General features: G+C 34.7%; 1 protein-coding gene across 1 annotated transcript; it reads left to right on the plus strand.

The window, feature by feature from the left end:
- Positions 1-21,827: 21,827 nt before the first annotated feature.
- Positions 21,828-53,605, plus strand: LOC129223316 (venom acid phosphatase Acph-1-like). Its single transcript, XM_054857883.1, has 6 exons — positions 21,828-21,854; positions 24,963-25,049; positions 30,919-30,979; positions 43,373-43,458; positions 47,088-47,387; positions 53,561-53,605. The coding sequence occupies exons 1-6, from the start codon at positions 21,828-21,830 to the stop codon at positions 53,603-53,605; spliced, it is 606 nt and encodes a 201-aa protein (XP_054713858.1).
- Positions 53,606-72,089: the final 18,484 nt, after the last annotated feature.

Raw genomic sequence — 72,089 nt, forward strand, 5'->3', positions numbered from 1 at the left:
AATTGAAGCTGCTTTTAACCGATGTACAAAGGAAAAAAAAAGCGGATAATACTGATTTATCAAGAACCGACAGCCTTTTAGAGGTACAGTCATAGAAAAAAAAAACGAAACACTTTTAATTATTCGGCCATTTTTCATGCTAGAAAGGAAAGAAAGATGTCATCCAACTTAGTTTAAAGTCTTCTTTAAAACTACGTAGGTAAAATTTTGATAAGGGACCATATACAAAGCAAAATGAGCACCAACTCTTGATTTTCAAATAGGAACCCCTAATTTTTGCTACATAATTATGTTTAGACCGCAAAATACAGCCAGGATACGAAATTTCACTGCATTCCGTGCAGTAGAACAGGAGTTATTAACGAAAAACGTTTTAGGGACCATCACCACATTGAAAACGCTTCTTTCAAGGTCACGGTTTATCAAGTAACGGAAGGTGAACAATGAAAAGATCGAGATTATCCAGCTTAACTCATGCTTTTTTGAAGTTCTCTTTTCTTCCGTAATCCGATTTTTTTTAGCCGATTATGTTGCGGCAAAAAGCGATTTACGGTCGTTTTTTTTTTTTTTTTGAAAAAAAAAAAAAGTAAAAATATTTACTGATTTTTGTCTATCTGCATTAACCTAAGAAAAACGGATGAGGTTTGGCTGGTCCATCGTATAGATCGTTCTTTAGTAAACCGAATAATGACAAATTAAAAGTAATGGAACTTTTTGACTTTTTCTAACATAAACCTATTGGATTGCTCATATAATCATTCAAGCCTCATAGAAATGTAAATATTCAAACTTATACCTAGAAACATGATGTGAATATGTTTGATAAATGTTGCACCTATGTTACAGGTTTATTTTGGAATGAATAAAAAGTCTTTGATTGTAAAATGGAATTGCGCGTTTTTAATTTCGCAGAACATCGGCAGAAGTTTGAGCCATCGCACACAAAAATATAAAAAATATACCGCACAACGTGGGAAGACGCAGCATTAAATAGATTGGAGACTCGAGCGAAGCAAGGTCCATTTATTCCGTGAAAACTTGCTCTAAATACATAAAATGAACGAAGTATCAATCTAAAAAATAAAGCAGAAACAGGAGAATATAAATACCCGTTAATGAGCAAACCCTTTATACTCGAACTTTATTTGGGAAAAATTTGGTTATTTGAATTAACCCAGTGGACAAACACAGTAATTGTTCTAGAGGCTTTTTTGTAATCAAAAAAAGAGAATTTGTTTCAAATCCTATGCGAAGGATCATAATGCGTGGTATTATTAAAAAGACATAACACAATCGGCGGTTTTAGTTAAACATGTAACATCTCTTAAAACCAATTTAGGAAAGTAATTTCCCAATGCTGTTTCTAGCAACGAGATTCGAGATGGTTCAACCCGTAATTTAAAAAAAAAAGTCATTTTAATTTTAACCAAGGTGAACGGAAATCTGACTTCTTGTCATTTCTCCGATTTTGTAACATTACAAACAAAACTTAGCTTTATTTGATATTGTTTCGCGCACTATATACTTGCACACTAGCATTGTCTACAGCATCAGGCTGGCGCACCTATAGCAATACTATGGGCAGCATACCCGACAGGTGGGTTGAACTATCCAGAAGCTACGATTTCGTCCTCGCTGCATATTTCGCAGACTGGAATCAGAACTAAGCGTGTGGGATGCGGAAGTCATCTTATTGAAGCTGAGAGTGCGAATAAACTGGTAGGCAAAGTAAATTTATCTGCTGTATGTTTACGGCATCTCACTGGTGAGATAAATTTTCTTCATCCACCAGTTTTTAGGCACTCTCGGCTTCAATGACATGACACCTGCTACATTGTTCGGTTAAATCTAGTTCAGGGCTGTTGTGTTCAGTATTAGGACTCACAGCAGCCATGGAATGGGAAAACCAATTCGCAGTGAAGACGCGGGCCGCATTCAGCCCGCGACGTTGGTCCATGTGGTAGGCTGTGTGTTCAAAGAATAAGAACAGGAAGTAGAATTAGGTCCAGTGTCACAAAGTTGGAGCCGAATATTCAGATATTGGATTCTGAAAAAAGATACATTTAATAAAATAGGCACCCATTAGTTGATAACAATATTTTTTTTCACTTTCTTTCTTTGACGATATTTTTCCATGTTGTTCAAAAGAGAAGAAAATATTATGAAATTTTATTATTGTCTTGTGAGAATTATTTTAATGTGAAATGCACGCCAATGACCGAGAAAGTAAATAGAAAAATAGTATTTAAATTATAATTAAGAATAGACAAAAACTCAACTTAATCTAACACGCAAATTAATGTTTTGTTAAATCTTTGACGAAGTCAAAAAAAAAAAAAAAAAAAGTTCACAATTAGCCACAACCACTACTTTTGTGCTGAATACAGCTCAAAGCACGCGGCCCACTAATGCGATTGAGATTTCCTCTCCTAGATCCTAACACATTGAAAATTATTCAAACTCTATACAAAAAAAAATAATTCCTAAAAACCAGTAAACTTATCTAAGAGCAATTATTACTTTTTGACCCATTTGGATACTGTTAAAGGAGAAACTTCACACTGTCGGCTATTTTTCGAGTACTTTTTCCCGAATTAGACAAGGCAATAATTTTTCCTTTTAGCAAATTATCACCGGGAAGAGTCACTAATTCTACACTCTATTGCAACATGACTGGCAAGACACTGGGGTTTTGTTGTATGTTTCTGTGAAAAAGTTGTGCATGTTAATTTTTTTGAGCAATCACGATTGCTTATTGCTTTCATTTGAATGTTTTAATGTGATATCATTTTATTTTCCCACCAGCACCCTCCGCAGCACCATCGTCGGCCGGCCGCCTCACGATGCTGCTCCTCTGGCGAAAACCGTCTCCAGGTCGCGTCAATATCCTACACACACACATACACGCACTCCTACACACACACATACACGCACTCCTACACACACATACACGCACTCCTACACACACATACACGCACTCCTACACACACACATACACACACTCATGCCTGCACAGACAACAAACACTCATGCCTACATACACACACACACGAACGCCTACACACACGCGCGTACTCACACATACGAACGCCTACACGCACACGCGCGTACACACACACACGAACGCCTACACGCACGCACATGCATACATACACACACGCATGCGCTTACACAAACACACACACACACGAAAGCCTACAATTACGCGCGTACACACACATACGAACGCCTACACGCACACGCGTGTACACACACATACACGAACATATACACGCACCCGCGCGTACACACACATACACGAACGCCTACACGCACACGCGCGTACACACACAGCACTGCATACACAACACGCACACACGCGCATACATACACATACACGGCTCGTGATTGCGAAAAACATTATTTGAATTCAAGATGCCAAAAATTCAAATAATATATATATATATATATATATATATATATATATATATATATATATATATATATATATATATATATATATATATATATATATATATATATATATATATATATATATATATATATATTATTTGAGTTATTGTTTTACAAAAGGCAATGGCTAAACGCAGAAAAAAAATAAATAAAAATAATAATAAAAAAAAAAAAAAACAGAAGTATTTAAAGTATAGCTTTTGATTTAAAAAGTTCTATAAAATATTCTTTTATTAGACAATGAAGTAGTGTTTCGCATTATTTACACATTGACGTCTGAACGATATCTACAAAAAACTGACGGTTGTAATATTGCGTTGTTCTTCTGCAGAGACAGCGAATAAATTTATGCATTTAAAAAATTCATAGGCGTAACTCTAATGTAGAAAAACCACGTTATAATTGGTTTGCTTAGTTTGTTGAACATTTTTTTTCTTTTTTTACGAAGAAACCAACTTTCATGATTTCTGTTTTAAAAAAGTATACGGTCCCCTAAAGTAGGAAAAAAGGAATTTTTAAGCATAGCGCAAAAACTACTGAATATTTTGAGCTCAAATTTTGGATTCCCTCATAAAAGCTCTTCTAGATTGTTTTTCTGTTAAAATTTAATATGGTTTCAGATCATATTTTTTTCAAAAAATATTAAAATAATTCATAAAAAAACTAAAATTACATTTTGGGCGTTATAAATGATGTTTTTATTATTGGGTCGATTCATATTTTGATATAAAAAAACAATCTTTGCCGTGCCCAATCTAGTTTTTGTGTTATGAGCAAAAATATTAAATTACGTTTTAACATTACGAGAGGAATTTTTCAAAACTCGATTCTGAAGTAACGGCTGGATCGAATTAAACAAAACTTTGTATACAAAGTTAAAAAAAGATGCTGATTACAAATATGTGATAAAAAAAAGGGGGTTCTTATTGAAAAATTTGAAGTTGATGCTCGTTTTAATATGAAGACGACCCCTTAACAACAATTTTTTACCATAATTATGTAGAACTTTTTATTCCTGAAACAATGACACCTTACACGTGTCTCTAGTATCAATAGTCTTTGAATACGATCGAGTGTTTCGTTTTTTTTTTTCTATGACTGTACGTATTTGAAGATGACATAGAAAAAAGGCATTTAGAGGAAAGTGGAACAGATATTGTTCATGATATTTCTTCCATTGCTACGGACATAAATAAGAAAGAATTATTTTGGGATTGATACGATAAATCTATATATATATATATATATATATATATATATATATATATATATATATATATATATATATATATATATATATATATATATATATATATATATATATATATATATATATATATATATATATATATATATATGATATCGATTTATCGTTTTCTGAATTACCTGCAATTAAAATAACATCAATTTGTAAAAATCAGAAAAATAAAGTATTACTAGTCTTTTTCTTTCTCTGTACACACATATATACATTCTTACTACATCCTTAAAGTTTTAGAAGATCTAATCTGCATACTGGACACACGTTTTACGTACGAGAAAACGCATAAAATGAGCTACAAAAAAAGTTATTTTCTGGAAAACAAGAAGAGATCCCATGCTGCTTTCTCTTTCATGATGTTTTACACATAGCCAGGTACCATAATATATAAAAGGTTTTTTTTCTTAGTGATGCTGTTTTGAGTTAATTGTGATCAAAAAAGCACAATTTTTGATAATTTGAAAAATATCAGGGCATTTTTCTCCTAAAAAAAATTAAACCTCAAACAAATTTTGTGTCATTTACTCTCTTCATAGTATAAATTTTCAGTATATGTTACATTTTTTTCGGGGAGTGGCTTTTTGGGGGAAATAACGCAGGTTCAACTTGCGCGAAAACGGATAAAATCCATACTTTGCGACCCCTTATCTGAAGAAAGCAAGAACCCCCAACCAAAATAACTATGAAGTCGTCATTACTAGATACAGTACAACCAATAAATATAAACATAACCGTGGGGTGGTGTTTCTGTAAAGAGCTAAAGCGCACTGAATTGCGACTTTTAGAATTTTTCTAAAAAGCGCTGCAAAACGTCAAACTTTGGGAATTTTTAACGAGCGAAAAAAATTTTTTGGAAAGGTAAAAATTTCAGAATGTTTACTTCTTATGGCCTACTTTGAGATATAAAAAAATTAGGAAAATCAAAAATGGTCACTGACAAAATTTCCGTTTTTTGTCTGAATTTCAAATTAATGGCTCTTAAAGGCCCAGCAATTTTTTTAAATTGAAGTCCCAAAAACGGAACATTACATAATCTCCCATGTTGTTGGATGGCAAGGTATGCAGGGACTCTCTTCCGATAATTTTGAAGGAATCGGAGCCTTGAAAACAAAATTTGAGGTGCTCTGTAATAATTTTGGAGGAAAGGGGAGGCTTCGACAGCGTAGCATTTAGAAGAATTTCTTATTTTCTGAGAACTAGAAAAAGGCGAATAGATGAAACAGGAGGGCGGAGAAACAGAACGTTGAAAATGTGTTAAAATGAAGTGTTCGTTATATATTATATTGTTCAGATAAGTTTTTGTAATAGTCTTTGATAGAAACTATAAAATATTAGTATAATAATATTGTTGGAGTTTTTTTATGCAATAGCAGATGAAAAGTAACAATTTTGTCATGAAAATGTATCTGTAAGTGACGAAAAAACCGTAATTTAGAAAGCAAAAAAACAAGAATAATTGTAACTTCGTAAAGTATAATCTGAGGGGTCAGATAACTTAAAATGAGATAAGTTTTTGGAAAGTTGAAATTATTTGAACAAGTATAAACAATCTTAGCAATCTTTTTTAGTTATGTCTGGAGCACCCATGCTATTCATATTTAAATGCCAAACTGACTCATCACTCCGAGCTTGCTAGACACTTAATCTTTTGTTCCAGAATTATAAAGAAATTAGCCCCAAAATAAAGAATAGGATGTTTTTTCTAATTTGTGTGGTCTTAAAAATGTATTCTAGATGATCTTTGTTAATGCTAGGGTTGAAAAGTGGCCTGGTAGCGTTTTCCTCGGCATTTTTCGAAATTGAAACTTGAAAAATTTTATATTTTTTCTCTAATTACGTTAAGGAGGTTGGTATTTTAGGATTCTTCCTGCAAATTTTTCAAAATTGTTGTTCTGAAAACGCAGTTTTAGACATTATTCGGAGCTGTTAATTAGAGGAGAAATCCGGGGCCCCCCTCCCAGAAATTTGTCGAAAATGAACAATCTAAGAAACGCAGCTGTGTGCCATCTTTGATATCGTTATGAAGACTGGAAAATTTTCCAAATTGGAGCTCCAAAAACAATTTTATTTGACTTTTAATGATGTTAGGGGTGAGTTTTCGAGTGCTTTACCCCAGTAATTATTTGAAAGGTAAGACCTTGAACGAAATTTAAGATTATTTTAAATTATATTGGCGGAGGTGGAGGGGGGGGGGAGGCTGAAGCTCATTAATAAAATTTTCGAAGTTAGTTGTCAAAACGCAGTTTTAGATGATAGTTGGCTATGTTACTGGGAGGAGAGGTTCGGGATCCGTCTTCAGCAATTTTCCGATAATGAAATTCCAGAAACGCAATTTTAGATGACTAGTTGACCCACGCGAAGCATTCGAGTTCAGAGGAAGAATTTTCTGATTTCAATGCAACCTCGAGATGCTATAGACCAAAGCAATGCGTAGTAAAGCAGCAAAATAAATTGAAATTTATCCTTCTGCAAAGTCAAACTTCGATTTACCCTCTTAAAATCAATGTTTTGTTTCCTGATTTTAACAACAACAGATATACAGCTTAGAATTTTGCATATTAGTGGAAACTTGGATTAAAATTCTGCTGAAAAACAAAAACCCATTAAAACGATATTTTTCGGCCCAGATTTGAACTCCCACCCTTTCCCTCATTAGCACGCTGCTTTATCCAACCAAGCCAATGTGTCTTCGCTTTCAGCTGCTATTCATTTCCAAAATTATTTGAGTGTTTTGATTTTTCCATAATGAAATTTTCAATTTCTAGCCTTATATTTTTATTTGTTTGAAATACAAGTGTTTGCGGCCCCCGTCAAAAAAAAAAAAAAAAAACTTTTAACATTTTGAGTTTTTTGGTAGTTTAGACTTATCTTAGTTTTTACACTTTCTTTTGTTTTGGATGTCATGTCTCCAGAACATCGGTATAAAATTTGCGTTTGATTTCGCCTTTTGCGTTTAAACACTTAGAACTAGCACACTAGTAGTGGTGTGACTAGTCATGACATTTTTTAATCTCGCCTTACTCTATTTCAACTTTTTCTCTAATTAAAATGTATTTTGGTGGCACATATATTTTTCTCTACTTAATCACTATTTTCATGATGATATTTTTACAAAAAAAAAAAAAAAAAAAAAAAAGAAAAGAAAAAGAAAAAAAGAAATTTAAAAATGCCGGCAGCCCCTATGAAGTTATGTTTATTTACGTATTCATTTTTTACTTGACTGACGCTTGTCATAGATTTGTACTAAACACTGAATACTTTCTTTTCGTTAAAAAATGTTCGGTTTTACCCAAAAAAAAGTTTGGTTATGCTACGCTTCTGACTGTGACTGGTACTGATTTTCGCAGACCGCGGAGTAGAATCCACTTTTCCCCGCATTTCAGCAATCATGAGTGTTTAAACAGTGAAAAAAAGGTGAAGGTGAATTCAAGTGCACTGACCACTCCGTCTGCTCACTGCTTTTGTTGCTCATTGGGTAGAAATTCCCAAAAAAGGCAGATCACATTTTTGAAATCAGGTTTGAGGTAAACAATGCACGGCAAAAAGCAGCAGCGCAAGAATTTTCCGGGGGGAGCTAAGCCGGTCTGAAATATTCCAGGGGGAGCTCAAGCTCCCTCAGCTCCCCCGGTTCCGACGCCTATGCAAGTTATTCACTTACACACATACTTTACACACATTTGCAAATATTGTGTACAATTGGTTTCAATTAAAGACCATCATGTGCAATATAAAGACTTTCTATGGTTTAAGAATAATTTTCAGAAAAAATTTCAAGCAATTACAATCGGCACTGGATCACGTTACTGGTCATCTTCCAACCACAAAACGAATCCCCCCACCCTTTTTAGAGCAATTTAGGATTGCTTATTGCTTTAATTCCATCCAGTGCTTATATTAACGTTTATCTCAAAGCTATTGACTTCGTTATTGGTAGGAGCGAATCACGTGAGTCTTTGGGTCGTAACCAATCAAATTCGGAATTTATATTATCGTCTGCCTTTCTCGTATTTATAATTAGCGCTTGTTTTTACTGGTTTTTTTCCTGTCATTTATTTATTCATTTTGTTAATTAATATTAATATTAATGTTGTTTCTTTTGGTTTTACGGCGCAAGAGGCTATAAAATTTTTATTTTAAGTCAACAGCTGCTTCATATTAATATTATGTATTATTATTATTACTATTGTTACTATTATCACTATTACTATTTTTAATGCTGCAATTATTGTTGTTATTAGTGTTATTATTATTGTTATTTTTGTATTATGTTTACTATTACTGTTGTTGTTGTTCCTATTACAATTATTAATTTTTTATTACTATAATATTACTATTTATTATTATTATTATTGCTATTATTTATTTCTTTTCTTTTTCTTTGGAAAACAATGAAACGTTTCGCATGATTTTGATTCATTTTGTTTATTTATTTTTCTGGCAATTGATTGAATATTATAGTAATATTAACTAAGTAAATTATGCAGTACAATAACTATAGTAAAAATAACTAAATGAAAAAAAGCTCAAAAATTACAATTGAACTGCAAACAGTAACTGCAGTGGCAGATAAAGGGCAGTAACTGCAAATTTTTCATTTTTCATTTTTTGGCATTTTTGTCATCTATTGTACGTTTGTTTTATTGTACAAGCAATCTTATTTGGTTTTCGCTGAAACAAAAGCTCGAAAAAAATGTCTAATTCCAACATTTCTCTATTGTTAGTATTAAATCCAAAACGCTTTTCTTCAAATATCTCGAAAACTCATTTCTGCAGATACTGCCGTTTACCTGCCCACGGCAGGATTAAAAAAAATGGCACAGAAAGATAGCTTCAATTAAATGTCTTGAGATTTTTTGAAACATTTTAACGAAACGCCATAAACAATCTCGCAAGTCGTAATAAAAGAAAATTGATTTCTATTAGCACCCGTTCCAAAATAACGAAATTTACGAAATATCTCCGTTTTAGAGTATAGATTACATGTAGTCTTCAAAATAAATCACTTTCTGGTGTTCAGGCATTTCGATACACCATCGCACAATCACGTCCACCAACTTTTGTCACGCAATTTGCCCATCAACGGGAAAAAAAACGTACGCCACTTGGATTTAGTACTTAAACCCCTGGTGGTGAACATTCTTCAAGACTCGGAGAGCATATTAAGTATGTTAAGGATGACTTTCTTCCAAAGCTCAAAACAGGTCATTGACTTTGTTACTATAGAGATTACAAGCTTCCGTACTGTTAATAATACTGTAACAATTTTTTTTTTTTTTATTTAACCCAGATTTAGATTTCTTTCAAAACTGAAATATTAATTACTGCTCTACCTTTACGAAAAGGTAATTTGCGTAACCACACCTGAGCATTATACTGGGAGTATCCTCGGTTACTGTGAGTTGAAACCAGGATTGGGTGGAATTAGAAAATGGAACAAAAGAGTTATATTTCTCCACGAAGAAGGTTGAAAAGTTGGTCGCAAAGTCATGAAAAATGTACGAAATATGAACCACAGCTTCCGTTGTTGGCGGGTATACATTTGTATTAAAAATATAATTTTTTGTTTGATGGAACTAGCAGGTTCGACATGTGCTTAAAACTATTGTGGAACGTGTGATGTGACATTGAAGAAAGCTGCGAAAAAGTGATCCTATTTAAAAATGTAAACTTATCTAAACATTTTTCAAAAACTGTTTTCATTGAAATCGGACTCGTTTTTGGAATAAATAAGAACATGAGAAGCATCGAATATGGCTTCGTTTTGTTTTTGGTCTTTGGAATGTGTTTTGGCGAACTGAGGCTACTGCAAATTGTAAGTATGTCATGTATAATAAGGAAATTTCACGAAAAGAAAAAAGGATAAATGTTTAAAATGATCTTGAAAATCTTACTGTGTTGACCCTACAATGCATCGAGTAGCTATCTGGCAACTCTTTTCTTATTCTGTATTTAAAATAACCTCTCCATAATATTAAGTTAACTGTACTTTAAGAATAAGCTTTCGTCAAATAGTTCAATGCCAATAGTAAATGGTTGCTTGATAGTTGACACCGTCAACTTTCCTGAAACTTTTAGGATACGTAAGAAGTACTGGTGATAAGAAAAAGTGAAGTTTCTTTTCTCTCAAATCTAACTTGTTTGCCCTTAGTAGAGGTCAAAGCTTAAGGTTGTGAATATATGGTGTTGAATATGCAATCGTGTTGCTTCAAAGGCTATGAATGACCCAAAATTTTAAGTATGGATACTAATGCATATCAGGTAACATACAAGCATTATTATTTTTATCGATCACTCAAGGTTTTGAGGGCAAAGGTCAATTGAAAATGTCATTTCCGTTTTTTTCTCTTTTCTTTTTTTTTTGGCTTTTCTCTGTCCGAATACTTGCTAAAGCCATGAATTAATCTCGGAAATAACACTAGGATTACCTCTAACCCATAGTAAAGTATTCAGAAAAATGTAAGATAGCATAGGTTATTCTCGGATTTAATAGTTAAACGGTCTAAAAATTGAGAATTTTCAAGAAAATTTCAAGTTTCCAAATCAATAACTCTGTTAGCAACGAATCAATAATTTTGAGGTAAAGCTTTAGTTATAGTCTATGTGCTATATAGCTTTAGATCCAGGTTAAAAATCCATGGCATCAAATCAACTTTTTGAATTAAACGGTCTCAAAGTTGATAATATTTTTTTAAAAACGGTTAAGAAAGGGCAAATACTCTCTAAGCCATGAATCAGTAATTTTGGACAACAGCTGAAATTATGCTCCATATTACATAGATTTAGATTCAGGTCAGAAATCCATGGGAATTCACCTTCTGGCTTAATTAAACAGTCACAAAGTTGATAATTTTGAAATAAAGGGTCAAGTTTCAAGAACAATTACTCTATAAGCCATGAGTCAAAAATTTTGAAACACAGCAGCGATTATACTCAAAGTAATATAGCTTTAGATCCAGCGTACATATTCATTGGACTTGTAAAAAATTTTCGATATTGGCTTTTAAATCCCTTGCATTAGGGTGCGTCTTATTTTTGAAGATGTTATTTTTTCATGAGGCACCCTCTCATTTTGTTCCTTTAGATGGAAAAAAATGACATATCTTAAAAATAAAAATTGAATAAAATTTAGAGGTTGCTATCATTGATGCAAAATTTGAATTTTTTTTTTTTTTTTGCATCGATTATTATAATATTTACTAGTCGATCCGTGCGGAACTCCGCACTGTGCTTCGAATCGTTTCATAAGGTATTTCGCTCTTTAAGAATTTCAAAGGATGAACATTATGAAGAAGAACCGAAAAAAAAGTAAGCGCAGAAGACAAGGCATGTAATTTAAAGACATCAGTAACAAAACCTCGTTAAATACAACGTTGTGATAATTTGATCATCGCTCACCTTTTGGTCGTACATATTTTCAATTCAAACATAAATATCATTAAAAGTGTGGCTGAGTAGTGACTCGTGAAAAAGCAATAATTGTGCATGCAAAACAACAGGTTGTGGCAAACAGAGTCCTGCCCATGTGAGCATCTGACGGGAAAAAAAGAAATATTAAAGAGATATTTATTGGCACAGATTCGAATTGGCGCCATTCTGAGTAACAGCCCGACACCCCAACAAATCTAGCAATTGCGCCTTCCTTTTCGAAAGCTATTCATTGAAGGAATGCGTAGTAAGAAACAGCAAAAAAGGTTTTTGCCAATAATAATAATAATAATAATAATAATAAGATCATGCTTCTATGTTTTGTCATTAACCAGAATGATACGATTTAAAATTATTCGCAAAGCATGGAATTTGATTAAAGAATGACGAAGATCTCACGTAGCGATTGAAACGAACATTCTGGAGAAGTAATAAATTAGATTGAAAATAAGTGTTTTTATCTTTGAATATTGAACTATTTCACATAGAAGGTTGCTTTAACAGTTACGGCTTAAATGCCCGCACATGTTTCTCTTTTAATCGAACACTTAAAATTCAAAACCAAAACCAGTTGAACTGAGTCCGTTTTTTAAGTGTAATTTTTCGAACGTAGACAAAATGTTTTTTTTTTTCAGCAGAAAGCAGAGGAGTAGAAAATGATTTCTTGCTAATGAAGTTGATAATAATTTTAATGCTTTCTATCGTATTCAAGCGAATAAAAAATTAAAGGTTTACTGGGTGAAACTCGTAGTTTTAATTTGGCGTAGTATTTTTTCATTTGTACAAAAGGTCGAACACTGCTATCAGAAACATCTACATTTCAGCATACAATGAAAATGTTTTTCTGCACAAAAAGGATTTCCTTTTGGTAAATCTAATACTTTTTTATGCTTACATTATGCTGAGTGGTCTGGATGTAGTCAAAGCTTAAAAAAAGGAATAACACTCTTCGATTAACAGTCAACTTATCCGAATGATAACTGTAGCCTGCATAAAGGACTCGAATCACCAAGTAGCAATCCCACTGCATTTATTTTATTACGTTTGTATGTTATGAGTACATGTAATGCGTAATACTAATATAAATTTGATATTCTTTCGGACAACTCAAACTTGCCCGAAGTTCGAATAGTTTATAACCGAACGCTCTACCGAAAAAAACTTATCAATTTAACCGAACAACTACGTCCAGTGCTTTTAAGCTTTATTAAAATATGTACACACACACACAGGTTATTTTTTTTAAATATTTTTTTTTACTGAAAGTGACGTAAAAAATGGAAAACTGCATTAGAACTTTGCTTTTAAAAAATGCATAAGAACTACAGGCAGCATCAAGGTTTTGAAACAGCAAGGGGCGTTTTCGAAAACTTGATTTTTAGACCGTAAGTCTATTTTTCTTCATTAGCCAGCCTGATAAGTTTTAAAATGAGAAGGGAATAATATATAACATGAGATATTGAAGAAACATTTTTTTATTCTTGAAAATTTTTACAATTTGTTACCGCAGACTGCTTGAACCGTTATAACTTAGATGGCAGCACGTGTTCATCATTTAACAGAACGGTTAAAATACAAAATAAATTGAACTATGCTCTTTTTTAAGCGTAGCTTTTCGAATGTAGTAAAAATGTGATAAGCTATTTGTTTTTTTGCAAAAAGAAGAAAAAATATATATTTTACCCTTCAAATTGAGGTAGTAATTTTTTTATTTGTACAAAGAGTCAAAAACTCATTAAAAGAATATATATTTCAATTTACGATTTATTATTTCTTTTCTGAACAAAAAACAATTCTATTTTAGTCTCAAATCTTAAACCTGTTACTTATATTTTCGCTTACATTATGCTTTAATTTTCTTACCAGAGCCAAAGCTTAAAAAGGAAAAAAAAATTCGTACAATTCCGAAGTAATTTAGCACAACGTTACTTCAAGTTTTCATATCAGCAAGGAGCATTTTCTTCTCATTTATTTTATTCCTTCATAGTCGTTATTCACTTAATTAAGTGTTCATATAATGCGCGGTATTTCTCTTTATTTTTTGTTGCAGATTGTCCGGACGTGGGCCCGAACACGGATTCTCCTGGTTACGAAGAGAACGCTCTGCCGATCAAGCTATTCAGCTCTGTCGGTCACAGCGCAAATTAAAGTTATAAGTTTAACCGAAAACCTTATTCTGGTTCTTTAAAAGAGGTTTTTCGGCTGAAAAAAACAATTTTTAGACCTTGGGTCTATTTTTCGTCAGTAGCCAGCACCATAAGCTTTAAAATAAGGCGTAAATCAAAGAAATCGATCAAGAATTGAGGAAAATCTGGCGTAGAAACCAAAAACAGGCTACAGAAATAATATACAGTGGTGGACAAAATTATAGACTCATGTTTTTTTTCTTTTGTTTCAATTACAACATGACTCAGTTTAAATTATTTTCATTGAAGTAAAGATGAATAGTTGAAGAAGTAGTTCTAAAATTAGTACGTCTTATCAATTAAATTAAAAAATTCATAAAATTAGAAAATTTGCAAATTTAACATTTTTTCATTACGTGAAACCTGGCCAAAAGTATAAACTCAGAGGTAAAACAATCCAGGATTACGAGAAAGTTTCGTTCCAAAATGTTAATTTAACGCCATAGAATGAAAAAATGTTGCTATCAGTGATTGCTAAAAGTTTTGTTTTTGGAAATTAATGAGAAACATATAAATGCACCGCTGGACAAAATTATAAACTCATTTTTTTTTCATTGTTTTCAATCATAATTTAACTCAGTTAAAAAAACTTTGTTCCAGTAATGGTAAATAACTGACTAAATATTCAGCATAGCTCATAAACTTTATAAAATAAATAATTTAATAAATAAAATCTCAACTTTAATATCTTTATAATACATGAAACCTGGACAAAAGTATCAACTCAAAAGTAAGAAACTCTGAAGTTTGGTACAATTTTATTCAAATACTTAATCGTTTAATATCCAAAAATGAACCAATGCTGGATTACAAACTTACAATACTGCATAAACACAATTATAAGTTGACAAATTTTGAATTTTTTTTTTTTTTTTTGAGTTTAATTAAGTTACATTTGCAATTACTTCGGTAAAACAAAAGCATAGATTTAGGAAAATGTAATTTTGCTATTAACATGGATAAATTGAAAAAAAAAATCAGCATTTGAAATGTTTTAAAAATTAACACTGCATTAAATGTAGCCATTAGTGTAAACTACAAACTTTTAAAAACGAGTTGGGCCCCCAGTTTTCTGAATTACCTCGAATATGCGGCTGGGCATGTAGATTTCACAAGAGTTTTCAACCGCTGCAGTGGCATATGGTTCCATGCTGAAAGTATTGCCCTTTTTAATTCCTCTGTGGTTTGGTACTGGTGCCGATCATGATAGACTTTGCGAACCGTGGTCCCCCAAAGATTTTTAATCGGATTAAGATCCGGACTACGAGTTGGCCATTTGATAACTTTGATACCCCCAGCGCTTGAACCGTTCTTTTGTACTTTTCGCTATGTGTACCCTCACGTTATCTTACTGAAATAACCAGTTACCTCCAGGAATCAGATGAGCAAAAGGTAAGAGATGATCTTCTAGTATTAACTAGGTAATCTTCAGCGTTCTGTCTTCCGTAAAGAAACGCCAATCCTGCTTTACCATGCTGAGAGAGTTATTTATCTTTACTAGAACAAAAATTTTTTAACTGAGTTAAATTATGATTAAAAAAATAAAAAAGAAAAAGAGTTTATAATTTTGTCCAGCAGTACATTTATATGTTTCTAGTAAATTTCCAAAAACAAAACTTTTAGCAATCACTGATGGCAACATTTATTCATTCCATGGCGTTAACATTTTCGAACAACACTTTCTCGTAATCCTGGATTTTTTACCTTTGAGTTTATACTTTTGTCCAGGTTTCACGTAATGATAAAATATTAAATTTGCAAATTTTCTAATTTTATGATTTTTTAAATTTAATTGATAAGATGTACTAATTTTCGAACTATTTCTTCAACTATTCATCTTTACTTCAATGAAAATAATTTAAACTGAGTCATGTTGTAATTGAAACAAAAGAAAAAAAAATGAATCTATAATTTTGTCCACCACTGTATAAGGATTTATGTTATCTTTTGTCATTAATTTTAATTAGTAATAAATTAGATTGTTACCGACTTTGAAAGTATTTCATATTTTATTAAATCATGTTAATTAACTGTAGCTACAATCAACTCTCAACCTCATAACTAACTGTTGGTTAGCAACTCATAGAAACACAAGTTATCAGTTAAGAACTGAAAAAGAAAATTAAAAGAGTTCTATTTCAATAATCAAAAACAAAATTATTGGAATACAACATTAGATTATTTGCTTGACCTTGCTCTTGCTGATGATATATTACGCAAGATTTCACTTCCAGGCGAGAAATTATTTCTAACTGAAAAAAAAAAACTAGGAGGACAAGGCGAAATTGGTAACAAATAAATCTCTATTTAAAACGGCAACAGAACTTGCGTGAAAAGAAGAAATTTTGAAAGAAAGAAAATCATGTGAAGAATCTGAGTCAACTGTAGTGAAAGTATTTTTTTAGCCTCTGTTGTAACTGTATGTACTTTGACTTATTCTGAGTCTGAAGAACAAGATTTTGCAAAAAAGTTTATCAAGATTTGGTCTTATGTTGTTGAAAAGCATTTTCAATTACAAAAAGGAAACTATTGCTTCAAGTAATTTTATTTGACATCTACTTGTCATTTCTGAAGAGAAAAACTCCAAATTGGTCTCTTTCTTAAAGAAACCTAAAAGAACAACTCCTCCAATGAAACACTAAATAGCAGATGTAGAACTAAAACCAAAGGGAAAAAATTGAGGATTTCATTGCTAACATTCAGATTTTTCACCATAAAGGTCTTTTCATCAAGTTTTTTTGAAGAGATATTATCAAATAGTTTGGATGATGAGTAGCAATCAGAAAAAAAGCTTGTATATTTCACATTACTAGAAACAAAGGGGAAAAAATTACAAAATTGATGAATGGTAAAAGACTGAAATTGTAAACCACTGAGATGAATGGCGTAGTGGAACTTTTGCATGATTTTTGTTTGACATTATTACACAGCATAGAAACCATGAAATGTTTCTTATTATTATTTTTTTTATATTTATAGGAAATAAGTATTTGGGTTATGTTTCTACCTTAACCAACCCAATTTCATGTTGATGTCAAATATTGCGATAGAAAATTGTGTATATATTTTTTCTCTATTTTTTTTTTTTTACAATGAACGTAATTTTAATCGCTGGTAGCAACCTCTAAATTTTGTTCAAATTCCATGAAACTTTTAAGTGGGTGTTTTTTCATCAAAAGGAAGCAATTAAAGGGATGCCCCATAAGAAATTCAAAAATTTTTCAAAAAGTGCATTATAAGACGCACCCTACCCTTGCATATGTTAAGCAGAGGACGCATTGGCAGTGTGCGTAAATAAGGAGCGACCACGTGCCTCAATGCTATAAAAACTGTTTTTATTATTTTAGATTATTTTTAATTAGTTAACTATTTAGATGGTTGGTTGGGCAATGTTTCAGTTTATTTATTTGTTTAGCTGAATTTGATTTTGTTTGATTCTATATTAGACTTGTTAAATAAATGCACTGTTTTTACTTTGAATCAATTATTCACAGAAATTATATAGTCCACATAAGTTACAAAAAAAAAAACATCGAACACAGGCTTATATTTTATAGCACTATGCCCTTTACATAATGTAGAATTATGCCCAATTCATCTACTTCTTGCGTTATGCTTGGTTTTAGAATGATCATAAATCAATGTTATATTTTAGGAGGAGGGTTCTAATGTGTAAAAGATTGAGTAAATAATCACCTCAGAATTTTGTATTTATGAAATTTTGTATATTTGTATTATTTTGTATATTTGTATTATTTTGTATATTTCTTTCAGCTGTCTGCGATGCAAATTAATAATCCCCAAAAACTGCCTGCAAAATGAAGCGACATTTGATTAACCGTAAAAATCGCAATCAGCACCATGAAATGCTTATAAATAAGATGCTTAGGTTAAAACTATAAGATTATGCTATCAGTAAATTAAATATCCCAGAAAATATGTTTTAGAGTCACGCTGTTTCTGCTATAAGATATTGTTGCTGTCGTGTGCCAGCTAGGCTGGCAATTTGGAGTGCGCTGCTTCACTTTTCCTACTGTACCGAATTTTGGTGTGAAGTCCAACTCCCGCAGTACACACATGTCATAAGTACAGTAAACTCCCGATTATCGGCAGTCGGATTATCCGCGGGTCGTTGCACATTTTTTATTTAATTGAAACTCATGATTGTGATGTTGTTCGCTTTTAAATTTTACAAATATTTTTTATATTCAATGTTAGCAGATACAATGTAGCAATGTTTTTAGTTACAATGGGGTTGTTTCCTTCAGTCAAAAGTACTACTTTCAGTCACTGAAATTGAGCAAGCAATTGAGAATAAGCAAAAAAAAAAAAAAAAAACATGGACCCAGAAAAAACTTTCATTTTCCCAACAGTTATTTTTTAATTAATTTTTAAATTGTCCGATTTTTCAAACAAGGCGTGGTCTTGATGACGTCACAAATGATGCACTTTGCCGCATCTTTCTACGCGTTTCCACGTTAGGATAATCAAGAAGCGAATGAAATATTGCGCTCTACGCTTGCCAGCAACAGTATCGTTGCCAATACACGTGAGAAAAGATGCGAATTAAATATTTTGCTCTGCGAATGGCAACAGTAAATGGCATTTCATTATTTGTGATGTCATCGGCAGAAGCGTAAATAGTGAAAGCGCAAAGATTTAAGTTTTTTTTTTTTAATATTAAACTTAAACAAATTATTTAAAAAAATGATCAGATCCTGTGTTTTTAAGCATGCTCTTTCAGAAAAAAATACTTTTAAAATTTTGGAAACGACCTCATGTAAATGAATTTGTGAGAGTCATTAATATTTTTTATCTATTGCATACCCTAAGTATTGTTTTTTTTTTACCTATTATTCGGATTATCCGCGGTTTTACTTATTTACGGTAACCGTGCCACCCTATTCTGCGGATAATCGGGAGTTTACTGTACCCGTTTATAGGAAAGGCAACCATTTACAGCACAACAACACATTCACGCAAAGAAAGGACAAGGGCAGGAGAGAGAAAGTATACATTCATGCCCGAGCCGTAATTAGAACCCGGGACCTCCCCATTGCAATCTGACTTCTCTTACTATACAAAGCGGTCAGTGCTACAAGATATGCTACTAAGTAATAAATTTTTGAAAAGAAATGAATGTATTTATGCTCAAAAGTAAAAATATAAATATAACGGCCAAAAAAGAGGGAGGGGTATCGCAAAGACACACAATAGAAATGAAACTTTTGTATTATAGGGAAACATTTTAATGATTCATTAATCACATTTGAATGATATAAATTGTTTTTATCATTCCTTTATTTACATAAAACTATGTGGGTCACTCTCCAGAAAGTAACTTCTGACTGAAGATATTTTTCGATTTCGAAAGCTTTTGTTTTCTTAGTATTTTCATTCTTACATGAAAGTGTTACCTGCTAGAAGTAACTATAAACAATGAGCTAGTTTAATTCCAATTATTTTACTCAAAAATTTTACAAATAATTTAAAAATGCCTTGTTAACGAAAAAGAAAGAAAAAAAAATTAATTTGAATTTTTGGCATCTTGAATTCAAATTATGTTCGCAATCACGAGCGTGTGTGTGTATGTATGCGCGTGTGTGTTTGTGTAGGCGCATGTGTGTGGGTGCGTGTGTGTGTGTGAGTGCATGTATGCGTGTGAGTGTTGTGTATGCAGTGCTATGCATGTAGGCGTTCGTATGTGTGTGTATGTAGGCATGTGTGTTTGTGTCTGTTTTCAGGCATGAGTGTGTGTATGTGTAGGTGCGTGTGTAGGTTTGTGTATGTATGCGTGTGTGTGAAGGATATTGACGCAACCTGGACACGGTTTTCGCAAGAGGAGCAGCATCGTGAGGACCCGGTCGACAGTGATGCTGCAGAGGGTGCTGGTGGGAAAATAAAATCAGCGTAACGCCAAAGACAGTCAAATGAGAACAATAAGCAATCGTGATTGCTCAAAAACTTTTAATGTTCGAAAATAGAGGCCAATTTAATATCAAAGTTGTAATTTTGTTTATTGTACAAACAAAGAGCTTTTTTGATGATTAGTGTGAATCTAATTTTTAGCTCTCTTAATTAAAGTACGGCTTAAATTTTAGTTATCATTTTAGTTCTAATATGTGTTAAAAATAATATAATATTAATATATTTCCAAATAAGTAAATTTGAGAATATACTGGCAATTTATAATTTTGGTAGACTGCCTAAAATCGATGTATTCCCCCTCCATCATTTATTTTCACCCCAGAAGTAATGACATTGATAAGGTCTGTCACGGAAGTGAGGAATTTCCCATTAATATAGGCCTAGTGGATACATTTTTCAGGGATTTTTTTTTTCTTCGTTGCTCCAATCTGCACATGTTAAGCATATGAAAGCATACACGTTCACTTCTTTTTTTTTTTTTTTTACATTAATTTACATCCCCGAAATTCAAGTTCATGGAGATGAGAATTCCCAATAAACACACTTGATTTTTAAAACAAAATCTACTTGTTTTTCAACAAAAATCTCACAACTTCTTTATGTCTGAAAATAAACAAGGGGGACTCTCTTTTGTCATCTTTTTTACTAATAATAAAGCTGAATGTCTCTCTGTCCGGAGGATGTCTGGATGTCTGGATGTCTGTAGGATATCTGTAGGATGTCTGTAGGATGTCTGTGACGCGCATAGCGCCTAAACCGTTCGGCCGATTTTCATGAAATTTGGCACGAAGTTAGTTTGTAGCATGGGGGTGTGCACCTCGAAGCGATTTTTCGAAAATTCGATGTGGTTCTTTTTTTATTCCAATTTTAAGAAAAAAAACTATCATAAATTACGAAATTATCATAACGTGGGCCGTAACGTGTACCGTAACATGGGCACAAGCCAATTGGCGAGATACGAAATTATCATAACGTGTAACCGTAACATGAGTACAAGCCAATTGACGAGAAAATTCACAATACATTATTTGTAAATACAGGCGAACCAAAAGACCTTTTAATTTTTCTATTACGGGCGAAGCCGTGCGGGTACCACTAGTTACTAATAATAAAGCTGAAAGTCTCTCTATCCGGAGGATGTCTGGATGTCTGTAGGATGTCTGTGACGTGCATAGCGCCTAAACCGCTCGGCCGATTTTCATGAAATTTGGCACAAAGTTAGTATGTAGCATGGGGGTATGCACCTTGAAGCGATTTTTCGAAAATTCGATGTGGTTCTTTTTTTATTCCAATTTTAAGAAAAAACGTATCATAAGAAGAACGAGTAAATTACGAAATTATCATAACGTGGAACCGTAACATGGGCACAAGCCAATTGGCGAGATACGAAATTATCATAACGTGGAACCGTAAGATGGGTACAAGCCAACTGGCGAGAGAATTCACCATACATTATTTGTAAATATACAGGCGAACCAAAAGACCTTTTGAATTTTCTATCACGGGCAAAGCCGTGAGGGTATCACTAGTGAAAAATAAAATGTGATGTCATTACTGCCATCTGTTAATGAGAAATGGCATTATGTGTTTGGGTAGCGAAGGTGAGAATTTACTGTGTGACATAATTCCTTGTCCTACTAAAACGAATTAAAACACAATATCAAAAAATTAATAATACTTAAAAAATTAGTATTTAAGACACTTGTGAAAGAAATAATAAATTAATATATGTATATACTTTTAATTAAACAAGTTATTAAACAACGTAAACAGTCACAGCAGGTGTGTGACATGCCACGGAGGTGAGAATTCACATGTTGCGAATCAAATATATATTAAAATAAAAATTATATATTTTTGATGAAACTAAAAATCATTGTCGAATGAATTGTTTCTTAAAGGTTTTACTGTAAAAGGCGTGTGACAGAAAAATTAACACTTTTTGAAAAATGACCACATACATATGTGTCACCTGTCACTGTGTATCATCTTCGTTTATAAGACGAGAAATTATCGTTTTCGTACCATACTAATATTGTCATGTAGTGCAATTGTATCTTATATATGTTACCGTTAAAGTATGAAATCCGTTATTTTATAGAATACCTAGTTATTTCATGGAATAACTGATCGTGTCCTTTAAAGTGTAAAACTCTCTTGTATTTCATGGTTTAACTAGTTATTTTATAGAATAACGGTCCGCAGCCCGTTAAAGTGTAAAATAATCTATATCATATATCTTGCACGACAAATACATTTATCTTCCACCCCTGTGTTACCCCCAAAATGTTCGTGTAAAACCCAGTGTGTCAACAAAAAATGTTTTTGTTTTAGAAATAATGTTCTTTGTAATACTAAGTGTCATTTTAGTAATCCTTGTTGTAACAAATGATTTTATGGTACGTTTCCATAAATAGGGGAGAGTGTTGTGCCTTGGAACATTTGTACTTCGGGACACTGCTAATTTCTAATAATCGATTTTTAGCAGCCATGTTTCTTAATTTCTAATAGTAACCTTCACCACTAAATGGTGTCATAGTAAAAATCAGCATCAAATGAGTAAAAATGATGATTTTGTGAAGGAAAGAAAATTTTATGAGTCCAAAGTAAATATTTTTGAGCAATCACGATTGCTTATCGCTTTCATTTGACTGTTTTGATGTGCTATCATTTCTATTCTATTCTATTCAAGAGTCACAACTGACTTCAACTGTATTTATGTCGAGGACTGCATACTAAGTGCCTTGCCTCCATTATTTTTATATAAAGATAGATGGCAGCACCATCACCGGATCGAACAGTTAGTGAGAATTTTGAACTAGTCCAGGAGCTAATAGCTACCTAGTACTAGCACCCCCAGAGGTATCGTTTCACTTGGAGGACATTGAGACCACGAGCATATTTAACGTCGCCCAGTCCCCTTTAATGCCGACGGTGGGTCTTCGACCAGCGAGGATCGAACCCGAGGCCCTCCGGTCCCGAATCCAATGCCTTACCGATCAGGCTACCACGGCCCTATGCTATCATTTTATTTTCCCGCCAGTACCCTCTGCAGCATCACCGTAGACCGGCTGCCTCACGATGCTGCTCCTCCAGCGAAAACCGTCTCCACTTTGCGTCAATATCCTACACTTACACGCATACATACACGCACGTACAAACAAACACATACACAAACACATACACACACACGCATACACCTACACACATACACAAACACATACACACATGCATACACCTACACACATACAGAAACACACACACGCATACACCTACACACATACACAAACACATACACACACACGCATACATACAGACACCTACATATACACACACACCTACACACAACTACCCACACACTTATGCATGCACACAGACACAAACACATATGCCTACACACACATACACATTCCCCCCCCCTACCACAAACACTCATACACACAACTACCCATACACTCATACCTGCACACAGACACAAACACACACGCCTACATACACACACACACTCGTGATTGCGAAAAACATAATTTGAATTCCAGATGTAAAAATTCAAATTAATTTTTAATTTCTTCATTTTAATTCATTTTCTGTCTTTGTATTTGTAAGTTTAATCAACTGAATTTATTTTGTGATAAAATAGTATAGTACTTTAAATATTTTACTTATGAGAAAATAATGATAGTGCATCCTGATTGACTATAATTTTGGTTTTTCTTAAACAACGTGGTGATTGTACCTTGGGACAGCCAAGCATTTTGTACCTTAGGACACGTTCCAAGGTACAACATATACATCGCTCTTAATAATTAAGGTATGTTTAGGAACATGGAACAATGTTCTAATCTTATGTAGTCTTTTAAACACATGTAATGTTTTATAATAATTCATAATTCATAATTAATTATTCATGATTTAATTCACTACCATGGATTTTTTTTTTTTTTTCTGGTGCAAAATTGGTTTAAGTATATGGCTGTTTCCTGAATCATGAAGACTTTCCCATAGTACAACAGGATGTGTTCCAAGGTACAATAGGATGTTGTACCTTGGAACAGCTTTGAACTTTGAACTTTTACTAATGGCTGGCAATATTTTATTTTCAAACTCTCTGAACTTAAAAAAATATATTGCATAGAAGTATGTTGGGGTATTTTAATGTGACTTTTAGATTTGAAATTTGATTCAAATAATTGACGTTAAAAATTAAAATGCGAAAAGTGTCCCAAGGTACAGCACTTTCCCCTACCATTTATACACTGCATAAATTAGATAAATTGCTTCTTTTTCATTTTCTTACTTTATCATTAGTTTATTTATAGAATACCTAGTTATTTCATTTTAGATAAATTGTTTATTTTACACATTAACAGTCTCTCATTAGTTAATTTATAGAATACCTAGTTATTTCATAGAAAAACTAGATATTCTATAAAATAACTGCATTATAAACTTTAACGGTAATATATACAGACATGATATAATGTATTATTATGCATAAAAAATTAACTTCTAAAAACATAAAAGTAGTTTTTCAGTCAGCACTCTATCCATGCAGGAAAAGCAGACAAGTATGAAATCTTCTGCAATGTCTTCTGTTTCGTTCGATTATGAGTGTGTTTAAAAAATGCACTTTTATTTTCAAATGTATCTGAACTATCTTTGTTGTTTTCTTCATACGTATTAAATTTTTGACTCCTGTCACTTTTCAGGTATACAGAAACAAGCCAAGCGTAGCTGAAATACTATATCCCAGTGACTCTTACAAATTTTGGGAAGGAGCTGCAAAAATAGCAAAGGTTAGTCTTATGCTTGATCCTTTATTTAAAGCTAATGAATTTAATTTATCGCGCTTTGTATTTATTCTCTGCTGAGCTTTAGGAAATCCATTAAAAAAACTATTGTTAAAAATAGGGTCATTTTTGCTTTTATGATTGCATTTTTCTACTATTTAAAGCAACAGAGAAGGGAAAGTGTTTCTCCTGGAATTTTTAGAATCCCGGACTTTTAAGTTGCTCGAGAGAAAATGCTGGATAAGATCAACATAATGGGGCGAAGTAAAATAGTTAAGATAACTTGTACCATTTTCAAAATGAACAAATTGGAAATTTGCATAAAAATAACTGTATATAAAGAAAGAACAATGCATTTTATTATAAAACTTGCATTCAAAATTCATTATTTTTATTTTTGGCACTAAACTTGTACTTTAAAAAGTAATAGAAATTTTTCGTTTTTTTTTTATTTTCAGAGCTAAGTGAAAAATAAATTACTTTTCTAATGAAATATTTTCTGTTATTAAAAGTCTTCTTGATTAAAAGAATGAGTGAGAAAATAGACTAATAAGAAAAGTAATTAATGAATTACTATGTAATAAAAATAAATGTGTAAAAAAATTAGTGAATGAATAGGAAAATAAGTATGTGTACAGGGCCGACGAGAGGCCATGGGAGCCTAGCCGGAAACTAGGGTTCCGACCCTTGAGAGGGCCCAGTTTAGAATCGGAGTAGTTTAAATTTTATAAGTTTTTTTTGGAAGGAGGGGGGTTCTTCGTAACCAATTTGACGAGGGCCGCCGTGGCTCTCGGCGAATCTGGATATATATATCTCTACATAGTATAAAATGAAGTCCCCAAAAAGCGTCTGTGTGTTTGAACTCGCAAAACTCGAGAACTACCCGGCCGATTGCGCTGAAATTTTCACAGTTTGTTCCTTTAAGTCCTGAGGAGGTTTGCAGACCAGTTCGAAAACAATTCCATGAATAATTCTTTTTCTATTCCAATTTACATCCAATTTTCACATAAATTCCCGAATATGGGGGTGAAAAAACACTCGCAAATAGTAATATTACATATCGTTAGAAAGGGTAGAATTTTCCGCGTTCTACGCAATTTGTTTCAATGCTCTAACTTTATTATGGCGGGAGTTATTTGCGTTTTTAGCTCGAATTTCTTTAGGCTTAGATGAAATTTAAGCACTTCTTTCTTCATTAAATAAACCAGTAAAAAGTGAAGGAATTGTCCAACAGCTTTCTTTTTGACGCCGTTGGAAAAAGCGACCTTTTTTACTCCAGATTTAACTCGACCTATGGTCGAAAAAGTTAGCTTTTATCTCGAAAGGAAAAAAAGTTACAAGCCTTTTTAAATCAAGTTTAAAAAATCTCGATTCCATTCAAATTGTGAACCATTTTCTTTCGCATTTGAATTCCTTAAACTTATTTTATTTTGTGTTTCCATAGTTACGCATTTTAAATCCATCTTTCTGGATTTAATTTCTTAAAAGTATTTTAATATCTGTCGTCATTGTTTGGAAAGGAAAACATGATGTTTTATTTTTTTATTTATGTTTTACGTTTGATTGTTGAATATACGTCACTTGACACAATTTTTATTTTCAAGGTAGACCGGGCAAAGCCGGGCAACGCAGCTAGTATTTCATACTAAAGAGATTTTCTTTGAAATATGATGCTTGTCCTGGATTTATTAATCCTGCTCATACGTGCCCCTGGCTTATTCATAAGTGCTCGTCCCCCCTCCCTCTAGGAGCACATGTAAACAGTTGAAGACATTTCTGAAAAATATCGTAAAATAAAGAAACAATTTTTAAAAAATGTATGACACAAAGAAAAGACTATGACATCATGAAGACAACTTTGCGTTAAGAAATTGATTTTTTTTTTTTTTTTTTTTAAATAAAGAAATGAAAGAAAAAAAAAAGTTCACATGTGCCCCCTTTCCCCTATAAATTTCAACTTTCTAATAATTCAAGCTTTTATTATAATGTAATAAAACTATATTAAAACGTTTTTTGGTATATGCACCATCTAGTTTGCAAATATTATTTTGGTTATGATCCCAGGATCCGTGAAATAGTTTTACGCTCATTAGAATTTTAAAAGCCGACTAAGTTTGAAGACAGCTTCTGTAGATTACCTACCACAAGAAGTTCATCAAAGTTTATGCTACTCCACTCTTTACGTTTCAATACTTATGAATCCCAACATATTCAATTATTAATCACAGTTACTATTGATGTGCTCCCCTGCCCCCATTTCCTGATTTTTTTTTCTACTCATCTGAAACTAAAATAAGTTTTTTTCTTAATAGTTTGGAATTCAACAACTTCAGCAGATGGGACAACGCTTGCGCAACCGTTACATGGAATTTTTAACTTCATCTCCATCAGAGGTATTTAACATTATTCATAAGTTTTGAAGCTCATTGAATAGTGAGATACAAAATATAGATGCATATGAAAACGGCATGCGTAAAAGTTGAGAATAGTTTTTTTTCTATTGAAAAATTATTTATTATAAAATGATTGATTAATTTTAAGTTAGTGTGAAGTGTGAGTTAATCGTATTAATATGTTACTGACGCATGAAATGCAATCAACAGGGAATCGGAACACAACACGTATAGCGAGGATTTCCGCCAAAGCGATGCCCGAGGATGAATTATTTATTTTTTAACTGAAATGCAATTTCAATATATTGTCACCCGTTCATAAATAGCGTTTACAGGAAAAAAAAATCAATAACCTATGGGAAAACGAAAGAGCAAAAATATTGGCAGCTAGAGTCCGCGAAAACAAAGAAATGAAAAATCATGAAGATGGCAAAAGCCTTAGAAAATCATTCTCGTCTAATGTCTTAAAAAACATAGAAATTTCAAAAAAAAAAAAAATATATTTAAAAAAAATTAATTTGAATTTTGACATTTTGAATTCAAATTACGTTTTTCGCAATCACGAGTGTGTGTATGTAGGCGTGTGTGTTTGTGTGTGGGGGTATGTGTGTTTGTGTGTAGAGAGTATGTGTATGTGTGTCAGTGTAGACATGTGTGTTTGTGTATGTGTGTGTAGACATCTGTGTTTGTGTCTGTGTGCAGACATGAATGTGTGGGTAGTTGTGTGTATGTGTGTGTGTAGTTGTGTATGTGTGTGTGTATGTGTTTATGTGTGTGTGCGTGCGTGTGTGTAGTTGTGTATGCATGCGCGTGTGTGTAGGACATGGATGCAACCTGGAGACGGCTTTCGCTATAGGAGCAGCATCGTGAGGACCTGGTCAACGATGATGCTGCAGAGGGTGGCGGTGGGAAAATAAAATGATAGGACGCCAAAAACAGTCAAATGAAAGCAATAAGCAATCGTGATTGCTCAAAAAAATCAACGAACTACTTAGAATTAAATTAAATACAGAGCAAAATCAAATTAGGAAAAAATAATCCCTTCCAGGTGATTACCCCCTAGGGGGCTGTCCATAAACACTGTCACACTTTTCCCCCAACATTTTTGACCCCTACCTCCTTGTCACAAAATGTCACCCTTTGTCGTGTGTCACGCTATTTTTTTTTTCATAAACATATCCTTATAAAAAAATGCGCGATGTCACACTTCTCGCTACCCCCACCCTCTTGTTTCAAACTGTCATAATATTCACGATCCCCCTGGTACAGATTATTTTTGTGCGAAATTTAACAGTGGGTGGTTTAGGTTCGTCTGTGCATTACAAATAGAGGGAGACATTTTTTTATTGTTGTTGTTTATACCACCAAACTAGAGCCCCACTAGATCCATGAAAATTATTTTCATTGTTCATCTGGAGGGGAATGAGTGATCACTTCGTGTATGACATTGATTTTTGCTATTCAAATATCATTGTATTTGTACTTTCAAACCATTCTATAACAATCATCTTTACTAATAATAAAGCTGAGAGTCTCTCTGTCTGGATCTCTCTCTGTCTGTCTGTCAGGATCTCTGTGACGCGCATAGCGCCTAGACCGTTCGGCCGATTTTCATGAAATTCGGGACAGAATTAGTTTGTAGCATGGGGGTGCGCACCTCGAAGCAATTTTTCGAAAATTTGATTCTGTTCTTTTTCTATTCCAATTTTAAGAACATTTTTCTGAGCAGAATTATCATAAGATGGACGTGTGAATTACCAAGTTATCATAACGTGGAACCGTAACATGGGCAAGCCAATTGGCGAGAAATTCATCATACATTATTTGTAAATATACAGGCGAACCAAATGACCTTTTAATTTTCTACTACGTCATTCTAATAATGGATTCAATTAGCCTCATATCTAAATCCCCTGCAAAGCGGTGAGGGTACCACTAGTATTCTATAACCTTCATTTAAACTTGTTTCCTCCTACCCTGCTTGGTAAAATTACGTTGCATCTGTCCCATTTATATCATTCAAATTTGCAGCAGCAGTGTATTGTAACACTTCTATAGGGCATTTTGGAACTGTTATTATTCTTATGTACCATTATGCGTTCATCGTGCCCTGCGTGGTAGAACCATTCTTATACTTTGCATAAATAAAACTTTAAATAAATATTTCAGCAGACACTGATCAAAATGTTTAATCTCTAATTGTGGCAGGTAACGAGAGTCTCTGGGGCTGTATGTATGTATGTATGTATGTATGTATGTATGTATACATCACATTGATGAAATGTTCCCAGCGTCGAGCAATGGAGCAGTCACAAAGAAGAATAGCTAGTCTTTTGTAAAATGTGTATGTGTGTTTAACACTGTATGCAGCCAAGGTCGCATAAGTTGCCCCAAAAAGTAATCAACTTCAATAGGTTTTTTTTTTTTTTTTTCAGTTACATCAATTTAAATTTAAGGAAATTGTTAATACTTCATCTGATTTTTCAGGGAGATCAAAAAATTGCATAAGTAAATAAAAAAAAATGAAAAAGAATGATTTTTTTCGAAAAATGAAACAAAGTTACGTTACGTTTCTTCCTCTCCAGCCTCATATCTAAATTACGGAAGTGGAGATGATTAGTGGCGCCATCTCTATATCATTAAGCCAGTGAATATTATTTTATTAAGAGTCCAACTTCTCTTGAAAATGTCATCCCCTCATTTCATAGATATAGCTACCCATGGAAACAACAAGGGAATGCTGATCAAAAATAAATGCACAAAAACGGACTTATACATGATGTCTCAGAAAAATGTGGAGTTTTTCGTTTTTACAATAATTTTACGGTACAATAAATACTTTATGAATCTTAAACTGTGAAAATGCGATTCGCTTGATATTGTTACAAATCCTGTAAATAGTAATTATTGTAGTAATGTAACCTGTAAATAGTTTCCCGTAATGAATATACAACCCCTTAACATATGGCTAAAGTATACGACCCCCCCCCCCATATTTCTTTTTTTGTTCATTGATAAAATTTGATAACGGTCTACTATTTTCCAGAAGCGTTTGGAATATTTGAGAGATTTCTTTCGGTGTGTATATAAACCGTTACGCTGGATAAAGAGCGGAGTTTCGATTGAGAATTCGAACTGAGAGCGTATTTGCTCTGTTTATAGCGAGGCATTTCGCTGTGTTGTTCTTCGTATTTGGAAGTAAATACGTGTGAAACCGTTGAGTTTACGGTGTGGTGTGATATTTGCTTAATTGCTGATGATTAATTTAGCAGTTGTTAACGATTTCTCCTGTACATAGTGTAAATAAAGCTCCTGTGTTTTTATCAAGAACTGTGTCATCCTTTCAAGAAAGTTGGAAGTCTCGCCGGATCCGTTACAATATTTTTCATCTGAATGAATTTTCTATACAAGCAAATCTTGCTGTTCATAAAATTAATATTTATGTTGTTGTACTCTGCTCTTCACTGAATTTTATTTTATAGGAGACTGTGTATCAAGCGAAGAATGAAGACTGCACATCATTGGCACGGTGCTTCGTGTCAGGTTTGTACAAGCCTGGCGAAGGGTATCCAGAGCCTAGAGAGTTTCCATGGAAACCAATAAAAAAACCAGAGGTCAGTAGTTTTCACATTGCAGTGGCGGAAATCTGATTTAAAATTTCATATTCCACCTAGTTTTCATTTCGGTTTATAATAGCCCCCCCCCCCCACCAATAAAATAAATAAATAAATAAATTACAGCATTCAGCATTCATTTGAATTTTTATGCTTTGAATTAAAATTAAGTTTTTCACAATCACGATTTGCAATAGGACTCTACTCGTTGAATTTCTTGTTTCTAAAAATGGAATGGAATGGAAATGGCCAAGAAACTCGCACCCGTCATATTGCGACAGGAGATTTTTCTCGGTTAGGGATTACGAGGCATATCTGTAAAAAAAGAAATGACGATTAGGATGCGGTGATAAAGATTTTATGGTCGATATCTACCAGTATACTTATCATAAAGATTATTTACAGCGTAAAACGTTATGTAATTTCATTCTTATCAATCTTAAAGGATGGGAATAAGTAATCTGGAAGTTTTGTATCTATATGTTTTACTGTTTAAGTTCAAATAGGGTTTTTTTCTAAAAAAAAAACGTAATTTTACTTTTTTGAATGGTTGAGTTAAGCCCTGAAAAAAAAAATGATTGAAATCAAACTCTAGACGATTTATAACTATGACGACGAAAATTTTACTCTCTAAATAAATATTAAAAACAACTGATAATCTAAAAAACCAATGTAACATCAACTTTATTCAAGTGAGGATAGTAAGCAATTCGTGATTGCTAAAAAAAAACAACTAAACTCTGATGTTGAAACCGCTGAAATAAATCACTCACTGGTGACAATGGTAACATCTTAAAAATTCGACAAAACTTAAAAATTACTGATTTAAAATCTGAGTTTAATGTTTTTTCTTGCTACAATACTGGTGCGGGGGAGGCGGGGAAGGGGGACGTAAAAAGACTATATTCAATAATGGAACATCATTAAAATTCCACAAACTGGAAGAAAAATTTTCAAACTTTAACAAAAAGCTCTTTTAAATAGTTTTAAAGTTAAACGCGATTGTTACAAATCATTCTATGCAGCAGTATTTTTGCTATGTTACAATTCATTGTTATGAAACCTTTGCTTTAACTGCAAAAATTGTTATACGTTACATTTCTAGTTTTCAGAGCATGAACTGATGGTTTGTCCTGAGACATCTTTCGTATCGTCGAACATATATGATTCGGAAGAAGGAAGAGAAATAATTAGTCAAAATAAAGTAAGTATGATACCATCAACATCATCATGGTCTGACTTTAATTTCAATCCACTGCAAGACGACTTTTCAAACTGTACCGTAATTTGGTGTGAAGTCCGACTTCCACAATACACACATGCCATAGGGACCCGTTAATAGGGTGGACAACCATTCACAGCATAACAGTACATTCACACAGAGAATTGACATGGACAGGAAAGAGAAAGTATATCAATGTCCAAGTGGGATTCGAACTCGGGACCTCCCTATCGCAGTAAGACTTCTCGGACCACTAGACAAGGCTTACGTTCGACGAGCTGGACCGGTAGCGCCCGGTTAGTTAATCACTTGACAGCTAATGATCACGTGCTCCAATCCACCAATCAACAGCTTAAAATGGTAACCGGTGAGGTAACCGATAGATGATAGAACGCTGCGGTTTGTAAGCGGTTACTTACCGGTCGACCGGTGAGGTTCGCCGAACGCAACCAAGGAGGCCTCTTCTAAATGTTTTAATTATAGCATCAATTATACATATATTCTAAATTCAATTCATCTTTGATTTAATTCTTTGATTTTAATTATTTCGAGAACGTATTTCTCGAACTTTCAGTTTTGCTTTGAATCCATTTTTGAAATTGAATGGTGCTAACTTTCTTAATGCAAGGGAAAAGTCCAGCTCTTAAAATAATATGTTCTCGAAAAAAGTCAAAGATTAATTGAATTTGGAATGCGCAATTAGAGTTCATTAAGGCAATAAAAAAAGATCAGTTCGTACACATTTTTACATTGCTTTCATTTTGTTAAATAAGGCATTAGAAGATTACCAATCCAACAGTCATGATAAATGAATGAACAAATAAATGAACACATGAATTGTACAACGAAATTTTTGTCTCGAAGTACATTTCCACAAGCAGTGAGTTTCAATGAATTCAATGATTGAAATCATATTCTGTTCTTAATAATATTTTTAAAAAGTTTATATAATTAATATATATGTTAATTTTCATTTGACTTACTTATGTTGTTCAAACTTCAAATTAAACTTTTAAAGTCTTTTCTTTCTCTCTAGGAGCTCTACAAATATTGGTCGATACATTCAGGCCTGGATATAAAGAATCCGACAGATGCAAGCTCCCTCTATCGAACGTTGTATTTAGAGGTAGGTTTTTTTAGATGTTTTTTATACGTTTCTTTTCGTTACACGAGAAATAATAACAGAAAAGGGATTCATATTATTTCCCTCCCAACATCATAGAAGCTTCAAAAGATTTCATGGCTTAAAAAAAAATAAATAAATAAGCAACTAAACAAGATCCGCTAATCTTCACAATTTTTTTTTGCTTAACTTTAGAACTTATATAAAAACAAAATAATAACATTGCTGCCAGATTCGAAAACAAAGCGCTCAGATAATTTTGATAGCAGACGATTTTTAAATAAAATCTAAAGAACAAGCAGATAAAAGAATGCAAACACATGTTGCAGAAATAATGAAATTTAAACATTCATTAAGTTACATCCACATTTTGAAAAGTCATGTTTTAAAGAACTACTATTTGAACTCTGTTTCTGTTCACTGTTAAACGAAGGTCATACTGAGACAAAATCGCTTCCTTTCAAGCACATCATTTATTTCGATTAGCTCCGAAACAAAATGCCACATATTTCGCGCTAGGGTGCGATATTGAGCGATTTTCGCAACTTTTTTTTTAAAGTCCCACTCAATAAAAGTCCCTTTACAGGTTGTTCCCGCTAATCACCATTAACGGACATTCGTTAAAAAGATTGCGAAGTTTCTCATCTCGTATTTTTCTGTTTTTCATATTTCTTTTAAGAAGAAAGCCAATAAGGGATGTATCAAATAAGGCCACATTTTTCTATGTAGGATAGCCCTATGTAGGATAGTAGGCTAGATCGTGATTTTATCGTCATGAAAGAGTATAACTGACGATAAAGCGTTATCAGCAAGCAGTTCCTTATTAACAAACAAAAGTGTACAGCAGTTATTACAAAAGTGTCTCGTCGAAATCTCGTCTTATTGTACAGTAAATTTTGTTTCTTCATGTTTTAAAGTAGCTTAATAGAATAAAAAAGTTGTTAATTGTTCTAGATGTGGGTGACGAACTCAAAAAGAAAAAATGTCATTGTGTACCGTCACCTTTTCCAGCGATTTGATAACCAAGAAAAGGAAAGTGTAGTCCAATAAACCCACGGTTCGCCTTAGGACACCGAATGTCTGATGAAGGATATGATTCTGTGCTGCATATGCAGCAAATATATACACGAACTGTGCGCAGGAGTCTCCTTTCCATCGATATAAGCATTAAGCATGGATTTTTGATAATGTTTTTGACTTTATCAAATAATGTAGTTTAAAAGTTTTTATACTGACATTTAAAAGAATTCAAATTTGATGGCACGTTTTGGCAGAGTTCGTTTTATTTTTATCATTTTTGTTGTCTTTAACCACGCGTAAGGTAATCCTAATACTTACCCAAAGTTGGCCTGGTTAGGGATAGGGACCCGTGTTCCTAATAAGGTCAAATCATCTTTCTTAGCTAAAACACTGATAACAAACATAATTGGAATTTAAATTTTTCCTTGGACTTAAATGTTTCATTGTTTTTGTTTTCTTATTTTTTATGATTCAGATTATGAACGTGCCAAAGTTGGAACCAATTACGTCATAAACGAGCGAGGTATTCCACCTGGAACTTTTAGTTAGCCTTACTTGGCGTACTTACCTTACTTAGAAGCAGGGGCGGATCTAGTGGGGGGCCATAGGGGCCATGGCCCCTCCCAAAGCCTTGTGATTGTAGGAATTTTTTTCAAAGAAAAAAAAAGAAAAAAATATTATGAGAAGATAACAAAATTTAACACACGTATTTTACTGAAAAAGAAGTAGAGACCTTAATTGGGAGATAAATTATATCCCTATCCTCAAAACAAAACTTTTATTTCCAAAATTTTTCTCCATCTTATACATCATTTCTTGATTCCAATTACAGACACTTGGACGATCTCTACAGTGGCGCCGACTCCATGGGGCCTGAGGGGGCCCGAGCCCCCTCAAAAATATTTTTGAGGGGCAGAGCCCCCCCCCCCCCCTATAAGTCAAGAAAAGTATTAGTTATATTATGTTTTCTAAACTCATAAATGTATCTTTTATTTTCCTTGTTTGAAGATAGTTTTCCTTGTAAAATACATTCAGTAATGAGTTAAAAAAAATAATTACTACGGTAGTAAGCAAGTTAAATGGTAAGCAGGTAGTGTGAATAGTGATGGTGTTATAGTGCTGCAAGCACACTTAGAATTTATCCAAGTGCGCTAACTTACGGGTCAAATCTGTTGCCGGTGGGCAGCGCTGCGGCGAGCTCATCTAAGTGTTGCTGATCTGGAAAAAATATATGAGTGTTTGATTTGTGTATCAAATGGGAGGCGTGATAGTTTTGAATACTTTTGGGAATTGTGTTTAAAAGAAAAACCTTCACAAAATGATGATCCTTCGCTTCCTCGGAACCGACGTATCTTCTATACATATAATAAAATAAGATATTTGTGTGTGTGTGTGTGGCGCGCTTCCCGGGAAAACGGTAAGGCCTAGAAAGATGAAATTTGGTATACTGGTGCAGTTTTTGCTGAAGATGTGCACCTCGGGCTTCGATTTTCGATATTTTTATTAGAAAAAAAGTTATTTAACGTTTTATGCGTTTTTTTGCACTTTTTAGTACTTTTTGCCTCATAGACCCCGAACCAATCACACCACACATATTTTTTTTGTACTATAGTGTAGGAAATTTAATTTTAAATATGATGAATGAAAAAATTTTTAAAAATAGAGCAATTTTTGTATTTTTCATAAATTTTTGAAAAACCTTTATTTTGCAATTTTTCTGGGTTTAGTTTTTTTTTAAACCCATCCTGCAAAAAGTATTGAGCCCTCAATTCCAAAATTTTAGTTGGTAATAGTAAAAACATTCCACCCCCTTCAGAAGAAAAAAGTTTTTAAAAACACGCAAAGTTTTTTTTTACAATTTTTTAAATGCAGAACACGACGCGACCTGTAAGCATTGCCGGCTGAGTTCCGCACTTCCTCATCACGTGACCTAACTGAAATCGTTTACTTTTCCTTCACTTTTTTTTTTTTTTAACGTTCAGAGATTTCATATCTTTATTTTCCAACTTTTTTTCTTTTTTTTTCTGGACGTTTTGTATTTTTGCTGAAATATTTGTGCGCATGTTAATTCAATAAAAGCGGTGATTTTTTAATCTTTTGCAAGCACTGCTTTTTGCACACTACGGGGAACATAGAGCCTTTTTTTTTTTTTTTTTTTGAGTGCAATTTGAAGAAAGTAAATAAAGCCCGCAGTTTTTTGCATGATTTTTGAAGAGATTGGTGGTTAGGTTTGGTAGATAGAGAGATGATATTAAGTGGGAAAAAAATGTTTTTTTTTTTTTACATAGAAAAGGATTGTTAATTACTATCAGAGGTAGATATACATGGATCGTATAGATAGATAGAAAGAAAGAAAGGTGGACAAATATAGAGGTGGATACAGCAGATCGACAGTAAGAAATAGAGAAACTTTAACGCGGAATCAATAGCCCCCCCCCCCCCACACACACACAAAACATGACTTTGAAAAAACAATGCTTTCACATAAAAGTGAAAGTGCTTTCTGTTATTTTCCCACAAAATTTGCATGAAGAGTATGCCCTTTGTGCCTCCCCCCCCCCCTCAAAAATATTCCAAATGACATAACGGGAGATAGATCTAGAAAATACTTTATTCAACACAAAATTTATTTAAGCAGCCGCCGATGGCGGCAACCTTGGCGTAAAAAGGCAAATGGTAATATTGATGTATGGAGAAAAAGATTTATACCATCGACAATTTTTTTTAAGCAGCCGCCGAAGAAGTCAACATTGGCGTAAAAAGGCGAATGATAATATTGATATATAGAGAAAAACGTTGATTAATACCGTCGCTAAATTGTCTAAGCAGCCGCCGAAGGCGGCAACCCTGGCGCAAAAAGGCGGACCAGCTGGTAGCCGCAGGCGGCTAGTACATATCTTCTATACATATAATAAAATAAGATGTGTGTGTGTGTGTGTGTGTGTGTGTGTGTGTGTGTGGCGCGCATCCCAGGAAAACGGTAAGGCCTAGAAAGATGAAATTTGGTATACAGGTGTAGTTTTTGCTGAAGTTGTGCACCTCGGGCTTCAATTTTTGATATTTTAATTAGAAAAAAAGTTATTTAATGTTTTATGCGATTTTTAGTACTTTTAACCTCACAGACCCCGAACCAATAACGCCAGACAGATATTTTTTATACTATAGTGGCGGAAATTTAATTTTAAATATGATGCACAAAAAAATTTTGAAGATAGAGCAATTTTTGTATTTTTTATGAATTTTTGAAAAAACTTTTATTTTGCATTTTTTTCTGGGTTTAATTTTTTTCTAAACGCATCCCGTGAAAAATATAATAACCGCTTTTCTACAATTTTTTTATGTAGTAGCCAGAACATTTCGCCCTCTACAAAAAGAAAAAGTTTTCAAAAATATTCAAAAGTTTTTTTTTTACAATTTTTTAAAGGCAGAACGAAGGTATGAGCTATCGCTTCACCGAAGATCTGCTGTCCGCTGACCGCTGCGAATATGACGTAACGCAACCACGTGATCTAACTGAAGTGCGTAACTTGCTTTTTTCTTTTCTTCCTTTCGAAGAATTCATTCGCTTTTTTTTTTCTTTCCAGGTATTTCATTTGTTTCCCCCCCCCCCCCGGATGTTTTGCTAAACATTCGATTTCGGTTAATCAGACGGACCACATCGGATCGTTTTGGTCCCAGTCACTTTTTTTTTTTTTTTTTGAATTTCAATAAAAACAATGATTTTTATACTTTGGCAAATTCCGGGTACCACAAAGACATCAATTTTTTGTGTATTTTAATAAATAAGTAAGCGCGCTTTTTTTGCATGAATTTTCTTTTTGTTAGGGAATAAGATTGGAGGTTAGATCAAAATAAATAGAGATAGATGAGAAAATTTAGAGATGGATCGAATAAGTAGACAAATATACATTGAGTGTACAAAAGATGTTTTTTTTTTTTAATTTTGTTCTCGAATTAATATTTTTTTTCTTTGAAAAAAGATTGTTAATTACTATCAGAGGTAAATTTCCATGGATCTAGAGAAAGATAAATCTACAGGTCGATGTACAGTGGGAGATAGACAGACTCCGTGATTTAAAGAACAACAACGGGGGTTGGGGGGGGGGGGGCGCTGCGATTTGAAAACATTGTTAATTACTGTCAGAGGTAGATACGCATAGATCGTATAGATAGATAGACAAATGCAGAGGTCAATATAGTAAGTAGATGGAGAGCAAGAAAGAGACATGCCCGTTATTTAAGGAACTTCAAAGGGGTGTCAATGCCCCTCCTTCACACACCATGCCTTTGAAAAAACAATGCTTTCAAGTAAAAGTAGAAGTGTTTTTTGTTATTTTTCGAAAAAATTTGCATGAAGTGCAAGCAGTTTGTGTCTCCCCTCCCCCTCCTTTAAAAATATTCCAAACGACGGAACTGGAGATATATCTAGAAAATATTTTATTTAAATTAATAATGATATAGATATAGATCGATGGATACCGCCACGAAACTTATTTAAGCAGCCGCCGAAAGCGGCAACATTGGCATAAAAAGGCAGATGATAATATTGATATATATAGAGAAAAACATTGATTAATACCGTCGCTCAATTGTCTATGCAGCCGCCGAAGGCGGCAACCCTGGCGTAAAAAGGCGGACCAGCTGGTCGCCGAAGGCGGCTAGTACCAAAGAAGTGTGAAAACAACGAAGCCAGCTCACCGCACGCTTTCAAAATCCGAAAGGAGTACTACAAGGCACTTTGCATTGAGGTTTGTGAAATGGTGGAATACTGCATTTTTGGGCGGTTTACATCAACTGGACTCACACAGATCATTGCAGTTGAACAAGAGTGCTTGTTTTTACTAAACAGATGTGAAACAAATTTTGAAAAATCAACTGAGTTTTCAAAAATAACCTACACATTGGGAGACTGCGTTTACACTTGAATATGTTAGCCGGTATAACTAATGAAAAAACAACTGGTCTTAAAAAAACATGCATAAATGAAATTATTTTTTTACGAAAATACTGTGCGTGTTTGTATTTATGTTTTCCCTTTTTCAAAGCCAAAAAATATGTGTCAGGCTTGTCGAGTTTTCGGGGTTCTTATGTTGATTATATGATTTCAAAATACTTAAAAAAAACTTTAAAGCTCACTATTTTTCATCTCAAATTTAGAAAATTTCCCCCGGTTTACCCCCCCCCCCATTATTTTAAATGTCGGCGTCTCTGGGAGTGCCCTTCCATTCAAGTCAAGTGTCCTTCCTACCTTACAATATCAATGCCTAGTTACGGCACTTGCACGGCTCCCCATAAAATAGCACAAAAAAATCTCTCTAAGACAAGTGATATGATTTAAAAGTTGAACCAGAAAATTTGTAAACCAATTTTTAGATTCTTTTACTTCGAAAATTGCCATTTCACATACTATTTGTTTGTAAAAATTACACACACCAGAAAATATGGCATTTTCAAGGTACAAAAATCTGACCTTTATTTGAGGTGGTGGTGGGGGGGGGGCCTTTGAGGGATTAAATAACCCCCTAAACCCCCGGTCATGTCCGGCACCCCCAATAATTTTTGCAAGTCGGCGCCCCTGGATCTCTAAATACTGCGGAGTATACCTATTGTTCACAAGACCAAAGAGAGCCTAACTTTTCGTTTTTATGTCTTTAATTTCGAAACTAGGAGGAGAACCCCCTTTTCCCATGCCCTTTCACAAATGCCTTGATATGTAGCAAAAAATTGCATATTTTAAGTCTTTTATTTGGAAAAAATGTCAATGGGAACTAAGATTATCCAGTCCTTATCACTTAACTTGCTTAAAAGCAACTTAAATGAATTTTTTTGAGTCTTCATTACAAACGAGTTTTGAGAGGACCCCCTCCCTCCCTAGTTTATATCGTGATGATAGCTTTAAAAGAAGGTTTTTTGGAAGAGCTCACGAATCTGCCATCCTTTTCTTAAATATGTATAAATATAGTTAAAAATCGAATTTTTAGGTCCTCAGAGGCAAAATATTTCCAGGAAGGAAGGATTCTAAGCACCTTGACACTTCCTTTAATGTAAGCAAACATTACCTAGAGGTACATTTTTAGACTGGACAGCTGAAGAGCTAGAAGAGCAACCTTTCTCTTCTAACTTCTCAATGTATAATGAAAGAATATTTTGGTTTCTAAGCATTATTTTCAAAAATTATTTTGAGGCCAGCGCCCGAAACCTGACCTTTTTCTATACATCATCAAAAATAGACAAAATGCGTTTTTAGTTTCCTAATTTTCAAAAATTACTCGGAAATCTGAATTTTGAAACATTTTTGAGGGAGATTCCTAAATCCACCCCCTCACCTAATGTATCGATACCCCGAAAATCGAGTTTTTAAAACTTCATTTTAATAAAATTTCTGGGGAGTAATCAGGGCCCAATTTCCCAATAGACAGAGTAGGCAGCTGCCTAGGGCTGCAAAATTTGTCATTATAACACATTTTTTGAATTAAATTGTTACTCTTTTGAAAGTAAAATATTAGCATTCTTTCATTTTCCACAGAGACAATTTTTCTTGTAATTTAATAACGATTACTTTCACACATCTTATGAAAGTCAAATGTTTTTCAACCATGGTAATTGCCGAATAAAATTTTTTTGGGAGATCATTGTGATCATTTCATCGGGGCGCCTCAAAATGTGAAATGCCATCATTTCTTCATAAGTTCGACAGTTTGAATCTGGGGAACACTTTTTTACTTTTTTTTGAGTCAAGGATATTTTGCTTCTTTTAGGGGGGAGGGAGGGGTGGCAGATTTCAAATTTGCCTAGGGGTGGCATGGAGCTAAATTCGGCCCTGGGAAGTTTGTTCAAAAATTTCGGATGGCCCCTCCCAAAACAATCGGCTGGATCCGCCACTGCTTAGAAGGAAGTTATGTCGTCAATTTATCTTAAGAAGAAATTTTTGAAGCTCTACTTTAAAAAAAGTTCATTCACTGATAAGATTTACATTTACAATTATCCTTTTTTTGCTGCCAATGTGTTCCAAACACAGCTAGATTTGGTAAAGTGTACAATAAGCACAAAGAAAAGTACGTAATCATTTAAATTATTTTCTTTTCTTTTTTTCTTTTCTTTTTTTTTTTTTTTTTTAGAAAACTTTGAACTTATCTACGCCTGATTGGGCTGAACGATTCTGGAAAGAGCTGAAGAGGCAATCCAAGATTCATTTCTCGTGGTTGGCGAAGTCGAAGTACATGCAAAAATTAACTGCAGGTGAAGTGATTATTTTCTTTTATCTTCTTGATTAAAAAAAAAAAGTGTTTCAAACAGAGAGGTCATGTCGGTTATAAGTATTTCAAATCAGGCTCTGAGTTAGTTTAAGTAGCTGTTATTTTAGTACGATAGTGCCAGGAAACCACATGATTGTGTAATAATGAAAAAGTAAATAAATAAGTAGTAAACGAAAGAACACAGTAAAGCATGTTTCTGGACGCATAAATTATTTGCCCTCGTGTCCCCATTATCGAAATATGAGATCAGAAATCCTGCCAAAACTATAAGAAAAGTCTCCAAATTTAGCGTGTTTCAGTCAGAAATGGAAGATTTCTTCCTCACGATTTGTAGGTATGCATGGAGAGGGTGAAATTGCATAAGCCCTTAGATATCTTGATAACGGGTGGACGAGGGTTAATAATTTTTGCGTCAAAAATGTGTCTCAATATACTCTTTCGATTGCTATCTATTTCAACTTTTTTTAACACTGCGAAATTTCGTTAAAACAAAATTACCGTTTCAACGAAATAAATTTTCAATCCCAATTTAATTTCCATAAGCTTGCTTGAATTACAATACTACAAAATAAATTTTCAGTTCAGGTTTAGCTTTCATACATTGCCCGAATTCTCGTTACAACGAACAACTTTTACAGTCCCTTGAAGTTCGATGTAACGGAATACTGTATTACACTATTCGTGTGGTTCACTGGACAGCATTTGTGATCAAGAATATAAAAATCGTAGGAGATAGGGAGGATGGTTGTAAACACTATCTGCAAATCAAGACTTCAACTTGATGCAGGCCCAATTGGAGCACTAAAGCAAGTTGCGAGTTGCCTAGAACAGAGTTGCTTGGCAAGCATGGGCCCACACTGGACTGTAAAGCTCAAGAAAAACGCACTCCTTGCAGACTATAAATTAGGTGCGATACATTTAATAATTTATTCTTCACACCTGTTTTTTTATCATTTACAAGTTTCTAATCATCTTCAAAGATGTCTCCAGTTATTTTTCATTCGGTGAAGATTTCTCTATTGCTCAGCATTACCATAAACCACCGATACGTTAGAGATCTGTACCATTAAAACCTGTGTGTGTCCATTCGTGTGTGTGTCTGTAACCTTATCTCCTCTGGACTGGCAATGTCTACCAGGTCAATACTGGTTCCGTTGGATGCACGACATTCAGGGAAAGCCATTTGGCCTTGTCTCAAAAATCTAAACCTTAAGGGGCTGGATATAAGGAACCAGACATCCAGTCCTGAGGAGATCCAGGAATGTGCTCAGGACATCCAGGGGTAAAAGTGTTAAAATCATCAATTATCACCTGCCGCAAGCGGCATTGACCCAATGCAGGTGGCAAACGGGGGTTCGCAAGCGATAGTTTTGTATAAAAGTTGTTAAACCTTCTTTTTTTCTGTAAAACCTTCAGGAAAATTCTATGGCGTCAGTGATTATAAATAAATGTAATAGTTTTCCCCTGGACAGTTCCACGGTAACAGTCGTATCATTTGTTGCACGTAACACACAACAATTGAATGGGTGGTGAGAAAAATGTTGTATGTTGATTTTCAACATTTTTTTTTTTTTTTATAGAATGTTAGAACCGGTTTAGAAACTGTTGGATGGGATTTTTGCAGTACCAACATGCAATATACTTCCTGATCGACATAATTTAGTTATGTATATTGTAGAGTTGTCCTTATTTTCCTTTTAGGTCCTCTGCTTGGAATGATGATCCATCGAATGGAAGACTATATCCATCACAACCACAAAGAAAAGAGGATATTTTTATATTCAGGGGTAAGTACAAGCTACTTGAGCGCGTACGTTTCTTTTACATCGCAATAGAAAGTGGTATAGCAAAGAAAAAGAAGAAGAAAGTCTCTTGAAGTTATCCAAAACTAAGAAATAATAATCATTAAAACTAGGTTAATCATAATGATTAACCTAGTTTATAGTGATCCGGTCATGAGAGCTATACTTTGAACCGTGTCAGAAACGGGATGTAAAATAAATTATGTTAACAGAAGTAGCATACGTTTGAAACATAAAATAAAGTTTCTAAATATATAAGACCTCTCATTGTATCATGAGATTTTTATCTCTTAGTTCATTTCATGCAGAGGAATAGTACAACGTAAGACGAAAAATTTCTGCAACCTCACCTAAGCATTCAAAAGTAACATCCAAACAATCACTTGAGAATGATTATGGGAACTATGTAGAATTATTGTTGTTGTCTTGTGCCAGCTAGGGTGCGCTGCCTCACTTTTCCAACTGTACTGTAATTATATTCAGTAAATTACCGCCCATTAGCCAGGGCTAAAGCAGAAATACCCCGCCAGCTCAGTCATTTCCAGCCGAGGACTGCAGTTTCGTGCTTATTAGTACTCATCGGCCCGGCATAGGAAAGTGACTGAGTTGGAGATGGAAAACCTCTTATGGAAGCCAAGAGGGCCAAACAAACTGGTAGCTGATGTAGAATTAGTACAGACCAGCCGAGTGACCGAAGCCATGGTTCGGTTCAACTCGAAATTTGATGGCAAGGCATGGTATATTCAGTAAATTATCGCCCATTAGCCAGGGCTAAATATGGCGGTGCTGGCGGAGCTGGCGGTGTATTTCATGTATTTCTGCTTTAGCCCTGGCTAATGGGCGGTAATTTACTGAATATACCATGCCTTGCCATCAAATTTCGAGTTGAACCGAACCATTGCTTCGGTCACTCGGCTGATCTGTGCTAATTCTACATCAGCTACCAGTTTGTTTGGCCCTCTTGGCATGCATAAGAGGTTTTCCATCTCCAGCTCAGTCACTTTCCGGGGTGATGAGTGCTAATAAGCACGAAACTGCAGTCCTCGGCTGGAAATGACTGAGCTGGCGGTGTATTTCATGTACCGTAATTAGGTATGGATTCCGACTTCCACCGTACACACATGCCGTAAGGACCCATTTATAGGGTAGCCATCCATTCACGGTAGATTCACACAAAGAAAGGACAAGGACAAGAAAATACATTCGTGCCCGAGCCTGATTCCGAACCCAGGTCCCCGCAGTCAGACATCACTGGCCACTAGACAAGGCGGCCGACTAGCTATGTAGAGTGCTGCCAATTCTTGTAACGTAATAAAGTAAAAATCTGGTGTTATAACTTTTCGAGCAAAGTACAGTGTTAGGTCTTCTGAAGTCTATGAATTTACTAAATGTCAAATATACTGAAAAAAGGGGGGGGGGTAGTGCAAAATGAAAGTTACTCTAAATGAATGTACATCCAAGTAAGATACAACTTCAACAAGATGACGCAAATTTAAAAATATGCAGCTTTTTTTTTTCTTCAAGTTTTATAAGGGGAAAAAAGAAAATCGTTTCTCCCTCGGTATGTTCACCAGTTACTCATGCTGCTCCTAAACATAAGGTGTTCCAAAAATAACGATTCATTTTCGTGATCATCATATGTAGAATACATATACAGTCAAACCCGCTCAATGGAATTGCCAATTTGCCATGAAAATATGTTCTAATAAGCGGGATATGCCATTAACCGGGATTAAAATGACTAGTTTCAGCGATTTGGTGCATTGAAAGTTCATTACATTAAAAGGGGATATTCTATCAACCGATATTCCAATAAGCGGGTTCGACTGTACCGAACAAAAAGCATTATACATACAAATTTTGTGAAGTTCAACATGTCATTCCTGAAAGTCAACGCACAGAGACCAATGTCCCGTCATGGAACGGAACACCTCCTTGTGTTGATCAGCTGTGATGCTGCTTCCACGGTCGTTGCTCGCAGTTTACCCAAATTCGTAACTTAGACCTTGAACACTTGGTGGTAATTCCAAGCAAAAACGTCAAGGGGCATTAGATGAACTGTAATTACTTCTCCCTTGAAGTTCTTTTACTCCCCCTGAGGCACGCTCCCCAGGTTGAGAACCTCTGCTCTAGTTGACCAGCTGTGATGGTGTTGACTGCTTCCGCAGTTCTTGCAAACAGCTAATCCGGGTTTGTAATTTTAACCCAAAACACGTGGGATTTGATGGCATCCCCAAACGAAAAGTCAAAGGGAGTTATACCAGGTGGAATCTTTGGATTGGTGGCTGTTTTCCGTAGTTTTCTGGCACAGCTGACGCATCTCTTCATATGATTTACCACCCGGTCTGCAGGAAACTATGGCTATTCTTTCTTCTAAAGAAGGCATTTCTTCAAGTATAAAGGGAAAAAATTAATACATTAGTGTTCTCTTGGAAATGGATCGTTGTTTTAAAAATTACCCTGTAACAATTCATGTCTCTTTGTCTTATTCCCTTATAGTTCAAGAGCCCATGAGTGTTAGACCGACGCCAGAATATAAAGGCGAAAAATTTTTCTGCGTAAGGACATCTCAGCATGTAAGAAAGGTTTACTATAATTTAAACAGAGTCGCCCTGGCTTTGGTAGGAAACAGGTAGCAAAGGTGAGTAAAATTACTCCGAAAAGCAAAACATCATACATTCACTCCATGTCACGTGACCTCTGGTGGTCCAGATCCAACCATCTCCGATTTGGAAGACATACTACAAAGGTGCAGACATGCCTTTGAAACTAACCTACGCAAATTTTCTGATTCCACGGCACAAATCATGAGGATCTAGGATACCTTAAAAAGAAAAAGTTGGCTCCAAAATGGCCTTCAATGGGGAAACTGTGCCAAACATGGCAATTCGTTTCCCAAAGCTGATCCGCCGTTTTGGAGCCAGTTTTTTTAAAAGATCCTTGATCCTCAGGATTTGGGCCTTGGAAGCTGAAAATTTGTACGGGGGAGTTTTAAAGGCATATTTGCACCTCTATAAAATCTTGTTCAAATCGGAGATGGTCGGGTGGGGACGACGTGGTCACTTGACATGGAATCCTATTCCTATTCCTATTCAGAGTCACAGCTGACTACAACTGTATTTATGTCGAGGACTGCGTACTAAGTGCCTTGCCTCCATCATTTTATATACCGGTAGATGGCAGCACCATCACCGGATCGAACAGTTAATGAGAATTTAGAACTAATCCAGGAGCTAATAGCTACCTGGTGCTAGCACCCCCAGAGGTATCGTTTCACTTGGAGAACATTGAGACCACGAGCATATTTAACGTCTCCCAGTCCCCTTTAATGACGACGGTGGGTCTTCGACCATCGAGGTTCGAACTCAGGACCCTCCGGCCCCGAATCCGACACTACCGATCAGGCTACCACGACCCCTTGACATAGAATGACTCAGTTTTTGACGCAGCTTTGCTACTGCCAAAGCCAGCGCTACTCAGATTAAATAACAGCGAACCTTTTTTATCTGCTGTGATGTCCTTACGCAGAAAAATTTTGGGCCTTTATTCTATGACGTAGGTCAGGCATTTATCGCTCTATTAATCTTGCATCAGTCTTTCCCAACCTATTGCAGAAGAACAGCAACGTCGCGGGACTCCTCAGCACTTTCGGAGCTTTCGACGGGCTGGAGCCCTTCTTCGGCTCCACGGTCGTGGTCGAGCTCCACGAGTTCGGCTGGGAGTACTACGTGAGGGTGCTGTACTTCCGTTCTTCGAAGCCGGACGTCCAGGTCAAGGCCCCGGAAGTGATCACGTTGCAGGGCTGTTCGGAGTACTGCTCGTTCGAAAGGTTCCAGGAGCTGACCAGGCCGCTCATCCCGGAGGACTGGGAGGAGGAATGCGGGTTTTCACGAGCCAGTCCGGTGCACCCTGCGGTGAGTAGCCGCGTTCACATGAGGCTTTCGTACCTCTCAAATCGCTACGAGGGAAAAAAAAAAAGAGAGAGAGAATTAATTTGAATTTTAAAATTTTGAATTCAAATTATGTTTTTCGCAATCACAAACTGCGACAGGACCTTACTCGTTAGAGTTATTGTTTCTAGAAACGGCTCCTCTTCCCCCAAGCCTGCCCCTCCTCCTCCCCTTTACGTATGTATAGTTGTGTGTGTGCGAGTGTAGCCTTGTGTGTGTACGTAGACCTTTGTGTGTATGCACGTAGGCGTGTGTGACTGTATGTGTGTGAGTGTGTGAGCTTGTGTGTGTGTAGGACATGGACGCCTCCGACCAGGAGAAGCGGATAGCTCAGGATCGGAGCAACTGCGCCACCTGCAGAGGACGGTGAGCGGTGGGGCTGCAGAGGCCCCTGGTCCAAGCTGAAAAGGGCACGGACATCAAAGACGGTCAAGTGAGGACAATAAGCAATCGTGATTGCTCAAAAAGGGGTTGGATTTTAAAATCCATCGTTCACGTGTGAAAAGAGGTTGTGCTTGAGAAAGCTGTCTTACCCAGCATCCTCTGCGACTATACCCAGCAAGTAAACAAGCTCGTTTCGCGTAGTGTGTTCTGTTTCGCGTGCACTGTTAAAACAGATTTCTTAAAATTGAGACAAAATCGTTTATTTTTGAGAACATCACTTACTCAAAATGGCTCCGAGACAATTTAGCTTGGAACTGAAAAGCAATAGTTCGTACTTTTGAAATATACCCTCTTCTCAAAAACGATTCACCATCTGTGCTTATTCTCAGAAATAAGCACAGACGGCATCATTTCTGAGAATAGGGCTGTTTTAAAAATGAGAATATCTCGAATTGTTTTCAGAATACAAGTGTCTCAAAAATCAGCACATGTTGTACCATTCGTGAGTATGGTCTGGTTTTATATATATATATATATATATATATATATATATATATATATATATATATATATATATATATATATATATATATATATATATATATATATATATATATATATATATATATATATATATATATATATATATATATATATATATATATATATATATATATATATATATATATATATATATATATATATATATATATATACATATATATATACATATATATATACACATATCTTAATATTTAAAAATGGAGTTTGGTAAATTTGTTCCCTAAGATCTCAGAAACTACCCGGCAGATTTGGCTGAAACTTTCACAGTTTGTTCAGTTTGGTACTGGGAAGGTTTATAGACTAGTTCGAAAAAAATCCAATTGATAGTTCCCTTTTTATTCCAATTTTAGTCCCAATTTTCGCATAAATGCCCCAATATGGGGGTGGAAAAAAACGTGCACATATTAACATTAGATGTCCATCGAAAGCGCTTATTTTTCTGCTGAAGATGGCATTTGTTAGAAAGTTCTAAGTTGCATGAAAAACGAGTTATGAGCTTTTTTTGTTCCATGTTCGAAGGCTTTCCTCAACTCAATTCATTATTTAGTGTATCATCTCAACTCCCAGTTCATAGCTGGAATTGTTGAATATTTTTGTGTTTCGTCTGACTGTTTGAGGCTTTTCTCAAGTCAAATCTTAAAGTAACGTTTTCTCCCCAAGATTGGCTAATAACAATAACTAAATTTGACTGATTATTTTCCATTGAAACGGAACTTTAGTGTATTCATGTTTTTTTTTTTTTTTTTTTTTTTTTTTTTTTTTTTTTGTGCTGATTGGACACTTAATTATTATCCAATCTAACAGCAGAAACCTCGCCAAAATTTATGCAGAAAGATATCAGTAGCGGATGCATTTGGCAGTTTTTTCAACTGTCGCGGTTTTTGAAGCCAAAGACTACGTAATAATGTTTGTCAGCTTTCACCATGTAAACAAAATATCGCCAATCAAAGAATCTTTAAAAACTTTTTTTACTGTAAATTAATCCAGCAACTAAATTAGGCAAATTCATAAACAGCACAAAAACTTCCATTAATGTGACTTTGTGCACAAATTCAAACCATCGCCAAATTTTACTACTTATTTTGGAAACATTTCGGATGAAATTGTTTAGCGCCATTTTATGGTGACCAAAAGTATCTTAGCTCCTGGCGACAATATCTCTTTAACAAAAATTAGTAACATACCGTTTTACAAAGTAAGGAGGGGGAGCATTATCCAAGGTATCCCAAAACGATTCCTGCAAATTCGGTAACATTTTAAATCGCATAATGTGGGTTCTCCACAATAATTGAAATTTTCCAAATTAACTAAAGCAAGTTTAAGGGGGTCACGGTTGCGCTTACATTTTTTTAAACTGTTCGTACTTCAATAGACATACAGAGAAGGTAAGACTCCATGTAAAAAAAAATAAGTATTAACTGATAAATCTTTTAAAACATGTGAAGTTAGTTTATTTTCATATTTCGGAAATCCTTCAAATTTGTATGTGCTTAAATTTCGTGTTTTCGTTTCTAAATGAATACTATTTTGCTTTTTTTACTTACTGCTACTTTAGTTTTATCAGTAAGGAAGAAGCTAGATTTTTAATAACGTCAAAAATGTGTGTTTTAAATTCTTCTACTTAAAACAGAAAACAAATGCAGGTAACGATTGTTTCTCATAATTATTACTGACCCAGGCAACGCCGGGTATTTTTGCTAGTATATATATATATATATATATATATATACATATATATATATATATACATACATATATATATACATATATATATATATATATATATATATATATATATATATATATATATATAATATATATATATATATATATATATATATATATATATATATATATATATATATATATATATATATATATATATATATATATATATATATGTCGACGCTCGATATAACGACCATCTCCGTCCCAGAGAAAAAGGTCTTTATAACGAGTTGTCGTTATAAGAGGTATAATTAAAAAAAATATACACGGTCATCATGCATGTCCCGCTGTTCCGAAAAAAATGGTACTTTTTCAAACATTCCAGTTAAAAGCCCAAATTATTTTTATCATAGGAATTTTTTAGAAAAATCGTGTGCAAAATATTATGACAGAATATTAAACAAATTTTAAAGTAGAAAATATAGGGAGGAAAATGTTACACACTTGCAAATCTGCTACTACTACTACTACCACAACATTTTCTGCAGATAAAACCAGACAGATGTTTGCCTTTTTGACAGAAGTGATTTTTGCGAAACATTATTTTCTGTTTCAGATATAGGTGATAAATTGTGTTTTTCTTGCTTTTCAAAGAAGCATTTAAAAGTCCCTCGAGAACCCCAAATTTTAAAAACCACTAGATTCAAACACCAAACTACCAACACATCTGTCAACTCTCTTTTCTTAGGAATCTGGAAAATTCTCGATTTTTCCTTCCATTATTTTTTCTGTGCTAGCTGTGGTGAATGGTAATCCCTCCACCCCTCTCAAAGTTCGATTTGACATTGAAAACTTCAGGCAGATGTCCGTAAACAATAATCAAAGTCATTTCAAGCTGCAAATTTGTTTATTGGAAAGAACACCAGAAATAGCGTCCGCTGAATTCGGTCGCTGTATTGGATTAGACGATACAAAAATGTCGTTATAATGAAAGCAAATTAACATAGAGTTTCATAGGAACAAAGTTGGGACTTCTACCACTGGTCGTTATAATGGGACGGTCTTTATAATGTGTGGTCGTTATAATGAGCGTCGACTGTATATATGTATATATATATATATATATATATATATATATATATATATATATATATATATATATATATATATATATATATTATATATATATATATATATATATATATATATATATATATATATATATATATATATATATAAAGCAGTGTTTCTTCCGGGGCAAAAAGAACTCAAAGAACTCCATTGTAAGCGGGGTTAGTGAAACTACTCCGGAGCAACCACTCTCTGTTCCAAAAAAAAAGTTCATAAATGAAAGCTGGTCACTCTTAGAGGTCGTTTTCGAACACATAAGAAGCAATAACAGTACCTATAGAATAGACATCATTAAATTTCTGCTTGCAGTATATTTACTGAGATCATTTTGATAAGAATGTAGTGAAACAGAGAAACTTTTTTTTTTATTTACAATTTTAAACAAAGTTTACAAAATTATTTTTCAGTTCAGAAACTTTATTTGCTTTAAAATATAAGAAGTTATCTGCCTGCTCCAAATTCTTGTTGTTTTGTGTTTTGTTTCTTCTAAACTACTTTTGTTTCTAGTTTAGCTTTTAGCTGTAAAAATAAAAATATTTACTGTCTAACCACGGATTGTATGGAAAGCAAACATCCGGTTTACACGCGGAAATGGAAGCATCTATTAGTTTTCAGGGATGTCAGATTTTGCAGATGTATATGTTAGCCTCTAAATTAAGCAGAGTCTCATGCAAATGAGCGGAATACGCCCATAAAATTTTTATTTTCCCCTCATTCAAATGGAGTCGTCTTAACTGGATGTTTGCCAATTCCATACAATCCGTGGTCAAACAGTATGTCCTAATCATTAGTGCAATCTGAGTGCAGTTATGAGACTGTTCCTCAATTGTTCAAGCGCGCGAAAACTATATTCTGACCTTTCAGATGACTTAGGAGTGACCCCGTTCCATTCATTTCCTCTCCAGTTATAAGGGTTCTAGTCTGACGTACCTCGAAATAACATATGACATATGAGACAGTGAGAAACAAAGGGATGTCAGAGGACATTTTCTAGTTTTGAGTAAGACGCGTTTAAAGCGCGTCAAGCTTAACGTTTAAGCGCGTTTAACTTTAAACAAGTTTAAAACGCGTTTAAAGTATTTCATTGAAACGTTTTTCGAAATCGTGCTGTACAGCTGCGCCTAATAGTGCTACTAGTACTATCTCCTGTCACAAAGCAAAGTGAAGTTTCCACTACTATTTGTACAAGTTATATCTAAAATTTTAATTTTGGCACTTACATCCCTTTCATAGGCGGATTTAGGACTGAGTTCCTGGGGGGCAGGATTTTTTTTTTTTTTTTTTTTTTTGGAGCAACATTTTTAATTGCCCCCCCCCCCCCCCCCCCCCCCCCATGTTTTTGTCTGTTTTCTGTGATGCGTAAGGCCATTCTTTACTTTTTTATGTGTCGTTTTCATTACTGTGTGTAATCATGCTGTCCTTTTAAATTGACCTTAAAAGAGAGGGGGCTGGTATTAAGAGAGTAACGCAGTGCTCTCTTTTAAGTGGGATATAGAATTTACTCCCCCGGAGGAAGTTATCTAAAATGGATATAAAATTCTGCATTTTGAAGTCTTATAAGGGTTAATTGGAAATAATAGGCAAATATTTTTTTTTTTTTAAGTTTTAAGCTTTAAAAGTGCTTTGTGATGCAAGTTAATACTTTAAAAGAAATGGTACACAGATTTAGAGAATAGGTATCAAGAGAGTAACATACTACCCATTTGAACAATTCTTAATTTATACACTTGATAAGAAATAAAATTGAAACACACTTTGCTTAGGAGTTTCAAAGACTTGTCTAATTATTTTCAAGGTTTGGTTGGTTAGATTGGGTTTTTGGTTCAAGAGCCCTTGTAGGCTATACTGCGCCAATTCTTTTCAGGAATTTTAGAACCTATCAATAATTTGCACTTTCCAGCCTCTGAAATTGAGTAGTAGATTATACAATTGTACAGTATTGTTCAAACTTTGTAAGAAACAGCTATTTTAAGTTTAAAAGAAAAAATAAACTTTAATTTCCTATTCAAAAAAAGAAAAAATCATCAACACATTCCAAAAATTAAAAAAAAAATCTTTTTTTTTTTTTTAATTTTTGGAAAATGTGTTGTTACTACATAAAGACCTCCCAAAACTGGGGGGGCATTGCCCCCCTCTGACCCCCCATAAATCCGCCCATGATCCCTTTGCTTCTTACTAACTCATTTATTCTAATCTATTGGATAAGCGCTGCCATAGCAACGGTGGTCGAGTTGTTCAAAGCAACAAAAATCAGCAGGGCGTATACGTTTGCGGCAGCTAACGGCAGCAGTTGATATACATTTATATTAACTGTTGAAATTTTAAAATTAAGAGTCATTCCTAACTCTTTAAAACATTCTTTTCCTTACATTTACTTTTTTTATTTTCAGATACTTCATTTGATGTTACTTTTGGTTTTCCTTCTGGTCAACTGAGATCTGCTTGACTCTTCTCACTGTTCCAGTTCAGTTTTCTTTTATGACTGCTGCAAACCCCAAAGAATGTATTTCATTAATATAACATAAATTAATTATCATAAAGAATTGTCGTGTATTTTAAACTGCTACAATTTTCTGCCCTGACAATGTTTTGAGGAATTGTTTCAATTTGAAATAAAATATGACTTCTGTTTCCGTTGTTGAACTTTATACGATCTATTTTCTTGCACTTTTATCACTATCACTATCACAGGGACCAACTAGCCGCACACAAATCATATATGAAGCACTGCGAACAAGGCACCATACCATCTTCTTACACTTTTAGCTCTCTCGCCGACAGAGTGGTGTAGTCAGTGATTAGTAGATAGGCTCTTATGCCCAAAGGCACAGGTTCGAACCTGGCTTCAGTCGGTGGATTTTCAAGGTGGGTAAAAGATCCCCGGAGTACTCGTTTGGTCTTGAATGCTCTTGGCAAAATTAAATTCCTAGTGCAGTTTCGCATCGATAAGAGTCCAAGTGCCTCCGTCTGATGGGGAAACTGACCGTCAAATCCGCCGTGGGAATGGCAACCGTCGATTGTGATGCTACATGAAAGAATGGATAATATTTCCGGGGAACAAAATTATTTGAAGAAATATCCATACAAACTAAGTATCTTGTTCTATGGTTAAACAAACAAAATTTGCTACCAGAAGAACGGGTCGATATAACTATTAAATAATTTTATCGAAGAAAACACTTCCTATTTTTACTCGTGACGCAGTGGCGCACACAGGAAATTTGCAAGGGGAGGGTCCAAGATCGAAAACCTCATTCTCATATTATACCCCAATACGTCATCAAACATATTGACATGATTTCATCGATTCCCAGGAACGAAAAACGGTAAAAAATGTGTATATATATATATTAATTTGAATTTTTGGCATCTTGAATTCAAATTATGTTTTTCGCAATCACGACCCTGTGTGTGTATGTATGCGCGTGTGTGTTTGTGTAGGCGTATGTGTGTGTGTGTGAGTGTTATGTATGCAGTGCTGTGCGTGTAGGCGTTCGTGTGTGTGTGTGTGTATGTAGGCATGCATGTTTGTGTCTGTGTGCAGGCATGAGTGTATGTATGTGTGTGTAGGATATGGACGCAACCTGGAGACGGTTTTCGCAAGAGGAGCAGCATCGTGAGGCCGGTCTACGCGACGGTGGTGCTGGCAGAGGGTGCTGGCGGGAAAATAAAATCAGCGTAACGACAAAAACAGTCAAATGAGAACAATTAGCAATAGTGATTGCTCAAAAAACTTTTGAATAAATAATTAGCATTATTTAATGAAATATACATAAATAAATGACCAGAGAGCAAAATTGTTTATGCTTTTACTTTTGTCATAATAAAAAAATCGATTCAAGTTCATAGAATCTCATTTCTCTGATCTCTCAGTAAGCTGTAATTACAAAACTAAAAACATGGTTACTACATACAATGCATTCATTTATAATCACCATTTTGCTTCTTATAAGTAATTCGTTACAGGAAAAGTGCACAATATTTTCAAACATGTTTTAACATGAAGATTCTACTTTTTTACTTATTTGAACTGAAATTATTGTTACCTTTGTTTGAAATTATTCTACGTACGAAATACACGGAATTGTAATCAATCAGGAAAAAGAGCAAGGCCTATGGGAGGGGTTCGGACCCCTAGGACCCCTATTTTGCGTGCGCCACTGCTTGTGAGCACTAGGGCAGCTATTTCCTCCAAGTGAGGGTGGAGGTGAATGATCACTCAAAACGCCTTTTTAAGTGGTGGGAGGGGGCGGCTGGAGTTGATCATAAAGTCTTTACATGCATGTAAAAGGATTTAGATTGGCAATATGAGCAAACCAAGAGTACTCGGGGGATTGGATTAGCCCCTCCCCCTTCTCCATCAGTGGCGTAGCTAGACCCGACTTTCGGGGGGGGGGGGGTTACTTCTTATATATCTATATATATATATAATAATACATATATAAATATATATATATATAATCGCTTGGAATTTTTTCCTTTTCTTCTTTTTTTTTTTTTCTTTCTCTTCTTTTTCTCTCTCTTTTTTTTTTTTTTGAGACTAACTTTTCGGGGGGGGGGGGGGGTTTGTCCCCAAAACCCCCCCCTTAGCTACGCCCTTGTTCTCCATGGCGGATTTAGCATAAAAAGATGTCGTAATTCGCAACTCCAATAAACTATAAGAGGCGCTGCAGCCACTGTTTAATGGCGGATGAAAAAGGTAAAACAAACAAATGCCGTAACTTATAACTTGATTTACCGCTTAGTAAATGACAGTAATTTTTCATCGTGCTTGTTGGAAGCTTTCTTTTCTATTCTTCTGAAACTACATCACACCGTAAACTGGATGAAGCCTTTAATTTACCCCAAAGAAAACACGTGGAATGGAATGTTTTACCTTTTTCTTTAGTATTGTTAATCACCGCAAGGTAGCGCATTCGAGATCTGGAGTTGCGAATTGCAAAAGCCCTCGCGACATTAAGGGCCCTGCAGGAGATACAAAAACGTTCATCTGATGTCAGTTTTAATAAAATATTCTCAGGCTAGAAAATTAATCAGTCTTGAAGAATAAAATAATTTTATATCATTAGGAAGCAACGATAAATTTAAAATTTTTAAAAACCTTGACTGAGTCGCAACTGTAGAATCCAGAGGGAAAATTGAAAATCCTCTTAAAAGCCTTGTATTAAAAATCAATGTCAAGTATTTTATTTGCTATTAAATAGAAACTGGCAACAGATAAAAATTTTAAATCATTGCGTGTTATTTCTTTGTCGGCCAACAATGAATTCGGTTATCGATCGCGTGAATAAAGACTTAGCCGTATTTAAAATATGCTTTAAAAAGCGCTATAATTCGAATTCTATATAGCATGGAAGTTCCAAACACATTCTATCGAAAGCTGGAAAAAATACTCTTTGTTTTGGTACTAAATTTTATCATTTTTAAATAAATTTTCTCTGCAAAAATCGCGAAAAACTTTTTGGAGGTTCTTAATTAATATCTTCGTTAACTAATGTCATCCAAAGACACAATCTACCCAAGAATACTCTCAAATAGCTCTCATTGCGAACAAATTTTTTTTTTTCAAAATCGGTTCACCCGTTTAAGCGCTAGAGTGCCACAGAAAGATACACACGCACACACACGTCAAACTCATAACCCCCTTCCTTTGTGTGTCGGGGGTTAACAAGTAACTAAAATTAAAAATTTTTGAAAACCCTGACTGGGTCGCAAATGTAGAATCAAGAGGGAAAATTGAAAATCCTTTTAAAAGCCTTATACTATTAAAAATCAATTACAAGCATTTTATTTGTTAACAAATAAAAACTGGCAACAGATAAAATTTTAAATCGTTGCTTTTAATTTCCTTGATGGGGCCGTGGTAGCCTGATCGGTAGGGCATTGGACTCGGGGCCGGAGGGTCTCGGGTTCGATCCCAGCTGGTCGAAGACCCACCGTCGTCATTAAAGGGGACTGGGCGACGTTAAATATGCTCGTGGTCTCAATGTCCTCCAAGTGAAACGATACCTCTGGGGGTGCTAGTACCAGGTAGCTATTAGCTCTTGGACTAGTTCTAAATTCTCATTAACTGTTCGATCCGGTGATGGTGCTGCCATCTATCGGTATATAAAAATAATGGAGGCAAGGCACTTAGTATGCAGTCCTCGACATAAATACAGTTGTAGTCAGTTGTGACTCTTGAATAGAATAGAATAATTTCCTTGATCCGGTGATGGTGCTGCCATCTATCGGTATATAAAATAATGGAGGCAAAGCACTTGGTATGCAGTCCTCGACATAAATACAGTTGTAGTCAGTTGTGACTCTGAATAGGAATAGGAATTTCCTTGATAAACAATGATGAATTCGGTTACTAATCGCTGAATAAAGGCTTAGCCGTATTTAAGATCTGCTTGAAAATGCGTTCGAATTCAAATTCTATATAACAATGAAGTTCCAAACACATTCTATCAGATGCAGAAAAAAACCCTCTTTATTTTGATACCAATTTTTAAAAATATTTTCACTGAAAAAATCGCTAAAAACCTGTTAGAGATATTTAATTAATATCTTCCTTAATGTCATTCGAAGACGAAACCTAGCCAAGAACACTCTTGATCAGCTCTTTCGAACAATTTTTTTTTTTCTTCCAAAATCGGTCTACCCGTTTAAGCGCTAGAACGCCACAGACAGATACACAGACACGCCAAACTTATAACCCCCTTCCTTTGTGTGTTCTTTGTTACAACTCATATTCTTTATTACAATCGATACATTGTTTAAAACAAAAAGTTTCAGTTATCAGTAACAATTAGAAACCCATTGTTAACGTCTAAATGCAAAAACACTGTGTTAAACATCCTTTCCAATCAAACTTCCTAACCACAAGCATCATAAAAACTTTTGAGAATTTAACCAGACCTATTTTAATGATTTTTGGCAGAATTTTCACTAGACGTTAAATTCCGGTTATCACAAATTTGCCATTTCAACTGCGCTTGCGCACGGACTTAGCTTTTTGGGCTTTCTGTTTTAAGATTTCGTGTTGCTTGTTTATATTTAGGCTGTGTTAGTGTCCCAACAAATTAATGAATGCGATTAGAATATTTTCACAGCGATTTCGTGATATATTATATGAAACTACGGATATGAATAACTGATAATCTTAAGAGAAAAATAAAACTTCAATATTTATTGGTTTGGAAATATTTATATAACATAAATGTAAAACACGTTGTGTACTTCAAAAGTGATTGCAATATTAGTACAGAAATCCGTCTTTTGCGGATATTTTACGTTAGGCGTAAACAACTTAGTATTATACATTTTTATTTGGGTTGAGGGTTCGGCTTTGTATTGGAAGTGGTGCTGCAATTTTAGTACGCTCTTCTGAGGTTAAAAATTGGTCCTGAAAAGGTACAAAAAAAATCAGACACCGAATCCAATATTAATTAAGACGCAAAATTCAATCTTTACCGAGGCCTAAAAAGTAAATCAGAGAAAAATTTGTGATTTCTAATTTTTATCTGTATCCATCTCATATTTATTACCAAATTCAAAATGTTTGTAATAAATTTTAGCAAGATTTTTGAAATCAGCTAAGTCCGTGCGCAAGCGCAGTTAAAATGGCAAATTTGTGATAACCGGGATTTAACGTCGAGTGAATTTTCCCTTGGTAAGTTAATTTACTTCTATAGTCACGTCTGAATGTTATCCAGTTTTAAAACATTATATATATTGCAAATAAATCATGACGCAAGCCTACACAAGTAATGTTTGGATCAATGACGACTATTCTTTGCTACTAGCTTTATAAAAAAAAAGAAAACACTTGCTAATTTGGAATATATAGCGTATATATTACTTGTCATAAGTTTTATGCGTAGTTTTGTTTAAAAGAAGTTTAAGTACTATAATAATGAAATTATCGTAACAGTAGACCCTCGTTTTACGTGGGTTTATTTTACGCGGTTTCGATTATACGCATTCTAAGATTTCACAACTTTATTTTATTATTTTTACAAAAAAGGAAGTATTGTATTCGCGGAAAAATTTTCACTCAAAAATCGACCTTAATTTCCATTTTACACACCCTCGAATGAATGTTGAGTTTTTTTTCGACTCGACCACACGTGGATAAGTGCCTAAGAACGTATAGACAGTCGAAATATCCATTTTGACCATCCCCTAGTTAATTACAACGAGTTTTCTCGTGACGTCTTTATATGTACGTATGTATGTATGTGCGTATATGCGAATGTCCTAGAAAGTTGAAATTTGGTACGTTGACTCCTAGTGGGGTCTAGTTGTGTAACCTCCTCTTTGGTTGCATTCGGGTGTCTCTAAAGGGATCTTTTGCCCCTTTTTGGGGGGAAATCATTGTTAATTTCGATGTAAACTCAAGTCGTGTTATAATTTGGCGAGCACTTGGCGATACATCACCAGTCTTTTGATCGCCAATCTTTGTCGCCAACTTGGCGGCAAATTTGGCTTTTTTCTTCTTTTCTTTTTTTGAGCAATCACGATTGCTATTGTTCTTACTTCACCGTCCTTGGCGTTTGGTTCCTTTTCAGCTTGGACCAGAGGCCTCTGCTGCACCACCGGCCTCTGGTCCTGAGCACTGAGCTTCTACTGGGCGGGGGCCCCCGTGCCCTGTGCACACACCTACACGCATACACACACGCCTGCGTGCACACACACACAGGTCTATATACACAAGCCTATACACACGCACTCCTACACACACACATGCCTACAGACACAGCTATACACACGTAACTGCCCAGAAGGAAGGGCAGGCTTGGGGGGACAGGAAGCCGTTTCTAGAAGCAAGACCCTAAAAGGGTCCTGTCGCAACTCGTGATTACAAAACACATTATTTGAATTCGAAATGTCAGAATTCAAATTATATATTCTCTCTCTCTCTCTCTCTCTCTCTTTGTTGTTTTGTTAATGTTGAGAGTAAGTGCATCTTTACTTTTTAAACATCGACACACAAAGGAAGGGGGTTATAAGTGCGACGTGTCAGTAGTTATTAATTTCCGTATTTTGCAAAAACAGTTTTGTTCTAATTCTAAGCAATGTATATTACAAATTTAAAAACTTTGCGTTGTGTTTCCACTATTTAAAAAACAGGTTCAGCAAGGTGAGGGAATCCATCAAACATTTATTTTCCATCATACATTGATTTCAATTAAAAAAGGGACAAAGAGGTCTCAATCCTACACAAATTTTACAAGGGGGTATATAAATTATGATTCAAATCTATGGCAGTTCAGTCATTTTGGGCAGTTCAGTTTTTTTCTTAATGTTATAATTTTCAAATGACATACCTTATGAGGAGGGTTCTGCTTGGGTAAGGAGGCAACTTGGTAGGTTACACCAGAATACTTTCCTGTGTGACTTTCAACACAATGGCCACCCTAGCACCACGTTCCACACTGTAATCAGACTGCATCAGGATAATTCTATTTCAAGGGGGCCTTTCTGGTTCTTATTCAACCTTCTTATGCCTTGTATATGCTAGCCTCTTCCATATTTTTCTTGGTAGGACACTTCCTTTTTAAACCTTGGGATTTTCATCTCACTCCCCACATGGCTTCATGGCTTTTCTCATCTTCTGCCTCTCTCCACCTTGAGCTTTCTTTTTTTTTTTCTTCCTTCTGTTGCCAAACCACCAAAGAAAACCCCTTTCCAAAAATATCACCCCCAGACCCAGTGTAAAGATGAGTTGATGATAGTTGATGGGGAGAGATATGTTAGAATTTGATATCAGTAAATCCCACAAGTTGTATAGCAAAAAATATAATTGAGGAACAATTTCCTACAGCACAAAATAATTAAAGTCTTAAAAGAGGTCAAATAATACACTAATTTCTAAATTTTCAAATGATTCAGTGTTATAGCTAACTGTAACTATCAAATCACTGTTTACCTATAGTAGCTACCATAGACATACCAACAGTTTATAATAGATTTTAGTGGCACAAAAGCAGAATTTTGATGACCATTTATACGGATTGTACTAAAGCACTCAAATTAAAAGCTAAATTAAGATAAAACAAGCTCATTCTTGAATTTATATCTACAGCACACCTGACACCCAAGCTAATTTCCAAGCAATAGACGAGTTTTAGTTACAGTCCATCAAAGAAGCCACAGACAGAAGCAGAAACACCATGAAAGACTTGAAGAAAGATTTGATTGAATTCACTGAAGAGGCCAGCAGAATTGCCAAAGACGAAGACCAAGAAAGTTCCGAGGAGTACTTCTCCAGTGACGAATAGTAAAATTAAAGAAAATTCGAAAATTCATTCCAGTTAAAACCAAATTGCAGGCTTCACACTGTTTTTTTTTTTTTTTTTTTTTTTGAGCAATCACGATTGCTTATTGTTCTCATTTGACTGTTTTGATGTCCTATCTTTTTATTTTCCCACCGCCACCCTCCGCAGCATCACCGTCGACCGGCTCCTCACGATGCTGCTCCTCTAGCGAAAGCCGTCTCCAGGTTGCATCCATGTCCTACACACACGCGCATACATACACAACTACACACACACACACACGCACGCACACACACATACACACAACTACCCACACATTCATGCCTGCACACTGACAAAAACACATATGCCTACACACACATACACATACCCCCCCCCCCACACACACATACACACATTCATACACACAACTACCCACACACTTATGCCAGCACACAGACAAACACACATGCCTACACACCCATACACATACCCCTACACACAAACACACATACCCCCACACACAAACACACACGCCTACATACACACACTTGTGATTGCGAAAAACATAATTTGAATTCAAGATGTCAAAATTCAAATTTTTTTTTTTTTTTTTTTTTTTTGCAAAAATTCGCGCCAATTTGTTCAGCACTTCTATTCACATTACATTACAAAATAAGACTTTCTTAAGTTTTATTGATTCTCAGAATCTTATTGAAAACCAGTACATTTTTCTTTCAAAAAAATAATAACAATCAAAAATAATCAAAAAAAAAAAAAAAAAAAAAAATCAGAAAAAAAAAATAAAAATAATTAAACATGTTTTTCTTTTCTTTCATTTTTTCCTTTTTTTTTTTGAGTTTACAGTTTACATTGAGTTTTATCATATATACAAAAGAACGGAGTATAAAAATAAAAAAACATATAAATTCTATTTTTGAGACGCTTTAGCGCGGAAAAGTTGCTATCGGTGAAAACTCAAAAACAATTTATTTTTATTGAAATTGGCCAATGTCTTCTAACCATGCCACGAGCCTAAAAATTTCAAAAACTGTAGAATTGGATTTTTTAAACACTTTTTTAAACGAATTTTAACACACATTTGTCTTATTTTCCTTTTATAAGAACCGATATTACGTTAGTATACAACTAATGTATAACACTGACGTACAACTAGTACGTTATAAATCAACACAAATTACATATTTAATAAAATATGTAATAGCACATATGTAACCAGTGCATATGTAATAACGTAAATATTTTCAAATAAAAAAAATCTACGAATCTTTTCGAATTTTCAGGTTTTTTACGTGACTGGAAGATATTATCTATTTTCAACAAATAAAATTTGTTTTTTAAGTGTTCACCGAACGCAACTTTTTCGCGTTATTGTGACTCAAAAATTAAAATATTGCTTTTTTTGCACCCGCCTACTAAATAATTAAAAAATATCTTCTTACCTGCACACAATATTGACTTTTTTTTAACATGCTTTTATTAGCTTCACCTGTATGTATGTATGTAGCTTGTAACAGAATCTTGCAGCTCAAATTTCGCCCACTTCCTGCGATCGGATTCTTTTGAGATTTGGAACGCGACTTCAGACCCGATGACAATGCAATATTCTATAATCAAATTAATTTATTAACTCTTTTAATTGTTAGTTTCCTCCAATTTTAATCAATATTTTGGCATAAATCCAACAATGTGAAAAAGGAAAATTTTTTAAAAATACATTTAAAAATGCTCACAAAAATTATTTAAAAATATCTACAAAAACCTTTAATTTTTCTGCATCAGACAAAATTTGTTCCAATGTTCCAAGGTAATTAGAACATGAAATATAATTGTTTTTAACTCATTTCATGCCAAAGTTTAGGTGAGCCTTCAATTGGAAATTCATTGCTGATCAGACCATTGTTGAACAAAACTTTTATTCAAATGCATCTCAAATTTTCAAAGTAAATAATATAAATATGATTTCCGCAAACATACATCGATGACTCACAGTAGCTTCCCATCGGGGTGCCCTTGATTTAACTTTAAGATATTACCTCGCACTCGTTTTATAAATAACTAGCAGTACCCGCACAGCGATGCCCGTGCTGAAAATTTAATGGAGGTCCGTTGAATAAAACAAAATGACGCCCCCTCCCCCTCTGATGTGAAATGATCATTTTTCTTTGTATAAAATGCGTATTCACCTTTTCAAAAAAAAAAAAAAAGTTTCTTTGGAATTTAAAACTTTTCGTCAAATGATTAAATTAGATTTACATTTGTTTTAAAACTCTATTTAGCGAGTGAAGCGGTTTTTACCGCAATATAAAATATTTCGCCAAATAAACAAAAAAAGACATCAAATAATATCTTTCAAATGTAAAAATAATTCCATAACTCTATTGTTTATCGCCAAACTTGCCCAGCAACCACGCTATCATAATCTATCCGTCTAATGGAAAAAAAAAATATGCCGACAACCATTCAAAAATCATCGTCAGAAAAAAAGAAATTGTCGCACATTTCACTCGGATAAAAACAAATCAAAAGTTTTTTATTTCAAAACAAATCGCCAAAACAATGAATTTCATTAACGGTTGCCTTAAAACAATAATCCTAGACTGAACAGCTCAGGGCCTAACGCGCCAAGCGACCACGCTACCGGAAGCCAGTCCTTTTTTGCGAGTGAAGCGGATGGTTTTTCTTTGGCAATAATAAATGTGTCGCCAAACAAACAAAAAGGTATATGATCACATTAACAGTAGCTTTCACATCTTTATATATTAAAAGCTGCGCTTCCCGGCTTTGCCCGGTCTACCTTCTGTGTCTTTATTTCACAAACGGGTACTACTTTCCGAATGGACAACCCTTGTGGATTTTAAGCTTCTGTGTACTTTTCTCCGCACGCACCCCACCTCTTAGCCGTGGGCCTTAGGTTAAGCTTCTGTGTACTGAAAAGTTATACCAACTTCCTTTCTCTTCCACCCCCACTTTAAACGAAGTTGGTCGGCGCCTCCCGCGCTGGAAAATACTCGCCCCCGGGGGTCGTCATTTCTACACTTGAACCTAAAATTTTAAAACAGTATTCAAACCAAAGTCACTTTTTATAACGCACCGCAGATTATTACACATTTCTAAACGTTAACATTCTTGCAATATGAAGAGAAATAATTTAAATTTTAATAGTCAATTGCATGGATACTCGTATATTTCATGTTTATTTTTTCCACAGTTCCTTTTATTTGTTATATATAAATCCCTCCCAGAACGTTTGGTCACTCCCCGACTACCGAGGGGAGGGAGCAGCATTTGTTCGAATAATGTTTTCAGTATTTTTCAAAAATCATAGCAGCTTCTTTAGATTGATTGAATGTATATCCACTCTATATGATGTGAAATTTTGTACATAATCCGTACAGATGTGCCAAATACGCTACCCCTGAGAGCTAAGGAGCCCCCCCCCCCCCCGGTAAAGAGAAGAGAAATGGAGAAGGGAGGAAGAAAGAGAGAGATACTAAGTCTTAAAAATGAACGCAACCCTTAAGCATTTCAATGCCATAATCTGCGTGCCAATGAAATTTTCCGCAAAAGTTCATGACCCCCCCCCTTACTATTTTTCATGAGCTCACTTGCGATTTTGAATTTAAAGCGTTAGTGTATTTAAGGCGTTAGTATTTGAAAGGATATCGTACAAAATTCAGAATGCATATCCTTAATAGAAACGTTTCATTCGTATTACAAAATACTCTTTGGCTCTTTTTTTTTACGTATGTACAATTTTTAAATTAAAACACCTGCAGTGGCCAGTACTTCAGTAGTAGACCAATTTTCCTCAATCTTTTCGTGATCTAAAACGGCCAAAATTTCAATTTGTTCATTTTTTTTTTTTTAATCCATTTTTATAAGAACTTCAAATTTGATCAAAATTTGAAAATTTCGGTAGTGGCCATCCGTCATTCTCCCATCCGAGGAATCTGCATTACTTGCTATAAATTCAAATACTTGATGAATAAAATTGATACAATATGATAGTTACATTAAATATCAACAAAAATATCACATGTCGTAGATTGATTATTCGCCACTTCTCGCCGAGGCAGCAACTCGGTGTGATTTTAACTGCTATACGGCGTGCAATCTCTTTGCCAGAAATACTGATCTTATACCGACAACATGCTTTATACTACTCAGACACTCCCCCATTACGTCTGCCTGCATATCTGCGCATGTACTACCGTACATCACCTTACTTAATCTCCTGGTTGGTCTTTCTGTCCGCTCTGCCTCTTCGTTCAGCTAATATGCTAATTTTTCGACTTCGTCCTTAATTTTTGCACACCAGTGTAGTTGACTGAATTAAACCAAGTAAAGAATCTCCTGCTCTGTTGGTTATTGACAATCATAAATCTCACATAACTTTGCAGGGTATGTTATGTGTAGTGAAGAACATTATCATGGTTGGGTTTCCACCCCATACATCGCATCGTCTCTAGCTACTGATGCGTCATCTTTCTGCCCATTAAAAACCTAATACAGCCAAGCATGTGACAACTTTATGGTCATTCATCGAGGACAAACTATCACAGACAAATATATTGGTGAGCTTTTAAGCACTGCCCACTTCAAAGCAGCTACATTTGGAAAATGCCGCTAAAAAATTTAAAGAATGAGGCATGAGACTCATTCTCTTGTTTTTAGCGGACTATGATGTTGTTGGCAATGAAACTGAGACTAATAGTGCTAATGTTCAGACCTTGGGAGGAGAAAAAAAACATATAAATCTTCTAGACGAAGCAGAAGTTATGGCAAATGCTGTTACCGATGCACCAAAGAAGCCTGTTAGCGTTTCTGATTTCATTGCATTGCCTAAAGCAACACAATGTGTGAAAACAAAAAGGAAAAGCAGAAAACTAAGCTCACACATTCTTACACGCACAGCCATCAAATAAATGTCAGAACAAGGGGCAAAGTAAGACTCGACGTTAAATCCCGGCTATCACAAATTTGCCATTTCAACTGCGCTTGCGCACGGACTTTGCTTTTTGGGCTTTCTGTTTTCAGATTTCGTGTTGCTTCTTTATATTTAGGTTGTGCTAGAGTCCCAACAAATTAATGAATGCGATTAGAGTATTTTCACAGCGATTTCGGGATACATTATATGAAACTAAGGATATGAATAACTGATAATCTTTAGAAAGAAAAGAGAAAAATTACACTTAAATATTTATTGGTTTGGAAATATTTATTTAACGTAAACGTAAAACACGTTATGTCCTTCAAAAATGATCGGAATATTACAAATATCCGTCTTTTGCGGATATTTTACGTTAGGCGTAAACAGCTTAGTATTATACATTTGTATTTAGGTTGAGGGTTCCGCTTTGTATTGGAAGTGATGCTGCAGATCAAGTACGCTCTTCTAAGGTTAAAAATTTGGCCCTGAAAAGGGCCTTTGTTTGATAGAAAAATCAGGCTCCGAATCCATTAATAATTAAGACGCAAAACTCAATCTTTACCGAGGCGTGAAACCTAAATCAAAGACAGCTTTATAATTTCTAATTTTTATCTGTTCTCATCTCATATTAACAAATTTAAATGTTTTTCATTAGTTTGAGCAAGAGTTTCGAAATCAGCAAAGTCCGTGCGCAAGCGCAGTTGAAATGGCAAATTTGTGATAACCGGGATTTAACGGCGAGTCAAAGTAAGGGGCAAAGGAGTAAAAAAGTTCCTGGGCCTAAGTTCCTGTAGGCCCAAGTCTATACAACTCATGCCAAGCAATCCAGATGAAAAAACTTCAAATAATAGTGTTATAAGATGCCATACTTGTAAAGAGGAATAGTGCGACACTGCAACAGAAGAATGGATTCAGTGCTGTAAAAGCCAAAAGTGGTTGCATGAGGAATGTTCCAATTATGAAAATGGTATTTTTATTTGTTAGCTGCACAACTTATCGCTTCAACAATACGCTACAATGCATTACGCTTAATTTGATATTTTGTAAGATGTAAAACACAGTAATCATTTGTAAAGTCAGGTAACATATGCAAAACGTAAGATATGTTCAACCTTTTTCAACGTCGTCATCTGGCCACAGTCATCTTGCCCCAGTATCGTCCGGGTTATGAAAAAATAAAAATATCCCTCGTTATTTTTATTTGAAAAATTAAATGGTAACATATTTAATACTACAAAGGACTACTCTAACAGCTCATGTAAAATTAATTTTACTATCCTTAAAAATAAATTAATAAACAACAAAAAATGTTAGCATAGTCATCTTGCAGCGGTCTCCCCTATCAAATAATAGTATAGGAACTACCATAGCTAGTGGCGCCATCTATTGTGTTGTCTATCAAAGAAAGAATAATTTTAAAGACAACGTATTACCTGAAATGCAACAATGAATATATTTTACTATTGTTGTCACTCAGTTACCTGCATTTTTTTTCCAATTGTTAAGTTTATATACGAGTTAGGACCTAATACTGTTGTATCCAGCCAGTATGGTGGTTAGAGTCTTTGGCTCTGGCACTGCTGGTCCCGGGTTCGAATCCCGGGGGGATACCGAGTGGTTTGAGGAAATCGTCTTCCTTGGGATAGACTGATCGGGTAGTGTGTGCTAGTAAAGGGCCCTTTACTAGCCCTGCCCTGATCAGCAGGGGATCTCGCTAGGGATTAGCCGCGTCGGACGGTTATCACTGTCTGGGGTGGCGTTCCCATGTGACTTCACCGTCCTGAGGTCGAGATGAATGAATCGAATCGCTCGTAATTTTTTTTTTTTTATCCAATGTAAATTCAGACGAAACCACGTATACGTAATTTGCACTGCAGGTTCTTCTTCGCTAACTTCCGTTATCTTGACGCGGTTACATGTTTTGCGAGCCAACATGAATTTCTAACAAAATAGGGAAGTCGCAACCCATTAAATGTTCATATTTTGACTACTGGATATTTTTAATTGACCCTCAAAACTAAAAAATTCACCATCGCCGAATTTTAAAACATCGTGATTGATTTTTAATGAATTTTGTTGGAATTTTAATTTTATTCTGTCGTAATGTATTAACCGTTTTATTTGCTTAACCGTATGCAAATTTCCGTAGCTTAAGAAGGTATTTAAGCAGTCGACTCTATAAACGAGTGGGTGATTCTATATGTTGATTTTGTCTGTTTAACATGTTCTGTAAATACTTTTTTTTTACGTTAATTCTTGAGTAAAAGAATAAATATATTTTAATTTATAATATGCCAGTTATCTCTCAGTCTCTAACTACACCAGGCAATGGCACTGCGTATATAAACTCTGCTATTTATCGGAATAAATTTTTAAAAATCCGCGCATTTTTTTACATTTTTGTATGGACAACAAATGGAAGAAGTTCAAGATAACTGATAAGAAGCCCCCCCCCCCACCCTTACGCTTTTTTGTATTACATTAACATTAAGTGACTGTCAACTACTATCATCCAAAGATTATTTTTCACTTTTTAGTTCATTTTGCTACGAAAGTGTGTTTTTTTTTAGTTTTTTAAACTATTATTTTATTTTTTTTTCACTAGAATAGAACTGCTGTACAAGTTTTGGCGCCGGAATTATTTGTAAAGCAAGATGAAAAAGGATTCTTTTGAAGATTTGAAAGCAAGTTAAGGTTCAACTTACTGGAAATAAGCCTGACTCATGTGCGGAACATTTTAGAAAAAGAAAAGGTGATTATGTTGCTAATATCCTATAATCAATGAAAACTACAGACGCTGAAGTAATGGACAAGACTGTTGCAAACTTTTAAAAGCGTACCATAAACTAATATTTCTATATAATACTTGTTCTGTCTAAACTTCGTAAATTGAAAAAAAAAAAAAAAAAATCCAATAAACGATCAAGTGTGAATCGACTTGTTGGAAAAAATAAGTAGAAAGAAAATTTTACCCATCTAGAACAAACGGGAAATCCCGCTGCAACATCCCCCATATAAAAAAGAATAAAACAATCGAAAGGATATCGTTTAAAAAAATGATAAAGGTAAAAACAGAGTTGTCTGAATAAGCGAAAATCACTCATCTCCCTCCCCCTCCCGATGTAAAATAAACACATTCATCAACTAAAATGACTAAACACTCCTTAAAAACAAAAAACAATTCTTTGCAATTTGAAATATTTCGCCAAATAAACAAAAAATACAATAAATTACATCAACAGTAGCTTTAAAATGTAAACAAATGATCACGCAACTCTAATGTTTATAGCCAAAGTCGCCAAGCCACCACGTTACTATAATCCAGCCGATCAGTGAGCGAAGCTAACTCCGACCGATTAGCGGTCAGATCTTTTGAACGAAAACTTTTAAAAACTTCATATATTGCCTAATTTGTTCTTTCCACCAAAGATAAAAATCTTCCTCTGCACCGGTCTTTTGTGTACAGAACTACCTTCTTATCTGGACGAAAATAGAATTTGCTTCTTCTTGAAATTCCACCATCTTCTCCTTTAATAATGTACTGATTAGTTTGATAATCCGTAATGTATTCTTGCCATTGACGTCAAAACTTAGATGGATATGAGCCGAGAAACAAATATTGCTAGGTACGGTACTTTCTAATCATTTGCTTAGGCAAACCTAAAGCACCGATCCGGTCACATGATTCAACTACGACGACAGAAGACACGTTTTGCGTGAACCTAGAGAAATAAACCCGATTTCTTCCAGTACTTTACTTTAAAATGTATGACGGGACCTAAAACCGCTGCTTTCAAAAATGAAGACTTCACTCTCTCTCTATGTTTTATCTGTTCTCAATTGACATATCACAGTAGGAAATTTCTTTACAAAAAGTAGAGCTGACTTTCTTATTGTAATTTGTCAACGGGTTAAATATTTATTTCAGTTCTCGCTCAACAATAGGTTAAAATAAATATTAATCATTTAGGAGATATAACGATCCAATGTTTAAATTAATTAATAAACAAAATCGTTTCCGATTCGGTCCATCGCGCTTCGAAACCATGCTTGCCACAAATTAATTACACACAAACAATTTGATCTAAATTTGTCCAGCGGTTAAAAAGCCTTATGGTGACTAACGTCCGCACAGAAGATTTTTATATATTAAAGTATGATATTCATAACGCAAAATCTTATATACTTGTCCTCAACCATCGCCCCACTAGATGGCGCTATCGCTTTACGAGCCTTGACAATTTATAACTTTTCTGTGTTAAACCGATGCAATTATGAACTGCTCTTGAAATTCTCGAAAAATGCGAAGCTTCATGTATCGCCCATTTTGACCGCAAGAGGCGCTGAATCCAATCTTGTATATCCACCAATCAATGGCAACGTTAGCGGAAAACAAGGACTCCCTGTAGAGTCTTCTTTGTTGTCACGAGTTTCAGCGATTGTCACGGCCTATAAGAATTAAATGCGGCAATGCCTCAACTTAACCTTAACCAAAAGTATAATTATAAAACAGGATCATCCATTTGAAAAACATTTTCCGTTAAGAACAACTACTTCCTGACGTAACAGCATGTGGCTGAAACCAACAATAGAATCAAATAAACGTAGACATTTCTACAACAAGAGCCTGCTTCTGCAATAACAAGCGAATTTATACACCAAATTCCAAATTGATCTTGAATTGGTCACAAATTCCAGCACTTTGAAGTCTGCATCAGTTGCTAGGAAGTCTCTTACCTGGAAGCTTCGACCAAGCATACACTGAAGATCAGTGGTGCAGCCACGGGAGGGGTTTTGGGGTTAAAACCCCTCCCAGAACACAAGCGCATTCATTCCTTCCGTTAAAATCAAGGGAAAAAAGCAAAGTATTTGAGCTTTTCCGAGCGGAATAGGTTTCAACAAAATATCTTACTGCTTTTAATGATCGAGAAGCAGTCAGAAATTATTTTTCAATTCTTAAATATAAAATTTGTATTTCATGATGAGCACCCCACGTCCCACTGGTATAAGATAGCTAAAATAGTGTCAATAGAGCTCTACAGAGTATCATGATCCCTCAGCACTTCCATCACTGCACAAATCTTTCTTAGGGACATCTAGAGAGAGGAAGCCTACCGCACCGGAACTTTTGAGGCTCTTAACCAATTCTCATCGAAACCGTTATTAGCTTAGCATTTGACATTCATAAAGACATGAATGTATTTGAGGAGGAGGTTTTAAATGATCTCGTGAAAAACATGCAAAAAATGAATATAAGATTAAAGTAAAACTAATAATAAATATTCTGTACTTTTGCCCGCTTTCTTCGTTTCATAGTGATATCAATGCGAATTATTAATTGTTTTTAAGCAGTTACTTTGAATGAATAATTACTAATATGTAGAAATTCTTTGATATTGAATAATTACGCATTGTAAATGAATGGGAAATAAAGCAACAATTTTCCATTTTGAAAACCCCTCCCAGAAAAAATTTCTGGCTGTGCCACTGTTGAAGATGACCGGCGCAGATGCGGTCGAAACGTTTGGGGTAATAACACTCAGACCACGGTACAACAGATCGGAATCTCATACAGTAAAACCTGTAAAGTTGACCACCCTTGTAAGTTGACCACCTGTCTATGTTGACCGCTTTTCTCAGGAACGGAATTAGTCCTATCTCATATAATGAATTAAAATCTCTGTAACTTGACCACCTGTCTATCTTGACCACTAATGTTCG

This window comes from Uloborus diversus, chromosome 5, assembly GCF_026930045.1.
Source record: "Uloborus diversus isolate 005 chromosome 5, Udiv.v.3.1, whole genome shotgun sequence".
NCBI lineage: Eukaryota > Metazoa > Arthropoda > Arachnida > Araneae > Uloboridae > Uloborus > Uloborus diversus.

What these genes read in the sequence shown, in the direction of transcription:
- LOC129223316 (XM_054857883.1), top strand. Translation starts at nt 21,828, where the DNA reads ATGGCATTATGTGTTTGGGTAGCGAAG. An exon ending in GGATATTTTTATATTCAGGG is followed by an intron (nt 43,459 to 47,087) that starts GTAAGTACAAGC and finishes AACCTATTGCAG; the next exon opens with AAGAACAGCAACGTCGCGGG. An exon ending in CCAGTCCGGTGCACCCTGCG is followed by an intron (nt 47,388 to 53,560) that starts GTGAGTAGCCGC and finishes TTTTATTTTCAG; the next exon opens with ATACTTCATTTGATGTTACT.